A 69,651-nucleotide genomic window follows, 5' to 3' on the forward strand; every position below is an offset into this window, starting at 1 on the left:
TCCCCTGGGTGCCTTGGTGCCACATTCCCTAAGGAAAAAAGGTGTCTAAGTTATATTGTTTAAATAGTAACACATCCAGGAGATCAGCTGGAGCAGAAGGCTTCCAGGAGACCTTAGAACACAGGTTGTCCAGAGAAAGTGTGCCTGCCCCATCCCTGGAAGTTTCCAAGGCCAGGCTGGACAGGATTTGGACCAACCTGGTCTAGTGGAAGGAGGGTGAAACTGGATGGATTTGAAGGTCCCTTCCAACCCAAACCATCCTGTGATTCTGTGTTGGACATCTCGATGTGGCTGATTTGGGCAGTGCCTGGGCAGGAGTAAGGACCTTCATCAGCTCTCTGAGGGTGCAGGGCTGGTGGGTGTGATCTCTGCTAGCACCCCAAGGGGATGAACAGGGGATGCATGAGCATGAGCTTCATCAGCCCCATCAGCAATTATCATCAGAGCCATTGTTAGACGCAACCACCTGCACCCGGGGACGCTCAGGCACCCCGGGGACTGAGCAGGAGCCTGGGGACCTTCCAAGGAGCATAGGAGTGGCCTGTCCCCAACCACAGCGCTCTGCCAGCTCCCTGCAGCAGCCGTGCTCCCTTCCAACACTAAGTGGCAGCCTCTGCCCGGCTTTGGGGCAGCCCCTGGCAGCACCTGGGCAGCGGAGTCTGGGCAGCAGCAGCCTCAGAGTGGGCGTCAGCATCCTCAGGGGAGGCTTCAGCATCTTCAGAGGGGGCTTCAGAACCCTCAGAGGGGGCTTCAGCATCCTCCTGGAGGGCTACAGCATCCTCGGGGAGGGGCTACAGCATCCTCTGGCTCCCAGGACTCCCAACCTGGCTGAGACCTGCCTGGTGCCAACCACACTGAGGGTCCTGCCAGGGGACACCCTCACCCCCACAGCCCTGGGTGCCAGGCTGAGCCCTGCACAGGGTCAGATCGGGTCAGTGCCGCCTGCTAGGAGGGAGATAAGGCGAGGGGTTGGCAGCTGTTGGTACCATCTGCTGAATTAGAATCACAATCCACTAAACAAACACTGTCTTGGGATAAAAACGTGCTGCTTAAGGCAAGGAGGTATTTCTGCTGCAGGTATTGCTATGACCTGAGAGCCCAGGGTGGGGATTTGCAGTGCTATCAAGAAGCACAGGGATAGAAATGAGTCCTGGGAGCTGAATCCTGCTTGTCTGCATGTCGGTGTGCCGGTGATTAGGGAAGCACGTCAGGACTTGTGCTGGATAAAGTGCTGAAACTTCGGGGAAAGGCTGCTCTGGGTTTTCTGCAGCACAGGATGGGAGGAAAGTAAAATAAAAACAGGTCAAATGACCATCATGGGTGTTTTGGTGGAAGGCAGCAGTTCAAACCAATGTAGGAGATCAAAGAGACAGGCGGCATGACACAGGGCAGCCCCTGCTCCCCCCCGGGCATTGTCCTTGCCACGATGACAAATTTTGACCTTGGGAATTGCGCCCAGTTTGCCAAGATATCCCTGTGCAGAGCAGGAACCCTCGCTACCACACTGAGCTGGTCCCACAGCCTGTCCTGCACCATCAAGGCACAAACTGCTGTGTGTGAGGTTAGGATCTCCCCAGCCCCAACCCACCTCAGCACCTGCAGGCAGGACGGTCCTGCATGGACTTTATAAAATAGAATTTTATAAAATAGAATTCTAGACTGGTTTAGGTTGGGAAAAACCTTAAAAAAGGTCATGTAGTCCAGCCCCCTGCAATGAGCAGGGACATCTCTAAGTAGATAAGGTTGCTCAGAGCCCTGTCCAACCTCAGCGTGAACATTTCCAGAGGCATCCACGGATTCTCTGGGCAACCTATGCCAGTGCTCTACCACCCTCACTGTAAAAACACCTCCCTTATACCTAATCTAACTCAGCCTTTCTTCTGTGACACACAGCAGGCTGTAATTTACGTGCACCTCAACAGGGGCACAGTCAACCTGCAAGGCTGCAGGTGCTTTTTTTCCCGCGGGGCTGGGGACAGGTACAGCTGATGGTCAGCCAAGGACGCGGTGGTTCCTGGCAGCACTCAGGTTCCCTTCCAGCCCCGCTCCCCGGAGCTGGCGCGGCCGCTCCGCAGCTGCGAAAATCCCGGTTAAAGCCCGTCCCGGCTCGCCGGCCGCCAGCTCACGCGTGAGCCCCCCGGTGCCGCTGCTTTGTCACAGCCCAGCGCTCACGCCGGGTTTAGCACAGCTCAGTCGGCTGGCACGCTTTCCAGTCCGCATTTATCCCTTCCAGTTTCGGAGAGAGCAGCCGCTCGGAGCCACCCGCCCGATGCAAACAGCCCCGGGCTCAGCGCGGGGCTTCGCCTGCCCCGTCCCGCACCGCCCGCGCTCCGGAAGGCTCCTTCTCCTGTTAGATAAACAAGATATGTGCTAAAACACCCCAAAATCCTGGAGAAACCCAGCCTCCAGCAGGCCTGGGAGGTCTCCAAGGGGTGCTCTTCTCCCTAGGATCAAGCGATGGGATGTGTGGGAATGAATGCTAGAATCATTAAGGTTGGAAAAGGCCTTTGAGATCATCAAGTCCAGCTTCTGAATGGTACAAAGTTGTGATGCAGGGGGTGTTAGACTGGATATTTGAAATTCTTTCTTTCTGGAGAGAGTGGTGAAACCCTGGAACAGGCTTCCCTCCTTCAATGTCCCAAGCCTGTCCAAGAAGCATTTGGAAAATGCCTTTAATAATATGCTTTAGCTTTTGGTCAGCCCTGAAGTCGTCAGGCAGTGGGACCAGGGGATCATTGTAGGTTCTTTCCAGGTGAAATAGTCCTATCCTATCCTATCCTATCCTATCCTATCCTATTTTAAAACTCATTCCCACATCCACCTTGAAACCCCTCTGGGCTCACATGCCTCACCCCCATGCCCAGTCTCAGACTGCTGAGTTATTTCCATGGCCACCAGATGATTTGTGGCCTCCTGCCACTGCTCAGAGGACAGGGACACTCAGATGAACCCTCCAGCATCTCCCCCCACACCTCCCTGGTGTAAATCAGCCCAGCACTGGCAATTCCAGCCGGGCTGATTTATGCCAGCAGACAGATGCTCTGAAGCTCAGCCGTGATTTAGAAATCCCATTAGGACCTGGCCACTTCTGCACGAGAGGTGCAGGAGGTTGGTTTGTCTTGTCCTCCTGGAGAGAGGGATGCAGGGATGAGCAGTGATGAGCAGTGATGGCACTGGCAGCCAACTGTGCCGTCATTTTGTGGCTGACTCCGGCAGGATCAGTGCCCCAAGAGCTTCATCCTGGGAAGGTAAAACCTCCTCTATGATTTACAGCAGGCAGGAGAAGCCAGTCCCATCTGCTACCCCAGGCATCTACTCTCTCTCTCTCTTTTTTTTCTTTTTATTAAAGCCACTGTGAGAAACAACAGGGCAGCAGGAAAAGTGACTTCCATGGGCAGGGTGCTTGGGGAGGGATGAGCTGTGAGGCAACAGCAGCTGAATTTACCTCCATGGGAGCCCTGGAGAAGATGAGCATTATTTTGTAGAAGGGAGAGTGAGGCAGACAAGTCAAAAACATCCCCTAGAAAAAAAAAAAAGAATCTCTCAGTACTCTCTCATCCTCCCTTCCTGATCCTTCCTCTGGTCTCTGCACACACTCAGGGCATTTTGCCCTATGTGATGTTCTGCAGCTGGTGCTCTGCCACACAAATCACCCCTCAGCCAGGCTAACAAATTACTAAACAACTGCAAAGGCACTTTGCAGCATCCTTTTTTTCACCAGCTTTAGCAGCAGACTGCCTTTTACAGCACAGCTCTCCCTTCCGTCACTTTATCCAGCCTCCATAATGTACCACCCCCTCAAGAAAAAAAGAGGAAAAGCAGTTTTAAAACCAGACCATTGCAGAGAAACAGCTCCCACATGGAAAATGGCTCCTCGAGGGGTGCTGCAGCCTCCCCTGCTGCCACGGAAAGGCCAATTAGAGCTGGAAAAAGCTCTCAGGGGAGTGCTCAGGTAGGAGGTTTGCTGCTCTTTTGGGGTGAGGCTCAGAGCAGCCAATGCTCAGATAAGGTGTGAGGGTCTGCAGGTCCCACCAGTGGGAAGGGGTTGCTGAAGACAGAGCAAACCTTTCTGGAAGATGCCTCTCCCATATTTTCTGGGCACCCAAAGGTGGGTTTATGCACTCATGTCACCATTGCTGCCAGGAGCAGTGCATCTTCCACACCTTTCCTTGCTTCTTGGCAGCACCATCACCACGATGCCCCATCACCACAATGCTCCATCCTTATTCCTGGAGTGAGGTGACCCACAGACCTCCCAGTTCTCACCACTATTTACCTTGCAGAGCTCTCCCACTGCTCTCTTCCTGAGAGATTTTTTTTAACATTTCAAGTTTCTTTTTGCAGCTTGTTGTAACAAATACCCTGAGACTGGTTTTTAGTGCTTAGATTTGTTATGTGTGCTGGTGCTTTGTGTGTCAGCCCGTGGAGGGGGTTTTGTGGGTTATCCATCCTCCCTTTTCCCTCCTCTCTGCTGATGGCAGGATCAGATCAAGCCACCAGCTCCTCTTCTCAGTGTCCCCAAGCTCAGCACTGTAACTGTCTGCAGTTGGAGGGAGAAACTGTGAACTCTGGGGAGGACACAGAGCATCCTGGCGACATCCCCAGCCCCACAGCAGGGTTTGACCTTCACAGGTGAAATCCTCCCCCTTTTTCCACCTCTCTCATCATTCCCTTTCTCCTCCAGGAAAACAAAACTTCTCACACAGAGCTTGGCCCAAGGAAATGCCATGCCAGCAGCCACAGCCTTGGAGAGCCAGGGACACGCTGTCCCTCTGAGGGAACTCCCTGAAAAGTCAAGGCTGGGCTGGCACTGTGTCTGGCACACTCAGAGGAGGCTGGATTTACTTCTGACCATAATAATCATGTAATGCCACAGCCTTGCCGTGTGCCCTTGGTCACATCCCTGGTTCCCGATGTTCCCCAGCCCCTGATGATGCTGTTGGAGGCCCTGGGTGAAAATCTGAGCATGATGGAGGGATGGAGCAGGAGGCTGCTGGCCACACACTGTGCTCCTGGCAAGGCTGGGAGCTGCAGACGTGTCACACGGCTTCTCCCTCACAGTCTCCAGGATTAGCTTAATAGCACAGGGAAATAACAGGATGAAAAATTCGCTCCCCTCCAAGCACTAAAAGCCAAGTTTCAAGGTTAATTGTCTGCCCTGTAGGAATAGCTTTTACACACTGCAAGGGGCTTAATTAGTGTCATTTTAGCCAAGCAGAGAGAGCATGCCCTGGACCTATACTGCATGCCCCCAAGCCTATTTTCCTCTCCACAAGAGGTGATGGATTGCAGGCAGCTTCCCTGCACCAGAACTCAGCAGGGACAGGTTTGGGGCCGATCATGGAACCCCAAGACACTCCTTGACAGCTGCTGCAGCCCTAAGCCCCATTCCTGCACCCACTACACCCTTAGGTCCTGCACTGAAGTGCTGGGAAGTGGCTGGATCCTATCTCTGCCCCCACAGATGCCCCTGTCCCCACTGGCCAGGGGAGCACCCATCCCCAGTGAGCACCCACTTGGGAGAGCACACTGCCAGGCCTGGCTTTAAGGAGAGCACAAGGGGATGGAGGGAATTTCTCTCCCCAGTTAGGGTTGTCCTGCATTTTCCTACCAGCTTTGGGACATGGCTGCTCTACCTATGCAGTCAAGATTTGTTTTCACTGATTTCAGAGCGAAGCCAGACACGGTCCAGCACCAAGGTATGAGGAGGGGCAGCTGAATACCAAGACCAGTGCCAGCAGTGGGGTCTCTGCTGGTACAGGGGCAGCCCATCTGCAGAGTGACCCAGGACTTTCCCAGCCCAGGGCAGCTGCTTTCCCTTGGAGCATTCTTGGCAGCAGGGAGGGAGCTCCCATTGAGCGTCCCATGCCCTGGCTTGGAGCCACCAGCAGCCCCTGACTGTGGTTTCCCATCACCCAGCATCCATCCTCACTGAGCTCAAGCTCACAGATCCCACAGGGATAGCCATGACCTCCTGTGCAATCCAGGCCAGGAGGCTGCCCTGGATGCCTGCCCATCTGGGCTTGGAGAGGAGCAGCCTGCTGGGATTTTAAGTTTTGCCCATATTGAAGAATTCGTGGCAGCCCCCACTAAACCCATCTGCTGGTAAAGTCTCCCTTATTCCTGCTCCAGCCACACTTCCAGCTGGGCTTTCCTCCCCCCATGTCCCACACTCTGCTGTGTCCAGTGGGTGCTCGGGCCACCCCATGATCCCAGCTTCACTCCAGCCTCTCCCCCTTCCTTCCCGGACCTTTGGATTCAATCTCTCCCTGTTAGTCAATGTGCAAACAGGGTCCCTGGGGCTCTGCACCAGCAGAAACAAACCACAGCAGAAAACATCCATCCCAACAAACAGGGCTGGAAGAGAGTCCCTGCACCCCTGCCTGGGCAGTGACTCATATCCCAGCCACTTCTCTTTTTTATGGGAATCTGAAAAAAAACCCCAATTCTTGGCAAGTGGGTGACACAACAGGCAGGCATCCTGGCAAAGGGAATGTCTGGAGTTTGGTGCTTCCAGGTGCATGAAAGGGAAGGGGAGATGGCTGAAGCAGGGAAAGGGGGCAGCATCTTTTTTTAGCACTAAAGAGATTAAACATCTTATACCTGAAACAAGGTAAACAGTCTGCTTTGGCTTGGGTGGGGAAACCCCAGAACTTTTGCTTCATGCCATTTTATACAATCAAAGATCAGTTTGGGCTGAAAAGGTGAAGGGAGGAGAAGCAAAAAGTTCGCTCCAACAGTTTCTTTTTTGTTGAAATTAGTTGAATCATGACCCAATAATGGCACCCAGCTCCCAGTCTCCCTATGGGAGGATCATGGCAGGAATCCTGATTACTCAGTTTAGGGGTGGATCCAGGGGCCAAGGCACTCACAGCTCACACTCCCCTCCTGCTGCTGCAGCTCCGGGCTCACGGTGGTGAGGAGTGATGTATTTTTAATTCGCTTAAGGGAATTAAGCTCATCTGTGTCTGACTACTCACATGGCCTCCACTTTCATTAATTTCTGAGCTGCTTGCCTGGATTCCTCTGGCTCTGGCAGGGGTTTGGCATCACAGGGAGGCCAATTTCCTGCAAATTTGACAGATATGGGTCACTGGAGAGCAGCAGGAGACCCCATTTTCCCCTTCCCCACGGTAGGGAATAGTTTGAGTCACCCACCACATCAGTCCCACAGGGACATTCTGCATTGCCCATCATGTGCTGCTGGAGAGCAGCGTGCTGGCAGCTGGAGAGCCTCTGCCCTCCTGAGGACCCCAACCTTCTTTCAAGGTCCCCAACCTTCTCCCTGGGGTCCCTGACCTTCTTGGCAGGGTTCCTGACCTTCTTCCCAGGGTCCCTGACCATCTTTCCATCTTCCTTTTGAAACACTTCTGTGGTGCAGCTCGTAAACAGACGCAAAAGCAGGGGGGGAAGAAGAGATAAGATAAAAATAACAGTAGCAGGAGTGGGTTTGAAGTAAATAACAGGAAAACATCAAAGAGGAGGGGGAGTGATGCTCTGAGGAGGTATTTATAGCTGGCTCTGTGGTTCCTCAGGATAGACCTGTGTGTCCCCATGGAGCCTCTTCCCTGGCCCCCACAAGCATATGTTTGTGTCCCTGCCTTGCAGTCAGCCCTTCCCCAGAAGTCTTCCACGTGGATTCAGCCTGAAGGCAGAGCATATCCCCACAGCTTTTAGAGACCACTGAGGGAAAGGCTGATGCTCTGAAAAGGCTCTGAGCCCAAGCCCTCTATGGTATTGAGCACTGGGATCAGGCACTTGCTGTAGGGAATATCACACCTGGCACGAAGCAGCCTCCACTTTCAGGCTTTTTTTCCCTGCCAAGTCCTAAATGAGAGCTTTTTCTCCCCACAGCCCTCCTGGGGGTCACATTTGAGAGCAAGGCTGATTGCTTGGGAAAAGCCAGGCACCAGCAGAGCGAGGGATGAGAGATGGCCACAGAGGGAATGCTTGGTGCTGTGACTCAGCCTGCTCCACATGATGGATCCATCCCATCCCTCATCGATGCTGCAGCAAGCATTGGGCATCTGGATGGCTCAGCTAATGGGAACACCCTAATTAGATGTGTCTGGAGCAATGCACTTTATCCCTGGGCTGCTGATGTGCAGGGAATGTTTTTGGAGGCTGGTTCAGCCCTTTGCACCTTGTGGGCAAAGGCACTGGGGGTGCAGAGGGTGGTTTGGAGGTGCAGAGGGGACCTGGAGATGCAGGAAGCATTAGGGAAAGCTGTTCAGCCTCTTTGGATGGACCCAGGGGCAACGGGGGCTGTTCCCACCTCTGCCATGGGATGTGGCCAGGGAATATGGTAGCAATGACCTTTTCAGCTGCCTTCTGCTTTGGGAAGCCTCAGCTTCTCTTAAAGCATCTGTCCTCATGAAAAGTGCTTTAGAGGGTTTTAGGGCTTTGGGAGAGAGCAGAAAAACCTGTAAACCCTAGGGCCAGCTGTGCAGAGTCAGGAAAAGAGAAATCTGGGTGATTTCCACCCACCTGGAGCCTCAAAATGTCCTCCTTCTTTGCAGCCATCTCCCAGGTCGGGGAAGCAGCCACTGCTCCGTGGTAACTCTGCACACCCTCACTGCTGCTCTCTAATCAGACACGGGGTTTGCAATTAAGCGACACAGAGAAACCCTGGGGACAGAACCTGCTGTTTGAGCCCAGCTCAGATGAGTTTGGGGAGGGAGAGACCTGATTTCCCACTTAGCAGACAGGTCACGATCAGTGGATTCATTGATCCCAGAAAGCAAAGCCTCCGCTTCATTAGAGACATGCTGGTGATGAAGGCGGTCTCGGGGAGCAGGGAAGCTGTGTGAATCCTTCCCTAAATGTTATCTCCACAAGGCTCAGAGCACAGATGTCGGGAAGCTCCTCTGACAGGATGGCTTCCTCTGGAGGGAGCCTGCTCCGTCCTGTGTGTGGCTGTGAGGAGCACTGGAGCTCCCTGGAAATGCTGAGGCTGGAAAAATGCACCTTTATGCCTCTGTATCTGCCTCTTCCCTGTGTGCTTCTCCCCACCAAAGTGTTACAAGGGCTCAAAGCAGTGCAAGCTGAGGCTGTGCCAGGGCAGAGCACCCGGGAGGGACCCAGCTTCAACATAAGGTTCACCTGGAGTCAGTGTGGAATTCCCAGAGCCTGGGGGGTTTGTGAGGGATGTTCACCCAGAAGCATGGACACAACAAGGCCTTGGAGAGCTGGTTCAGGTGCAGGCAGCAGGGGCAGGGCAGGGAAGAGGCAGCCCCATCAACTGGGCACACTGAAGCTGGACAAGACCCTTGTGCAAAGTCCTGCTCGCTCTGCTCCTGAACCACGACCGTGTGTATGCAAAAAAGTTCTCACTATAACAGCCAGATCCTGCTCTGTCCTCTGCTGCATTCCTGATTTTCCCTCCCCAGGTCAGCTTTCCCAGAGGGAGGTTTCCACACTGGCTCCTGCCAACAGTTACTGGCAATATTTCTTGGTGCCCTTCAATGCAGCTGCTCGAGGCAGCAGATGGGGATGGGGGTTGAAGCTGAGCCAGACTGACTGCTTTGCAAGGATAGCTAGCTCAGGATAAGCTGGGCTTATGCAAGTAGCTCCATCTACTCCTGAGGTTCCCATTCTCTCCTGTAAATACCTATTGAGATACTGGTGCTACTGGTAGCAGTTTCACTGAGGTGAAAGTAGCCCACAAGCTGGAGCAGGGCCTGGCACCATCCCCTTCCCCAAAATCACGACTCTGCATGGTAACAACACCCACAGGCAAAAAAGCAAGGGAAGGACTGTGAGCCTTCCACGTGGAAATTTTGAAGGTTTTCCTGCTTCTCTGCATGAGGGGAACCACGCAGGGGATGTGGCTTTTAAGAAGGTTTCTGCTCCAGGGAATCACGCTGTGCTGCTGGTTCGGGGCAGGGATGTGTCATCCTGCTCCTGCAGGTGTTAGAAACTTCTTTTTGCCAATTCTTCCAAGAAAGCATTTCCCATGGGCAAACCTGGCTGGCAGGACTCCCTGACGCCAACACAGGCATCCTCAGCTTTCACCAGTGACAAGCCTCAAGCCTCCCACGCCGTGACACGTCCCCTTCGCAGGGGCAGATCTTGAGCTCCCGAGCATTTGGCTCCAATTTCTGGCTCATCCTGATGCATGGAAGAGCTGGAAGCAAAGCATCCTCTACCCAGCTTGGCTTCCAGTTTGGGAGCATCTCAGGCATTTGGAAAAATTTAGGTACGTGGAGGTGGTGTTGGTTGTTCTCCGTATCCCTGGGTATTTAAGGGAACTCCAGGAACAGTGGGGGCATGGAAAGGAGGAAAGGAGCAGCTGTCTCTCTGGATTTGCAGGGATCAGCAGCTGAGCAAGTCCTCAGCATAACCAGGGTGTAACTGGGAGCAGAGTCTGCCTCACATACCATATGCTCCCAATCCACTGCGCTCAATCAAGCCTAATAAAATTGATAGGGGAGCATTGAAAATCTCGTGATTAATTCTTTATGATCTGTAATAGGGGAGCTGTGTGCCAATTACTCAAGTAAATCATTCATCAGAAAATAAATAGAACTAACCTCCAGCACAAACACTAGAGGATTTCGACCAGGATTGCAGGTCTGGATTGCAGCATCACACTGCTGGTGACAGCACATTATCTGATGGAGGACACAGGAGTAGCTGCAGTTTTGCTGCTTCTCCCCAAGGTTTTAGCTCTGTGCTCCAGCATTATTTGTTGTTTTTCACCACGCGTTTCAATGCTCTGTCCTTGATCTCCACAACCCATCAGCACATGCCCTTGCAGGTTTGCAAGGGCCAAACCCACAGGGATCAGCTTTATTTCTGGGCAAGTTTGAACATGGGGACCATGAGACAAGGCACATGGACAAAAAGGAATGGGAACAAGACTTATCTTTTATTTTCCCAGCAAGGAAACCAATCATTTGGCCTGGAAACTTTTTCCTGCTTTTGTAAGGAGAGCTGTCCCTCCGTGCTGGTTACTGGACTGCAGTTTCCCAATTGATGTCCCATTTCTAAGGGAAAACCACCCAACAGCACTCCCTGCCCTAGATTTCCACACGTGGGGAATTTCCCGGGTTGTGTTTGAAATTTGGAATGCTCCTGAACAAACTGCATCTTGCCAAGCCACAGTGTCCTGCTAACCCACATCCAGCATCCTTCGCCATGATGCAACTCCATATTCATTGGGGGCCTCTTGGGACTGTGGTGGGATTTCAGAGGGCACTGAGGGAGTTCGTGCTGAGAAAGGATTTGGGAAAGCTGAGGGCAATGTCCTCTTCCTGAGCTCCATGCTCAGAAAGGGAGAGCTGGATTAAAGGCATGCCATGGGGAGAAGGGGAGGGATGGGCACATAAAATCCAGCCTTTGCAGAAAGCCCTCTTTGTCTCCTTCACAGCTGCAAGGATGTGTCCAAGGTGGGATGAAGGCCAGCACGGAGAGGCCCCACTGCCACAAATGTCTTCTTTTCCTCTTACGTGGAAAAACTTCCATGGACAGAGAATTTGGCAGTGAAAATGGCAAGGAGGCTCAAGTGTGATTCACTGCTCTAAACACAACTGAGCCGGTGGCAGGACACTGGATTCTGCAGCACGTCCCTTCACTGGGGTGACAGGACAGATGTTTCCATGACAGCCCAGCTCTGCTGACCTTGAATGAGGAGCTAGTGAGACAGTTCATCCCTCTGCACCTCCTCACCATCCATCTCTCAGGCAGACCCATTCCTCCTCCCTCTGTGCCACAACATCTTTGTCCTTTCCCAGCTGGCATCACCAGGACACCTTCCCCTTGCAGCCTGGAGGACAGTTTGTAGGTTTCTCCCTGCTAATTCCTCCTGGAGAGGGACATTAGCATCTCACACATCCCAGCTACCATCTCTTCCCCCACTGCATCTCCATGGCCCTTCCTGCTGCTCCCAGCACCCAGCTGGTGAGATTCAGAACAAACATCCTCCCACCTGCTCCCATGGCCCAGCCTGGGAGATGGCAGAGGGAATAATTACACACTTGGCACAGCAAAATTATCCAGCGTGGGGAAGAAGAGGCTGGAAGCAGCTGGAGATCATCCATGGGGAATGCTGCTCCCACCCACAGTGCCTCAGTGTGTTCCTTCACCCCAAACCAGCTTGGTTCACACTGTGAATGTGCTCCTTGGGCCCTGGGTGAGCACCCCCAGTGCTGGAGCTGATGCTGCAGGTGGAGAGCTGGGGATGTGCTGATGCACCAAGGGGTTTGGAGCAGCAGAACTAAGGAAGGCTGGCTTCCCATGGAGCCAAACTGAGATCCCTGGGGTCTGCTGAAGTGTATTCTCCAAAGATGCCATTTTCCTGGGGAGGGCTTCAAGTGAGCCATCACTCATGCACACTTTTGGTGCCTGCCAGGACTTGAGTGCTCGGATATCCTGTCCTTTCCCTGCTCCCATGAGACCTCTGGGAGGGACACTTGCAGCTCATTCACACCAAATTCCTTTTTGAAGAGAATTTATTTCCTTGCAAAGCAGGATCTGCAAAAGCAGAGACCCTCAGGGGTCTACAGGGATGATACTACCCTATTTTCCACACAGGTGCAGGACTGCCCATCCCAGCCCATGAGATGTTCCAACTAGAAACATCCTGGAGAGGACTGAAGAAGAAAAATAACATGAGCAGTAATAATAACAGCAATTAAAAAATATACTGAGCTGGCTGAAGGGAGAAGGCTGCAATGAATTGTCCTTAAAATACATTTAAACTTGGTGGCTTTACGTTTTGCCCTTGAATGAGTAAGATTGGTCAAGTGACATTTAATTTCCTGTGCCAGGCAGCCACTGCAGTTGTTTCCCCGCTCCTGGCCCTGGTGTGAGCACTGAACCAGGACAGGGCAGGGGATGGACAGGGATGACAGAATCATGGAATCATAGATCGGTTTCAGTTGGAAAGACCTTTAAGATCATCTAGTTCCAGCCCTAGCAATGGGCTAGGAAACCTTGCACTCGGCCAATTTGCTCCAAGCCCAGTCCAGCCTGGCCTGGAACACTTCCAGGGATGGGGCAGTCACAGTTTTTCTGGGCAAAAGGGAATGGGCAGGGACCAGGCAAGGGGCAGGCAGGGGAGTTGGCAGGGGACAGCCGGGGGCTGGCAGGGGACAGCTGGGGGCTGGCAGGGGACAGGCAGGGGACAGCTAGGGGCTGGCAGTGCCCCCGCAGCAGCGGTGCCCCCTCGGTTCTCGCTCCCTGTCCCGCCAGGGCAGTCCCACTGCCAGCCGCACTCCATTCCCGGTGGGGGTTCCGTCCCGCCCGCTCCCGCTGCTCCCGCGGGCAGGGTCGAAGCCCATCCCCGGCCTCGGGGCCGCTCTCCGTCCCGCCGCGGCCCGACACGATCGCGGCACCCGCGGCTGAGGCGGCCGGGCCGGCGGCGAGGTCAGTGCTGTCCCCGGCCCGCAGGCCCCGGGCCCGGCGCGGCTCCAGGCCCGGCTCCTCCCGCGGAGGCGGGACCGCGGCTCCCGGTGGCGCCACCGCGGGCCGTGCGCCGGGCCCGGGCCGGGGGCAGCTGGCCATGGCGGGGCGGCCCGGGCCGGGCGCGGGGCGGCGGGAGGCGGCGGCGGCGGGCGGGGCCCGGCGCTTCCCGCGGGAGTGCTGCGAGGGGCTGGGCGGCCTGGACTACGGCCAGGTACCGGCGGGCCGGGCCGGGCCGGGCGCGGGCGGGAGGGTGGCCCCGGGGAGGGCCCGGCCTGTGGCAGCGGGGGGAGCCCGGGGATGGATCCCCCGAGCCCCGCTCGGTGCCGCCGCGGGGCTCGGCAGATCCGCCGGGGATCGCCCCCGGGTTGTGCCCGCAGGTGCAGCCAGGCCTCGGGATGCTCGGTCGCCGCTTCCCCGTGTGCACCCAGCGCCCTCCGCAGCTCGGTTTCACCCAGCAGGGACGGCACGGGCTGGGTGGGCAGCAGGGGCTGCTCTGCACTGCGCGGGATGCCCGGGGGTGCTGCCCCGCCTCACCCGGGTGCCCCTGCAGCTCTCTCTTAAGCGCCCATGCCGCTCTCACTCAGGTGTCCATTTATCTCTCGCTCAGGTGCCGATACAGCTGTCACCCAAGTGCCCGTGCAGCTCTCACCCAGGGGCTTGTATTGCTCCCCCCAAGTGCCTGTAGGGCTGTCCCCCGTGTGCCCATTCCTGTCTCACCCAGGTGCCCGTGCAGCTGTTACCTGGGTGCCTGCACGGCTCTCACCCGGCTGCCCACGCTGTTCCCACCCTCCCCGACTCGGGCTGTGATCAAGCGGGCACCGCTCGCCACGGTCATTGATCCCCCACCGTGGAGGAGGGGGCAAAGTTGAATGTTCTGTGCCTGTTACGTGGCTGTCCCAGCGGCTCGCAGAGACAGCTCATCCCATTAGGGCTCCCCTTTTATCCCGAAAAGCACACGCGAGGCACAGGCCAATCTGCCTCCCGCTGGCAGCCGCGAATTTGGTTGTTGAGCAGGAGAAAAAGAAGGTGAGTGCGATGTTAACGATGGTGCCTGCCAGGAGTTAGTAGGTCAAGAAGCTTTTGTTCAGCCCGTGCTAGCACTGTGCTCAGCACCGTACAAAATGAGAGGAAAGAAGCTGTCCTGGTCCCACGGGATTGCAATTGAAGCGGGATTAGACAGTTCGGCCCCGGTGCCAGCAGCTGTTTGGGTTGTGGCTTGACAGTCTGGAGGGACGGGGTCTGGTGGGGAAGGGCTGCTCGAGGTGAAGGGAGGGGAGGAGAGGCTGTGGAGGGTGGGAATAGGGGGAGATGGGTCTGGATCAGGCCCTGGGGGCTGTTCCCATTGTTCTCTGCCAGCACCTCTGTCCCCAGGGCTGGGATGAGGGAGCCTGGAGGATCTGGGGCAGTGGTGGTTTGAGGGCAGCTGTGGACCCCCTGAGGATCCCCCGTGTTCCCATGGCTGTGTGGTCTTTGCTACTGCACTTTGCACCTTGGGCAGTGGTAGCTGGGCAGGAGGCACTTGGAGCGACTGGATGTGCCCTGGGCCAGTACGGGAGCTCTTCCAGCCTTTTCTCTGGCCTAAGAGAGGTGCTGGGTTTAGCAGCCCCTTTCTACGGATGATACTGTGGCTCTGGTTTTTTCCAAGAGCCTGTGAGGAGCCAGTGGGAATTTCTCTCCCAGACAGGCTGGGTGGAGCTGATACCTCCTTGAGCTGTGCCTGTCCCCTGGCATCCAAAGGACTCACAAACACAGCTGTGTTGGGGAAGCAAAAACCTTCCAGTCTCGATGTTGTCTTGGTTTTGATTCAAGTGAGGGCTGGACTTGGGATGGACTATTTTGTTTTTTGTTTTCAAACGTTTTGACCGAGGAAAAAAAAAAGACACTGGCTTTTTTTTTTCATCCAAATACCACCACAGGGTGAGGGAGCAAGGAGGGAGAAGCAGCATGGCTTACTGCACATAAAAATGCTGATAATGTCAGGGAGCTGTCTGGGGAAAAATCTCTCTTTCTTAAAAGGAGAACAGTGAGTTTTAAGGGGGTTTTGTTGTTGTCATTAAGGCAGGAAATACTTTTGCAGCTCCTTTTGCAGCGGTGCAAATGCATTCCCCCTTGCTGTGGAGGGGGTTTGCAACAGTCTGACTTAATGGGAGACAAGTTTGAAGCTGACACAGTTCATTGCTAGGGGGTTCCATGCAGACAGTCCTGTGTCCCGAGGGACACTGAGTTGCTGTGGAATGGTGCTCCCTCTCCTAAAACACTCATGAGTTGGCAGCGAAGGACTGGTACTTGTCATCAGAGCAGCAGTATCACCTCCATGCCTGTGCCCCTGAGATTTGGGGGGACAGCTTGGAGAAGCCCCCATCCTTCTTCTGGGCTTTGCACCCTGACATAGCACTTTGCAAGCTGTAACAGCACGTTGCTTAGGGCTAGTAAAAGGTTCATCTACCCTTGGGGCAGCTGATGGGTTTGCTTTGAGGTGAAGTGTCACTGTGGGATCCTACACACCAGTAACCATCCCTTCTTCCACAGGTGGATGTAGCAGCCATGGTGCAGCTCTTTGGCTACGTGGATGTGACCGACACTGGCTTCATTGTGGCTGTCCTCTCAATCGCCTTCAACCCTCTCTTCTGGAATGTGGTAAGAACTGCCTTTGTGCCAGCTGCTCCTTTACTCTCAGCCTTCCTTTCCCAGCTTCCTTTGGAAGGAAAAACCTCTTTTGAGAAGTCTGCTGGGCTGGGTAGGGGGAACTGTGCTCAATTAGACCTTAGAGGTGGGTGGGCAGGGAGCTGTGCTGCAGCTCCTGGGGCTGTCACAGAGGAAGTGAAGGTGGGAAGCAGCACAGGATAAAGAAGGAATTGGGAGCAAAGGCAAAGGGAGCAGAACAATCAAACCCATCCTTCAGCCACATGTCCCGCCCAGCAGCCAGGCACTGCTCACTACTGGGACTGAGCATGAATGGCATTAATCCCCACCAGGGTGGCTGCACTGGATATGTTGCCTGCTGCTTCCCCTTCAAACATGTTGGCAGCTGTTTGTGTGGATGGCAGGAAGCAAAAACAGTCAGCCAAAAGTTGGCCTGAAAAAGTTCCTCCTCCAGCATGCAGCAAAGCCTGGCAGAGAGCTGCAGGGTTGGCAGCAAACCAGCCCCAGGAGGAGCAGGATACCTGTGCATGGGTGATGTTTGCTGTGGCTGAGGGTGCCACAGTGCTTTGGGAGGCAAGCTGGAGAAACCTCCACTGCCTGTTACTGCTGTGGTTTCCTGCCTCCTTGCAAGACCAGCAAGAGTCATTGCTAGCCCCGTTGTGGAGCATTCCAGAGCCAATGTGCCAAGCAGGAAGCCCAGGCTGGCTGCAGGACGAGGTGACTCCCACCCTGCAGCAACCCTGAGCAGCACAGCTGAGGCGTGGGGTGAAACATCCCTGCAAGCACTCCTGGGAATGGGATGTCATCTCAGCCATGCTTCCCAAATCCGCCTTCCAAACCTCCCTGCAGGGATTCTCTTCCTGGAGAACTCTCCTTAAAAAGGCCTTATTTTTCCAGAAGGGGAGGACTCCTCTCTCTCTGAGTGCGGGGGCTCTTGAGATTGTCTCACGCTGGGCTTTGGAAAAGGGAGGCTCTGCTGGCTGTGAGTCACTTTGGAAACCTCTGTTGGAGCTCTTTGTTGCAGCCTCCCTAATTTTTCATACAACTCGTTATTAAAAAGTCTCACGGTGTCTGAAATGCGAGCTGGAATATGCCACATTATTTCGACTGCGGAGTCATCATTTAGCATAAAGAATCAATGAACATGAAGATTCAGGATGTGGTCTCTTCGGGGAGAGGCTGGCTCCAGCGAGAAACTGCATGAAAGGCAAAGAAAAAAGTACTTTATTAGCATCTGCTGCTATGCCTGCAACGCGTGGGACGCCTGCAGCTTGGGAAATAGCGTTGCTTTTTTGGATCGGGAGTTTGGCTGCTGTTAAAGGACAGGGAAAGCCGATGTAAGAGCAAGAAGTTTGTTGCTCTGTGCTGCTGTTGCCCCCTCGCAGGGACTGGAGAGCGGCGCCGTTGGCAGCAGGTGGCACTCCAAGCCAGACGTGCGGGGCTGTGCCGAGAAGCAGGAGGTTTGAGTGAGCAGCCTGAGCTGGAGGTTGGAGAAAGCTCTGAGCGTGGCATTCCGTGTTTCCCCGGGTGGATCTTGCAGTCCGTGTGTTTCCACCCTTGTTCTGCCCAAGCCCCCGAGCATCTCCCTGGTATTTTCAGTCCCAGTGTGTGGCTCACACCAGGCAAGGCTGGAAGGCTCTTGCAAGGAGTGTGTGGGTTCTGCAGCCTTAAACAAGCCCCCACTGTCAGGTACATTTCAGCAAGAGTGGCTCTGGCTATCCTTGGATTTTCCCTGACTTGCTCCCTTTACCTCCTCCCCATCCTTTTATCCATGTGATTGTTGTGCCCTCCCTGCACCCAGCCAGCAGCTCTTCTTTCTCTCCCTGCATCCCTGCACAGACTCTCTCTGTCCTTTGCTGTTTGAGTTCCTTCCCAGCAGCTGAGATTGCTTCTGCATCTGAATTACTCTGGGTTTCCAAAGAGCTTCAGTGCAAAGACTGGAATTCTACACAGTGCCAAGCACTCTTTGCTCTCTCTGCTCAATCACTAATGTGGGACGCTGGTCAAAATCCCTCCTGTGCGTGAAATTTCTGATTTGGATAGAAATTGGGTGGGGATGCACTGATTTAGTTCAGTGTCTTAATTCCCTGTTTCTGCTGAACTCCAGCCAGGTCTGCCTCTTCCAAAGTTTGGTGCTGGGTTTTCCTTGCTGTGCAATGCCTCTGAATAAATATGTGGTGGGGAAATCCTGGCTTCATGCAGTGCTTGGGTCATGGAGGGGCACATCCCAAGGCCTTGATCATAGAAGGTGACCTGGTGAGCACCAGGCATGTTTCTCTGGGACAAAACCTGCAGAGTTTGGGGGTGAAGCATGAACTCTGGAGGCTGTGGAGGAGTGTGGCCTCCAGAGAAAAATGTTGCTTGTCAGGTTGGTGGATGTACTTTAGGTAAGAGCAATTTTGAGGGCCAGAGCCTAAATGGGGCAATTTGCAGACTCCAGCTGGGCTGTGCTGGTGCTCCCTCCTGTTCTCTATGGGGGAGAAAAGCTCTTCCAGAAGGCCTCAGGACTCACAATTCCCACTTTCCTCCCTGCAGGCATGTGCAGGAGGGTACAGGCAGTGTCTCCTCAGGGCTACCTGCTGCATTTCCTCACCAAAACCCTGGGCTTGCACCCCCTCTTCTCCTTCTACCCCTTTCGTGCCAGTTAAAATCCTGCCTGTCCCTGGACAGGTTGTATTGTCCATAGCATAGGCTGAATGTGTTCCTGCACTATTCTCTAGTCTTTCCCATATTTTTTCCTCTCTCCTGCTCGTGCTGTCTCTGCTTTCCCACCTGCTGTGTCTGTTATGAGAGGAGCTGCTGGGAGCTGTGGTCCCACTGGAGGCAGGGTGCAGGTGGGGTCTCAAAAAGAAGCAGTGGAGCCATTTTGGGAATGAAATAATTTAAAACTCCCCAAGGATGTTCAGTACAGCCAGGAGACCTGAGCCACCATGGGGCTGTAGAGGGGCACCCCAGCAAGGAGCAGCCACTGGATCTCTGGAGCTGTGCCATAAAACATTAATGAGGCCAGAGCAGCAGAAACTTCAATAAATCCCATCTGTGTTTGGAAGGCTGCAGAACGATGGGAGAAACTTCTCATCCCTTGGTAACTAAGGAAGGCATTAAATAAAAACTCCTCAGGGACAAACATTTTCAAGCCAAGAGAGGCAGATAACCTGCATACATGAGGCTCTAAAGAGCTGGCTGAGCCTTGGCACAGGAGGACTTTCTAGAAAGCTGGAAGGTTTCTGTCACTCTCAATAGCAACCAGGCATAGCCATGAGGCCAGCAGTCTGACGTCCATCACCACGCAAGTGAGTTTTAAGTGGAGAGTGCATCCATCAGCAATCTTTTTTTGATTTGAGCCTCTTAAAAATTTAGGTCTGGCGTCATGGACCAATTTAGAAATGGCTCATCTTCAGCTGGTGGCCAGAGCTCACTCCTCCCATCACCTCTGATCACCCCCGAGAGACACCCCGTGTGTCTCACAGGGATCTGCAGGGTGAAACCTCAAATGTCACAGCTAGGAACAGGCTTGGCATAATTTAGGGTGATTTTAAAGGAAATAGACCCCATCAGATGGTGATTTTATTCTTCAAGGTTGCAGCTTTTCCTGTTCAGAGTAACATGATCTCTGTTCTACACTTCTGTCAAGCATTCAAGCTGCAGGAGGTTTTGATTAAAGAAGTAGTTGCACAGGGACCTGGGCTGACAACGCCTGGGTCCTGATGGATGTGTATCTCTTGGTTCATTTATTTTTAATTTCCCATCTTTTTTCCCTTCTTTGGAGACTGAAGGAATCTGCCTAGTGGGTTAGAAGTGCTTGGACTGGAAGGGAGGGGGGAGATTGCAGGCACTGGCAGTCTGATTTCACCTACCTCTGACCACTTCTTGCTAAACTCGGAGGAAGGTGCCTGGCCCAAAACATCCCCCAAAACACTGCTGGGAAGTAGATGGAAGCTCAGGAGTTGTCAGGATTCAGACCTCAGTGAGCCAAAATCTGAGAAACCTTTTGGGGACAGGAGAAAAAAGCCTGATGCTGGGAGATTTCAGCAGCTCTTGCTGCCTGTCTTAGGGAAGGAAAGGATTGAGCCGTGGCTTGATGGTGGTGTGTCAGCACTTCGCTGGGGAAAGGAAATTGCAGGGTATAAAATAACTGTGTGAGGGCTGGGATGACAGCAGAGCCTTGCAGGGATTGCACCTCAGTTACCTGAAGTTTACAGGATTGGGAGATGCATGAGTTGGGGTGATTCAATATTTTTTTTGCTGGCCTTCAAATTCTGTCAACCTTTGAGACTTTTGTAGGCTCCTCCACAAACCTGTGCCTTGCTACAGCCGCAGGGGAGAGCAGAAAACAGCCCTCAAACAGCTTCTGGAAAGTGCTTTTAGACCCCATCATAGAAGCCATGGCACAGCAGCGATGATTATCTGCTTATAACAGATGCTAGATCAATAGTGGGGCTTCAAGCTACGCTGCAAGGCAATTGACTGCAGAAAGTGTTTCTTTATTGGGGTAAAGCTGGGCTTGCAACGAGGCTCAGATCCGCTCTTACATCTCCGGTCTTAAAATGTCACCACCAGCTCTGATGCCTTTCATCCTTTGTGCAGGGAGAGAATGCACATTATTCATAATTGGACTCTCTACCAGGCAGCAATAGCCATTTTCATTTCCTACAATAGCTGAGAAAGAGTGAGGATTTGCCTTTTTTTTTTTTTTTTTTTCCATCTCCCAAATAGCATTTAGTGGCAATTTTATTCCAAGTGACTTGGTAACGCTTTCACTCCAGCAGCGAGGGCTTCGTAACGCGTGGAAGCGGATGGCATCGATTCTCCAGCTCTCGTAACAGAGCCAGTCCTGCCTGGGTGTGTAACACCAGGCCTGTTTGTCTCCTAAATTTAGCTTTTCCAGCGTGTTGGCACTGCTGTGAGCCACATAACAAGCTCCAAAACTGGGTCGCACCCTCCGGCGTGCTGGCTGGAGTGGCACAATTAAGAACACTGTCACCTCGAGGGAGAGCCGTGTCCTTCGTCCCAGCACTGCTCCCCACAGCCTCACAACTGGAGGTGGTGGTGTTTTCATCCAAATCCTCTTGAAGAAGCTGTGCAATATATTTTTATGATGTCCCTGCAGGCTGAGCTGTGTGTGGTGGGGGTGTTGTGGAGCCCAGTCTGGCCAGGCAGCTGTGGGCTGAGATGCTTTGTCTGTGTGTCGAGCTGGGCACAGTCTCAGAGCTCTGGGTGAGGTGGTGACAGTCATTCCAGCAGCTGCCCACCCACCGTGCACAGGTACCTGCCAAGACAGGCCGTGCTTGGGAAACTGAGCCATTTCTGTGCCTGTTCCTGGAGTGAATTTGGGATCCAGCTGGTGTGCGACATGCCTGCTCAGCATTTCTCAAAACCAAGGTCAGAATCTGCCTCTCACCTCACAGCTGACCCGACAAGCAACCTTCTTTTTTTAGCATCTGCAGAATGCTTCTCTGAAAACCCAGGGTCTTTGTTGTATATACTGGACTTCTCTTGTTTAGTTATTTAAAAATAAACTGCAGGCTGCTGGCAGCCCTGCTGGAGTAAGTCAGCACACACACAAAAGATGGGGAAAAAAAAATAAATTTAAGCCAACAGTCTTGTTTCCATATGGATCAGAGGATTATCTGTAGACCCTAGAAATCTGGAAAAGGCCCTTTCTTCTCCATCCAACTCCATCCCTCACCTGCCATCCTGCTGCTAAGCCTTCTCACGTGCTGATGAGGTGCTGCTCATGAAATGGCAAGTCTGTGACCACCTGCGTCTCATGTGACAAGGGAAAAGGTGCAGCTGGAAGCAAAAAAGAAAGTGGTTTTATCTATGTAGACTGGGAGGTGTGGAAGAGGCAGGAGCCTGCGTGGCCCTGGGCTTTGGCAGTGTTTGTGCATAGCCTGGGGACTGGGAGCTGCTGGAGCCCCGAGGGAAGACTGCCACCCCTGGAATGTCAGTGCTCCAGGGGCTGGGCAGGGACCTGCCACAGTCACAGACATGAGCCGGGTGTATTCCAGCTGTGCCATGGCACGGACTGTTTAGCAGAAGCCTGCCCAGTTCCCAGAAGGATGGGGTCTCTTAAAATAGGCTGTTTTTATGAATAAATGCTGACACACAGTGTGCTGGGTGCTTTTGGGAGGTTATTTCCTGGAAGTCTTGCTGCTGAGCTTCCATCATGATGCAGTTGCACCTTCTGCATGTCTGGAGACTCATGGTGGGGAGGGAGGCCTTGGGGTTTCATGGTGGGGGTGCTGACTCTGGCTTGTGGCAGGCTGGTGGCACCTCAAAGAAAATGCAACCTCATTTTCCCTATTTTTTCCTCCTGAATGAACTCCAAGGGGGCACATCTCAGTGCCAGTTGCTCACATGGCAGCAGCAAATGGGTGGGAAAGTAGATTAGCAAATCACTAAAGCAAAACCCTCCATGTGTTTTCCACCTCTATAATAACCTCACTGACATGTGCAACTAGAAATGGTTCTTGGCAGGAACATCCCTGCTCTCCTGACTGTGGCACCAGATCCTTCAGCAGCCTGATCCCGGCAGTGTTTGTTGGACATTGGTTCCTTGTAAATATTAGGAGCCTCATCTTAGTTAAAACAAACAGGTATGTGCAACCTCCCAGGCTCCCTGCCTGCTTCTGCCCCCTTACATTCCCCTTCCTGAAGGATCCTGACAAAAGTTTAAAAACCCTGTACCCAAACCCAGGGGAAAACAGTTGATTTTTGGAAGCTGGTGTTTATGTGTTTTGTTGATGGAGGACATGAGCTGTGGACACAAGAGTGTGCCTGGGTTGGTTGATATGTGGCAGAGGGATGGAAGCAGCAGTGCACTGACTGTACAGAACAAGGGGTTTTGATTTTGGAGGGTGATCCCAATACAGGGAAAGGGCTGTGGAGCCACTGCCTGAATTTTTTCCTTTTCCCTACCAAGCCATCTGAACTTCTGTACTTGCTCCTATGCAGGAATGAGGGGCAACTTTTTTTGGAAGTTAAAAATTTGGTTTCCAGAAAAGCTGGAAGCCCCAGGCTTTTACACCTGCACACAGCTTCATCAAACTGCCCTGCTCATCCAGTGGATTTTGAGGTCAAGGAGAGGAAGACTGGTGGGAACTGTTGATTTTCCCATGTGTCATTGAAACCATGAACCTCTGTGGAGAAGTACAAACTCACCTGGATTGGACAATATCTTACTTGGTTTTTTTCTTTGTGAAACCTTTTTTTGTTCCCTCTTTTTACTCCTCCAGATCAAGGATGATGCAGCCGTGGGCTCATTCTGCAGGTCTGCATGTGCAAGCTCTGCTTTGTCTGGCTGAAGGGCTTTCACTTGCTATCTGTGTAGGCACATTTTTGGTGTGATCCTTTTTTATACTTTGGGGAAGAAAAAGGCTATGAACAGCTCACAGCCCTGAAGAGGGTAAAATGGAGATGGCTTTAGCAATTTTCTGTGCTTTTGGCTGTTGCGGGGAAGCCTGACCATCAGGGCTCCCAGAACACCTTCGTCACCTCCTTTGTGTGGCGGGAGGTTTGCTCATTATCTGGTTTCTGCTTCACTTATAAAAGAAGCTGTAATTGTAGGAGCTCCTTGCCATAAAAGCACAAAGACATTTTCTGTGAAGGAAAGTGTACATGCAGCTTTTATGATCCTTTACAGTACTTCTTCTGCCCACTTTTCTTGCCTTCTGCCCTTTGTCCAACATCATCTCTATGCCTGCCTGCTGCTCAGCATGACCACCTCTGGCTTGAACATCTTTTTTGCACCTTTTAGATAGAAAAAGTTGGTCATCCTCTTAGTCAGTCTTGTTGAGGGAAGAGAAGACAGACCACAAATCCCACCATGTACTCAGGTGTTTCAAATCCTGCCTCTTCCGTCTCCAGAGCTGTCAGCCCAATAGCAGATGCTCAACCTGCGTCATCCCAGGTGGGGTTTTGGACTGGGAAGGAAAACCTTGTCCATCTGTCTGTGACTGAGGTGTCCATCTGTAACAGGAAGTAATACCAAATCTGATCATTTTGAGGCGTGCATGCCTGTTCCTATAAAAAACAGAATGACCTCAGATGAGATACTGTATTTTTAACTCTGAAGCATTCCTACTTAGTGCCCTTTCCTGTTTATTTTTACCAGGACATTGTTGTAATGACTGCAGACTTACTCATTTCATTCCCGAGGCTGGAGAGCAGCATTGAATTAGTTTCATTTCGAGATTTTGTCATACAATCATTTTCCAGGGAATGATGTGCTCAGAAGCCAAAGTGAGTGCATTGCCCAATGGAGGAGCATTACCTTTCTTCCTGTATCCATTAAGCTTTGGTCACTGGTGCGGATGTGAGTAGATCCATATCTGGAAGGACTTTCTCAGCCTCCCTCCTCCACCTCTCTGCAGGCCTATAGTAGAAATTTGTGGAGTGAAGGGCTGTAAGAATCTTTGAGCACTGGATGGAGGGCTAGTATCTGTATCCCAGCATTAGGCTTTAGGGCTGCAGGAGGGGGAAGGAGCTGCCCTGGGATGCAGATCACAGGATCTGAGGATGACTGAGTGTTCACTTGGCTTTCAGGTTACTTTTCTTGCATTGCACAGATGAACAAATACCATGGGGCACATGGTTACACCCATCCACACCCAGAGGAACCTCAGTGCTGACACCAACAAGGCTGAGGGGTCCCATGGTTGTGTTTAACCCTTCAGGCTGTTATTACTTGTTGTGCCCGTGTGTTGAACATCTCATCCCTAGGCAGAGGGGAACAGAGCCCTCCTTACATAAAGATCACATTGTCCCTCTCTATTGTTGCTGCCACGACAGCAGCATCACAAACACGCGTGTCCTCAGTGGGAAATGTTCCCAGGGGAGGATTAACACAGAGCCTGCAACATGATCTGTCCAGCTGGAAGAGGACAGGAGCCCCTTCCAGACGAAATCAGTGCTTTGCTGAGCATGGCCAGTGCAACCAGTACCTCTATTCCAGCAACCTCTCACTCTCCTGTGAAAGAGTATTGGATTTCTCTTGCATTTTGTGCTCTCTGAGGTGGATTTATTTCCCCCCCCGCCTTCTCTGTCCCCCTCCCATCACAGCTCCTGGGGGAACGGTGAGCAAGTACACGCTGTCCAGAGGAGGGGTGTGTTGGGACTCCTTATTAGCAGACTTATTCCAGAGAATTAAACCCTAATTCCACAAAAGGGCATCAAGAGAGGGGCTGCAGCTGTGGGAGAACCTGAATCGGCTCTGTGTGTTGTTTGCAAATAGCACAAGAAGTCCTGGTCTAAGCCTGCTCCTCCTGGTCACTGGGGTATTGTGACCAAAAGAGTAATTGTTGTGTTTCTTTTTCTATTTAAAACAAAAATTACAAAGTTGTGTACAAGGAAACCATCCATGGCTCCTCTACCATGCTGTCACTTGTGCCTCCACTTATTTTTGATTTCGGGCAGAGCTTTAAAATGTTCCTATTCCTTTTCCACTTCATCTTTTTACCACCCTGCTGCAAAGTGTTCCTCTGCGGTGCCTGTCATTGTTTCTCCCTGAATTAATTGTTGTGTGTAATTGTGACCTGCCGCAGGACGCTGCCTTGCTCTATTAGAGAGAGGTCTAATGAAGAACATTGGGTACCATATGACAGGAGAGCAAGGCTCAGCTCTCCAGGACGTGTACTTGCTGTACTGTTACTGCCAGCCCGAGCAGAAATGGTGTTTTTGTCTCTCATCACTCACTGGCTAATGATTGTAATTTTCACTTGCTGAGAAACTCTGGATATTATGGACTTCATTAACAGATACATGAGATGCTACCAGACCTGCTTTAGGGGGAGGGAGGAAGAAAACAACCCCTGCGTGGAGGCAATTTTGTTATTTATCTGTAGCAGTAGAAAGGATGCAGAATTAGTGTGGGATTCGGCAGCGTGGCTAATGAGCTGGGCTGAGCTGGAATCCAAGCAAACCTATTAACGAGAACAAACTGAAAAGATGATGCCCAGGTCGGGAAACCTTCACATCAAACACAGGATCCAGGCAGTGCTGGGATGGCTCAGCTGCTTTGTCTTCCTCCATGTGGGGCCGGGTGCTTTTGTGCTGCTGTGTTTGTGTCTCGAGAGGCTGCTGCTTGCTGTCACCCTCAGCCTTTCTGCATCCCTTTCTCTCCTGCCAGCTCCTTCTTACTCATACATTGGGTGAATTGGAGCCTCTGATTTAATCTTTAAGACAACAGAACCAGAGTATTTTCACTCCCATGGGCCAATCCTTGAGTAATTGCCTGAATTGAAATATTGCAGCACAGCATCCAGTCCCAGTTTTTGGTTGCAGGCAGTGTGACATCTGCAGGTTGGGCTGGCTGGGGACACTGGCTGCTCACAGTAGTACCTGAACCTGTATCTGCAATTAAATACAGGTCATACAGGAGAGAAAGAAACATCTGATTTAGCTGACATCTCCAGTATAGCTTTACACATTCTCTTTGCAATGAATCAGAGGCTGCAGGTAATGTCAGTTGTTAGGTGACCTCAATCTCCTTTTACCTGGAGCCCGCGAAGGCTTGTTTCAGTTCAGGAACAGGATTTTTCTTACATAGCATCTGCTGGCTGCAGATTGGCCATTTTCACTCCACCTAGAATAACTGTTTTTTAATCAGGCTGACCTTATTTGCAACAGCCATAACAAGTGGAACTAGAGGTTTGCAGCAGCCTTGGAAAGCTTTGAAGAGCAGAATAGATGCTTTGTGACACAGATAAAGCTTTATCCCCACATTTAAAACCAAACCCAAGGCGCTGAAGCAAATTCAGAGGGACTTGACCTCAGCACTGTTATCCATTGGGATCCAGGGCCTCACTTGGAAATAACTCCACTGAAGGGAGGTGCGAAAAAGTAAAAGGAGAGTCTTAACAAAAAAAAAAAAAAAAAAAAAAAAGAGAGAGATGTTTAGATGTTTATCTTGTAACGTGGAATTTGTACTGAGTGCTTGCTGACAGTGTGGTGCAGCAAAGAGCTTGTCTTCCTAAATCTGTGCCAGTTCAAACATCGTCAGTGCTATTGTTGGATCGCTTTGTTTGAAAATGGGTCTGTTGGGTAGACGGCCTGGTTCGGTGAAAGCAGCTGTTTAGAACACTTCAGGCACTTCCTCAGCTTTGCTTTATTTAGGGCTGCATGAGTACCAGCAACAGGAAAAAAAGCCATGCAAATACAGGATGTGAGATGGGCAAAATGTTCTCAGTCACTCAAGAGACTGGCGCACACACCTTTGCTTCTGGTTTGTTTATGAAAGTGCCTGCTATGGGCTGCCTGTTCCAAATCTGTTTGCCCCAAGGAAAACACTCTGAGCTTCAGAGAAACGTGTGAAAATACAAGGCTTGTGGTTTTCTGGATGGGAACTGTTTGCAGTGGGAAGCTGAGTGTGGGCCAAGTCATCTGGGCATGGAAGATGAAAAGAAATCCAGCAAAATGCTTCACTGTCCTGCTCACGAGATGCTGCTCATCTGGCAGCACTTACCTTCCCTCTGAGCTCCAGCAGAGCCCCACATATTTGTGTAGGGGCAGTTTCTGCCTTTCCCTAATCTCAGGAGATTATTTTATTTGGTTGCATTCATGGTTTAGAAGAGCTGTATGTGTCCCAGCTGCTCCCATTCCCCCATGCAGCCTTCCCACTGTTGGGCCATCTCTTCCACATCCCAGGCTGGGACTGGAAAGCTCCTTCCCCATCCCCTGCTGCACTCTGGAGAAATCATTATTTCACAAATTGTTTTTCCATGGGATTTGCTGGCTGGGAAAGTCGGGTTGGGCTGTGCAGCCTAATTCCCTGTGGCAGGAATGCATCGCCCTTCCCCTTCACTCTCGGGGAGCTGCTCATAAGGGCTCCCCATGCCCACTCTCAGAATTAATTAACACAGCTTGTCCTGGGTTATTGAAATCACCTGCCTTCAGCTTCCAGCTCTTTGGACATAAATCATGAGCTCTTTGATTTCAGGAGAAACTGTTCAGATCTTGTGTTGGAAATTGCTAGCAAATACAGCCCATATTCTGTGTCATTTTTGTTTTTATTGAAGAGGAGAGGATGTGGCTCATGGAACATTGATGGACCCAGGCTGCCTTGGCGTACACTAAGCAAGGGCTTGTTTTCATTGCAGCCAGCTAATGAGATCCTACTTTGACAAATCACATAAACACTATTAGAGAAATGAATTTTTTTATCTCACTCTTTATCATGAGTGGATTCAAGGTAAAGGCTCGTATGGAGGTAATCTGGAGGGATAACTCTGAGGTAAAGCGTACCTAGTCTTTATGAAACCCTTATCTGTTTACCTGCAGGCTTGTTTTACCTTCAAGGCTGTTAGCTGAGGTGACCTGTGCCATTTCAGTCCAATTACTTTCACTAGGCATGGGTGCAGGGAGGGTTGTTTCTTAGGCTAAATGTGGTGGAGGCAGGCTGGGTTGCTTTAATATCCTTCCACTTCTAAAGAAGTGGAATCGCTTTACTCTTCTCCCTGTGTCAGAGTGCTCAGACTGGACCCTGTTGACCTCCTCACTGGCAGCATTCATGAGGAAAGAGTCACTAGAAGCGGCACTCCAGCTTCTGTTTCATCCTCTTAACTTGCTGGTTTGGGTGATGGGCACTGTAGGCAGTGAGGGTTTGTCATGCTGTCTCATTTCACTGCAGCTTTTTGGTTTTGGAGAGCAGCCCACCCTGCTCTCTGCTTCCAGGTAGTTCTCTTCTTTGGCATTTGTATGTTCTCCATTGTTTGAAGCCCTTTGTGTGTTCGAAACCCCATGTTCCACTGTGAGAGCCTGCAAACGTGTTTTTTCCCCTCTGTGCAGCTCTTTGTCACCTGGGTGTGCAGCCCCAGTGTTCCAGCTGGCTGTTCCTCACCTCAGTGTCCTTGAACATCCAGGCCACACATCACCTTGTCTCTCCAAAATCCCACTCCTGTTTCTTTTGACTGGAGTAAACAACAACCCCTCCATCCAGAGACAGTGAAAGGCAATGGAAAAATCTTCCTTGCGTCAAATCGACGCTTTTCTTTCCAAACTGAAAGCCCTTGGCAGACATGGAGGAGCTGAGCTGTGCTGCTCAGCTGTGGCTCGCTGACAACATCACAACACTAGCACTCATTCCAGTGAGAGAATGGCAAAGGGGAAAAACTTCACTGGTACATCTTGCTGGGAGGACCTGGATGAGCCAGCCTGTCCCCATCTCTTGGGACACCTGTCAGCCCTCAAGCCAGGATGCTTGGAGTCCCTGCCATGCTCTGGCTCCAGACTGTCACCTGTTGTCCCCAGAGCCTGTTGCTTGCCATCAAACCATCTCTGAGTGCATCTTTTGTTGGGATATTACCATGAAAAACCCTTCACAAGCTCCATGGACACAGTCCATGGACACAGCCTGATTTGCCTCACAGCTCACATGAAACCATTAAGATGGTGCTTGTCTCTTCTCATATCAGTTCAATGTCTTAATTGCATGAACTGGAAGCTGCTGCTCCAGTACTTGGTGGGGGAACTTTGCAAGGCTTTAGTAATTTGCTAAAAAGCTTTCAGGCTGCATCACCATCTCATGGCTCTCTGTAATGGAGAGCCTGGGAGTTGAGAAACCTTCAGAGAAGTAACTCATTCTCTGCATCAGGTAGTCCAAAGCTGCCACACAGTTTTTCCTAGTGCAGGCAGGAAGCAGCTCAGCAAAGTGGAGCCCACTGGGATGCTGGCAGGAGCCTGGCAGCTGTGACCAGCTCCTGCAAGGCACTGTGCTGGCAGGAGGGTCTCAGAGCCTCATGGTGGTCTCCTGGTCGCCCCATGTTCTCCTCCAGTGGGGATGGCTCAGCCTCCAGCTCTGCAGTGTCAGTTTTCCATGGTTTAGTGCTGGCAGAGGTGAGGGGTGACGCTGCCACTGCACTGAAGGGACAGCAAGTAATGTCATGTGGGATAAAGGCTGCCGGATGATCTGCTGGCCCCAGTGGAGGAGCACAGCTGAGAATAGCACAGAAAAGGTGGTGGGTGAGGAATGCCCGAGGGACTGGCCTGCTAAAGGCTGGAGGAGGGAAGACGCCCCGTGTTGAGAATCACCTACCAGCGATGGGCTCTGCAGCGGGCACAGTGAGTCCCCACAGCCCAGCTCACCCTGCCTGCCTGCCTGCCTGCCAGCCCTGCCCACGGGGTGGCTTTGGAGCCCTCGGGGGTTTAGGATCCCTTCCCAGGCCCGGCCTGGTGCTCACACGGGCACACAGGGAAGGAGTTTTGTGCTTTGTGTCGGCGGCACCGGGAACGTGACTGCAGGGAGGTGACGGCTAATTGCTGCAGCGAGTCAAGGACTGTTTAAGCAGCTAATTAATTCCTCCTAATCAGCCCTTGATCTGTTGAAAACTGCATGGCATTATCTCCTCTGCTGCAACACCTTGATAATTCCTGTCTGAATGGCCTTCACGGAGAACATATTTAAATAAACTCAATAGAGATTTCAGACAGATAGCAACTATAATTACCAGCTTGTACAAATTAAAACCGTGGTTTGTTCTGTTCTTTTTCTCCTGCCTTCGCTGCCCAGAGCTCCTGCTAATCATGTTCCTGCTGCCAGTGGCACGCAGGTCCCCGGGGCATTTTCTGCACATGCCTTTGGAAAGCCTGTGCCTGGTGCTGGGGTGGGCTGATGTGGCTGCACATGGGCACATGCCAGCCTCGGCTGGTGTCACTCCTGTGCCAGGGGCTCAGTGCTGTCCTGGTGACCTGCAGGAACACCCCACACACATCCCATGGGACGGCCATGCATCATCCTCCCCAGGACCAGCCCTCTAATTTCCCCTCCTGTCTCTCCTAAGCTTTGCAACCTCCTGGAAACACAGAATTTTTCTCACCAAGGAGGGACACACTCAGAGTGATGCAGGCTTACAGCCTGGCCACAGTGCTGTTGGTGTTTCCCTTTGGCACTGGACTCTCTGCTCTGAGTGCTGCTGGCTGCAGTGGGGCTCGAGCACCAAGTTAGCAGGGATAAGGTCAGGCCATACTCATTTCCACCACAGCCACTTGGGACAGCCAGAAAGGCTGGCTCCTCTGGTATTTGGCAAAGGTCAGCCAGCCCCAGTGCTTGCATTTCCATTCCATCCAGCTCTGCTTCCCTGCCTGCTCCTGGGAGTGCCACAACCAAGATGTGGGGGCTTAGATCTGTCTTTTTCCTACCTGTCCTTAGATAAAGGTAATGGCTGTGAGCAGGGTCGTTTTCCAGCATCCAAGCAGTGACAGAGAGCAGAGAATGTCCTCATGCTTTAATGAGGGATTACAGGGAATCAGAAAGGGAAAAATGGATTTTTCATTAACAGGAAGAGGTTGATGCCTCTGGTCTCTGTGGGTGAAATAAGGGTAATATCAGGTTTCGTGCTCTTTCGGCAGGTCAAGAGCCAGCTGGGGCATGTCTTTCCCAGTGGGAGATGCTCACATGGAGGCACCTAAGCCCAGAGTCAGGGATTCTCCTGCCCTAGTACCCCATGGGAGAACTTAGCCCATGGCTGGCCTAGGAGAGGTCAGACTGAAGGAGAAATTTATTCTCTTGGAAGAAATTCCTTACTATGAGGATGGTGAGGCCCTGGCACAGGTTGCCCAGAGAAGCTGTGGCTGCCCCACCCTTTGGAGTGTCCAAACCCAGGTTGGAGCAACCTGGGATAGTGGAAGGTGTCCCTGCCTATGGCAGGGGGTGGAATGAGATGAGTTTAAGGTCCCTTCCAACCCAAGCCACTCCCTGATTCTATGAAAATAAATTTGCTCAGGTCAGTTTTGTCTGAAGGTTTTTATTGAGTTGGGGCTGGATAACCCATATCTCCAGGGTTTGCCCTATGAAGTTGCATCCTCTTGGGACTGGGGCTCAGATGTATCCTGGAGAGCTCATTGTTCTTCCTCTGGACTTTCCATGGAATTGCTGGCTTATGGACCCCTCAGCAGGCTTCATAGACCCCATGGGATGGGGCAAAAAATGCTTCATGCTGTTAAATACTGTGAGATGGGTATGTGAAGGGAGTTCCTGTTCACTCTCATCTTTTGTCCAACCCAGACTTGGACACTGAATGTTTTCATGCCAACAGTTTTTGCAGGGCAAGGACATTCCAAAAAAATGTACAGAGCATCTCCCTAGGTGGATGATGGGATTTTGCAGGATGTAGACACAGCCCCTCTACCCTGCTCTCTAGAGAGCTGGGAAGCAGACATTCACCTCAGTCCTCCTGTGCCTCAGTTTCCCTTGATTTGAAAGGAGCTGCTAATCCATCCCAGCCTCCTGAGAGTGTCACAAAGCTAAATTCACCAGTCCCTGCACATTTTTCTTTGGGTACCATGGTGATGGGGCAATGTGAGGACATAAAATGACTGATTTGCATCAAGATGCAAGGTGTCCCTTTGTCCTGAGCCTTTGGACTATCTGGTTTCATTGCCCATCTCTGGGGCGAGCCAGATACAGCAATGGAGTCCCATGAAACAGCACAAAGGCTCTAATTCAGAGCTGGGACTGAGCAATTAAAATGTAGCGTGTTCAGGAGGCAGCTTCCCTGGATGGCAGACAGAAAGAATCAATTTCCTTCAAACAAATACTAAATATTAATGAGAGGCCATGGTCTGCCATGCACATAGGGCTGGAAAGAGCATTTCCCATTGATCACTGCGGAGGCAGGTTCATGAGACAAAATTGCTTTTTGAATGGTTATTTGTGGCCTTTCTCGAGGTGGCTCGTGGTTTGCCAACCCAAAAAAGAAAAGGAAAGGCAGAGCATTTCCATTTTCCATCAGGGCAGGCACTGGGGATGTGTGCCGGTGCTTTCATTTTTGTTTACGCACTTGCCCGAGTGGTTGGGGAAACGTCTTGGACGGGTTGCGTAGAAATCAGCCTCAAATTTACGTCTAGAAGGAAGCAATTCCCTGGGAACATCAGGCAGCTGAGCCTGCCCCTGGAATGGCCTACCAAAGGCAGAACATGGGACCCAAGAGCATCCCAGGCTTTGCAGTCACATCCGCTTGGTGATTTATTTCAATAACGAGCATTGGGGGAAACATTAAAAAAATTACTTACAGGCCTCACCAAGTATCCTAAAGTGAAAGCAGAGTGCTGGGAGCTTTGGAAAAGGATTTTTTTCTATTGCTTTGACCTTTGGGTAAGACAGGAAACTTTGTATTAACTCCATTTCCAAACTTGGAAGAAAAATAAAAATGCTCCTCTCTCTCCCTTTCCGGGACACACAGCCCTGACATGGGGCTTGCCCGTGGTCATCACAGTGCCCACCTTAGCTGGGAAGGCAAACAGCAGACTAGGAATGGGTGCAGCCTCCTGGGAAGCTGCTGGTCTCAGCTCTGCTCTGTCCCACACATGGCCATGGAGGATGCTGGAAGCATTTTGTGTCTCTCACACCATAAATAATAACACGTCGGCTCATGATTTTATAAAGTCATTAAGGCAGCTGCGTAGCTGTGGGTCGATCGAGTGCTAATATTAGCTCAAAATGGCTAAAATTAGAAAATTAGAACCAAGCCAGAACTAATTAGTTGTTCAAGGAATAGAACCAGAACCGGAACTAATTAATTGTTACTGAAATATTGCCACAGGGCCCGGTGGGTGCCGCCGCTTCCAGCCCCACGCTGGATTCCAGCTTTGCTTGGGATGGCTCCTGTGTGGGCTTGAAAAGGAGCCTGGGGTCCCATCTGAAGGCTGTGACAGCTAAATAAGAGTTGGCCTCTCAGTCCCAGCTGTGTGATGCAGCACAGGCTGGGCTGTGCTGGGAGTGATCCCATCGCAGCCATGGCAGCTGCTGCCTGAGGGGCTCGGAAATGCAGCCCCTTATCCCGGCATTGCTGCCCATATGTGCCTTTCTAAAGGTGAGGGTAATTACGGTGACCGCCTCTGTGGCTCCCAGCAGCACACCAGCTCTTCCCTCTGATTCCAGAGGCTCTGCCTTCTCCTTCAGCTCTGCTGCTGCTGAGATGCTCTTCAAAGCTCCCTGAACAAGCCAGGAGCTGCCATCCATGCAAACGCTGCCAGAATAATTTCCAGGGAATTAGGAAGTTGGTACAGATAACTGGCACATGGCTGCATTTTTCCATCTGTGACTCAAGTCACCTGTATGGTCACTTTTTACTTTCCAAAGGTGGTAATGCACCTTATATTTCTTTTTCCACTCTCTCAGCGCTCAAACAGCAGCTCCGATTTTAGCAGCAGCGTGACGCACGGTGTTTTAAATTCAATTTAGAATACAAACTATTTATACCAGCCAGAAAAAGGCAGTGAAGCAGCTCTCTCTGTCATGAGTGGATTTGTAATTTCAGAGCAATCATTGCATAACTAATTGAATCAGCTCTCAGCATGTGAAATCAGTGCCCCTGCTTATCAGAGGTTTTCATCATTCCCCCCTCCTGAAGCCAGCAGTCCCCCTCCACCAGCAGCGCTTTGTGCTTCTACATCAGCCTGGGAAGAAAGCGAGACCTGCAAAGCTGCCTTTTTCTGCTCAAATTGAGCCAATAATTTACCAAATACATTCAGAGGAGATGAAGAGCTGGGTTGCAGGTGCCCCTGAAAGCTGCCCAGGCTCCATGCGAGGGAGTGAAGTGCATTTGAAGCTAATCAAGTGCCAGCCATGTCTGAGAAGCAAATTGGCGCCGAGATGTTCTGCTGACTCCCACTTCCTGCTTCATTGCCCAGGTGTGCTCTCTCTCCCTGGCTGGAATTTTGGGTCTGATGTCTGATCCAAACCTCCAGCTTGGTGCCTGAAAGTGGAGCCTAAGAGGGGCGATAAATATAGCGACAGCTTTCCAAGGGATGCAGGAAAGGTAGAGAATAAAGTAGCTGTAAGGATTTTTATCAGTTGGGAGTGCTGGGCCTGGATTTGGTGACTGAGGTGGATCTGGTCCTGCAGATTTTGGGAGCAGCTCCAACCACCTGCGTGCAGCAGCCTCCTAGGGTGAGAGGGCACCTTCTCATCTGTGGGGTGGTTTGGGAAGGGGCCCATCAGCATCTGCAGGACAGGGAGCTGAACATGGGAACCAGGGGAAAGTGTGCTGTGAGGGATGCTAACACCTTCCCAGGGATGCTGCCTGTTGATGTGTGAGTCCTGGGCTGTCACTGCTGGGCTAGGGTGGGTGAGGAGGGCAGGCTAAACCTGAATGGCTGCAGTTGCTGAGGGCTAGTAAAGGCTGAGCTGGTTCAAGGGGAAGCAGTTCTCTGGGCAAAGCTGGCAGATCTTGTCTTGGGGAAGCTTGAGGGAGGGCTTGCAAACTTTTCTGGCTATGCAGAAGGAGGGGTTGTTCCTGGCAGGTGTGGTCCCTGAGATTGGATGTGGGAAATGCCACAGCCCAGAAAACGAGAGCTGAGCGTCCCTGTGGTGCATTCAGGGATCTGTTTTACTTTCAGGATCTGGGATCCATGGCAGGGGCCTCTTGTTTTTGGTGGGGAGTGCTCTCAGCCTTGTTAGACACGTCCAAGCCTTGTGTTCTCTAAAAGTGATGTGTAGGGTATTTCCTGGTTTGTTTTTTTTTCTTCTTTTGTTTCTTGAGCCTGTGCCTTGATGCTGCTGGCTGCCCTTGGGTACAAGGGCATATTCAATGCAAGCAGTCTGGTGCCAGTGGGAGAAGGAGCTCTCATCTCCAGGCTTGGTTCAGCCGTGTCCCATCAGTGGCCTCCTCTGATTTCTTACACAAAACCACACAGACAAAGTGTCCTGAACATGTGAGGCCAAGGCTGTGGGATTTGTGCTCCTGGGGCAGCGTGTTCCAGGCACCCCAACCACCCACTTTGTTTTCCCTTCTCTCTCCAGGTGGCCAGATGGGAGCACAAAACACGAGCACTCAGCCAAGTCTTCGGCTCTCCCCATGCTGCCTGTTACTGCCTGGGCACTGCCATCCTGCTGCTGAACTGTGTGCGCAGCCACTGGTAAGGAGCTCATCCTGCTGCTCTCTGTCCATGGAAAGAAATGCCCCTCTAGAGTGGGGAGAAAAAAGGGACATTTGCTCAGCAGTGTTAAATCCCAAGCCCAGCGTATTGCTTTTCCATGGTTGGATAACTTGAGCCAGCAGCAGATTTATTCCAGGATTTGTAATAAAGATGAGGGATGCAGCAGCATGGCCAAACTCATCAGTTTCACAGGTTACCTTGCTCTGCTCCCTGGGGATGTGTCCTCTCTCCTGTGGGCAGCCCAGGTGGCAGGGCTGTTTACACAGGGTGGATCATATGTACTAGCAGAATTTTTTAATTTTCTTGTAAAAATCATGAACAAAATTAAAGCTGCTTTTAAGAAGCTGCAGTTTCCTGTGCAGATGAGCAGGATTACCTGTGCACTTAACAAACAGTCTCTTGAAACTGTTATCTGCTGTCTCTAAATACTATCTGTACTGGCTAAGAGCATTGTATGACTGATACACCATACTCCATGGGAATATGTCCTTTAATGTTCCCAATGCAGCAGAGAGGTTTTACTGCAGAAGATTTCCTCAATGCCAGCAATTTATCTGCGATCTGGTAGGCTTTATCTCCACTACTGTTAGGAGAGACAGACTCACTAAATTCCCAGATTCAATTATACCAGGGTCAGAGCTAATGGGCTGTTTAGTACTCTGGGTAATTTCCCAGGCGAAGAGTTCTCAGGTTGGAATTTGCACATGTATTTAAGAGCTCTGCTTTCCTGGAAATGACACCAGGACCTGCCCTTGCCCTTCTGTGTTTGTCCCAGCTACTGCTGATGGCAGAAACTGAAAGAAGGCTTGCAGTGAACAAGACTATAATCGAATGCAGAGGGCATGTGTATGTGCTGCTGATGTCTTAGTGACACAGCAGGCTTGGATTTTGCTGGGGAATGTCTCGACAGACTCTTGCACAAATTACATAGTCACTTGTTGTCTGGGAAGCAATGCAAGGCCTTGTCCTTGCCTTTAATTAAAAACTCGGTTGGTGGAGGCACAATCTTCATTTCCAGTGGTCCTGCTGGCGCCAGAGTCAGCGAGGCTCATGGGTCACAACGAGGCACTGAGAGGGAACTGCTGAGGGAGCCAGAGTGGCCTCGTGTGTCCTGGCACTGCATCAGACTTTGCCCCTGCAGAGCCCTTGGAGCCCTACCAGGGCTGGCTCTGCTCTCTGTCATGAGTCTGTGAGGACTGTGGGACTCACTGAGTTTGGCTCTGCCTGTGCAGCCCAGCAGTTGGGCCCTGAAGGAAACAGCAAGGTCAATCCAAGGGCTGGAAAAGCCCCATCAGGACCTTGGGTTTGGAGGAGAGGCTCTAGAAGATGGGGCAGCGCAGCCCCAGTAGAACACAGATGAGGCACCAGCCCAACCCGATAGGCCAAAGCCTTTCAAATTATTACAATGGAAAGTTTATTTTGCCCAGATGTTTCCGCATGATCGGGTTATTCCCTCCCCTTTCCTTGGTGCTGAAGCTGGCCTGAGTGATGGCTAGCAGGTTTTGGAGGCTCTTCTGGCAAGGCAAGCCTGTAACTGTGGGAGGGATTGGGTGGTTCCAGGGTGATCGTCAGAGCAGCAACTACTGGAGTTATCCCAAAACACACCTAGGAGTCTCTCTGCCTCCATTCCCAGCTCAGTGAGACCTCCAGGGCTGCCCAAGGCTTATTGTTCCAGCCTGGAGAGCTTTTGCTGTTTGGCAAGGATTCATCCTACCCCTTACCCCTTGCATGATGATACCAGCCAGGTCCAGCCCGGGGTTCCGCTGACCAGAGGAGCTTCATATAGCACAGTCACTACCATCTCAGTGACCAGAGACATGTCTAACCTGCTCTTGCTATTTTGCTTTTCCCTTTATTTTATTCTCTGAGTCACTTTTACTGGAGCAGGTTTTCTGCTCCTCAGAGACAATCCCTTGGAGAGGGCTGAGCCTTGCACGGTGGCCAGGGTTGCTTGTGCAGAGTGTGAGGGCTGCTGATAGTGAGCAAAAAGGCAGCCTCAGGGGTCCCTCCACCTCCAGTGCTGTAATCCAGCCTTTAAAACTCCTCTTTTCCTGCTCTGGGGACTTGTTAGTGGGTGGAGGCTGCCAGGGAGCGATGAGGAGCCCAGGGGATGTTTCTTTTGGTTTTAAAAGCCTTCTTCCTTTCTGCAGCTGAATTTTTGAAAGGTTCCAAGCTGGGGGCGGAGGAGGGGAGAGCAGAGCAGACAGAACTTTGGGAGTGGGTTGGCATTTTGGCTGACAGCACCTGGGAGCCAGGATGTGTGGCTGCTTCACCACCCGCCCCACGTGGGGTCTGTGCTTGGGGTCCTTCCTCAGCCCAGCACCCTGATGCTCTCGTGCCAGCTTGGCTCCAAAAGGATACCTTGTGTGTAAGAAGAGGGATGTTTTTGTGCTCAATTAAGCAATTAGTTGCTTCCCAGCTCTCAGCTTCATTATCAGCCTTGGCTTGCAATCCAGGCTGACCTGTGACTAGGGGGGACCTGCTTAGTCAAGTGCACAAGACAAGCATCCTTAATTGCTTTGGTGCAATGATTATTTTCATTACGACAGTTTCTTCCTGCAAGAAGCAAGGAACTTCCATCACTGAGGTTTTTATCTGTGAAAACAATTCCTGAACTTTTGAACTATCTGCACTGCGTGCAGTTTGTGACTGTTATCTGTGTGACATGGGACGTGACAACCTTCACTGTCCTCCAGACTTGCATCCGGTATCACTCTCTCCTCCCTCACCACATTGTTGGTATCTTTCCCTGCATCAATTTATTTACAGTTATCCACTGGCACTGCCTCCAAACCCTCCTGCACTGCCTTTGGCACACCCTGGCACACTCCCCACCCTTAGGCAGGTACTCAGAGAGGTTCTGAGCCTCCCTCCTGGCAGGTCTCACTCAGGATGTTTGCCTGAGCTTAAAGACACACCTTGACTGGAGGTGCTGCAGGTGTTGGGGTGTCTCAGTGTGAGTGAGACCCACAGAGGCTGTGCCAGCCAGTGCCACTGTCAGTGGCTCAGTGGCATCATGCTGCAGGCTGGCATCAAGTCTCCTGCATTGATGCCACACTCTGGATATTGCCCCCTGTGTGGATTTCTCACTTGGAGCTGATGCTTCCAAGAAAATAAATCCACCCTGGGACGGGATTTTGCACAGAAAAGGGGTTGTTTGCCATTGCCAGGTAGTGCCTCTCACCTTGCGCTCAATCCTGTTTAATTTTGTGAGCTGGCACCATGAATGAGTGTGCTGTAAATGGCATCGATCCTAGAACCACATGGTCCTGTGTGCAGAAGTGACCAAGTTTGATGATGGGAATCGAGCCTGGCCTGACAGAGCTGATGCCTCCTCTGAGCCACAGTGCCAGAAATATCTGATACCTGTTCAGGAAAAGCCCCAGGGAGCCAACAGCACCTCCTGCCCACGGCATCCAGATGAGGAAACCTCACAGCTCTGATGTGAGGCAGGGGAAGAAGCTGCCACAGCCCCCAGCTGACCTAAATAACACACACACCCCTGTGCTGTCAGAAAAGCAAAGTCATTATTGGCAAAAGAAGCTGTGAGGATGATGACCAGGCTGACAATTGCCAGTGGTATCAGCAGGACGATTTCGATGTTGTCGAGGTTGCTGTTTTCTAATGAACAAGATCTTTTGTTGCAGCTTGTGCTGCTGGGCACCTCCGGATGGTTTTTATCCCCTTTGCCTCCTTTAGGCAAGAGGAACAAAACCTCAGGCATGGGGGATGGACCGATGTCCCACACAGTGACTGTGGCACCTTGCAGTGGTGGCTGTTGTCACTGAAACCCTGGTTGCTTGTACCACTGCTGCTTCCTTGCTGCCTGCTGGCCCCTGGCCCAATTCTGCCTCAATTGTGCTTATCAGCCCCAGTTTCCAGGCTGGTTTTTGGGATCAGTCAAAGGGAGCACTGCTGGGCTGCTCCCTGCAGCGACCCAGTTTGCTGGGCGAGGTCTTTGTCCTCCTTTGGAGGAGAGGGATGACAAAATACACTTGGTGGGGGCCACTGAGGGATGCTCCCAATGAGACCTAGAAACCTTAGCTTCTCTTTTGGTACAATATTTCTGGATTTTCTTCCTGCTCCATGTGGCCTTTGGGGATGTGTTTTGGACTGTCACTTGTTAAGCTTTCTGGTTGAATAAATCAGCACTGATGTGCAAGCCTGGCTGCATGTCCTGTCCATGTCCCAGCCAGAGGATCTGCTGCCCATTTCCCTCCCTCCCATTTTCTTCCTGTGAATCTACTGGCGTGACATGTCCATCCCCATAGTGCAGAGCCACTTTGAGTGGTTTTCCAGTTCATGTGGTTTATTATGTGGTAGACAGAAAGAGGAGAGACAGACTAATATAAGGAAGAATTTTTTTATGAGGAAATGTTTTATGTGGAAACACAGGTTGCCCAGAGAAGCTGTGGCTTCCCCATCCCTGGAAGTGTCCAAGGCTAGGTTGGAGGGGACTTTGAGCAACCTGGGATAGTGGAAGATGTCCCTGCTCATGGCACGGGTTTGGAACTGGATGAGCTTTAAGGTCCCTTCCAACCCAAACCATTCTGGGATTCCCATGGAGCACTAATATGACTTCTGATTGTCTGAGCAAGTACCTCTCTGTTTTTGGGAAGGGTGGACAGAACAATGCCTACTGCCTTTACTGCTCCTATTCCACCAGGAATTAGCCAAATCTGCCAGTTTGGCCAGAGCAGAGTTGAAGGATTTGGGCTATTCCCAGCTAGTGGAGAATGTGTGCCTCTGGTGTCATGCTGGCGAGTGTGGGGAGATGTCAAGGGAAGCCCTGTTACCCCATTGTCCCTTTGCAAAAGCTGGGGGCATTTTCCAAGCCCCCCTATGGGGACAGCCATGCTCATGACAGCAGCCAGGGATGTGATCAAAGTAGGTCTCAGCCTCCCCACCCTCCCCTGTGCTGGAGGAGGGATGGATGCTCCTCACCATGGCAATGGCTCCGCTCGGCACAGAAGGCAATTCCAGGTACTGGGACAAAGCCTGGCTTTAATTGATGTCCTCTTGGATGCTGAGCTGTGCCACTGCCTTGTCGTGAGCCTGAAATAAATGCTGTCACCAACGTGACTCAGAAGCACATGGAGGAAGGGACTGGTTTCATGACACACTGAAATGTGTTGTACTTCAGGAGACCAGCTCCCTAGCAAGGGAAATGCCCAAAACCTTGCCCTTCCCTGCCAGGGAGGGCAAAACATGGCCAGGGAGGCTCCCTCACCGTCGTGGATGCTGGAATAATTGATGGCTCCGTGCTGCTTGTCACGGCCCACTGTCATAAATGCTTAAAAGGTTTATTTACCAATTCTGAGAACTCCTGAGCGCATCATGTTTAATGCAAATAGAGAGTGTGTTTAGGAAGATATAAACCATTCCTAGAGGGAAAGGCAGTCCATTATCTCCATGCAAACACCTCCCTCCCTAGCTGTAAGCCAAACAGCAGGGAACTGAGCAGGACATGCTGATGAGAATAACTAATGCAGGCCTATCCGACCATGGAAAGGAAGGATGGGATCATCTGGAGCAGGAGAGACAGCTTTGCCAAAACAAACCATGCCATGTGCTGGTTGTAAAACTTCCAGTGCTGATTCTCAGCCAACTAGTTCATGCTCTTGAAGCCGCCTTTGTTTCATGTTCCAAGATCGAGTCAGGTCATCAGCATTGGATAGAGCAGCCCCAAGGACGTGAGAGAGTGTGAATCCAGCTCATCCAGAGCAAGAAGCAGGCTCTGAGGGCTTTGCTCTTGCTGTACCTCTTTCTGCTTTGCCATCTCTTTGCTAATGCCTGGGATCCAACTGGGTTCCAGCACAGCATTGCTGTCCCAGATTGCCTCCCTGGGGATCAGCAAATTGCTGTAAAATCCTTCCTGGTGCTGGTGCCCTCTGGATAGGTCCTGGCTAGATGTGGAGCCAAACCCTCATGCTGTGAAAGGCTGATCCTTCTCTGTGTAAGTAAAGAGCTGCAGAGCATCCCCAGGGATGTCAGGGTGTGTTCTGAGTGCACAGCCAGGCCAGGATTCCTCGGGCAGAAAGGCGCATCCCTGCAGTGGGATTGCTTTCCTCCCAAACTCAGGCAGTTCTGGTAGCAAGGACACGGATTTTTTGGCTTCCTTTAGAGGAGACTTATATAATTTAAAAATAAACACCACGGAGATGATGCTAAGGATTGTGCAGCTGCTGCTGCTTCACAGTGCAGCCAGATTTGCGTCTTCCCATTGGAAATGATTTTAAGCTAAGCCAGTGTGAGCCTGATGAGCACAGGGAACTGTGCTGGGCACTAGAGGAGGGCCAGCCCTGGGGACTGTGCTTACATTGCCTGGGACCATGCTGTTGTTCCTCTGTCTGTGCTTGACTCCTGGGAAAAGGAATTTCTCTGTAATTTCCAGAGTGTATATCACTCAGATGCTGTGGTTTTGCTCACTTCTGAGCATATTACATTTATTCCATGTTTTGTTTCCTTACTCTAATCCAAACTGATGATTAAATGTCTTGTTCTGGGGTCCTAAAAACTCCTCAACAATAGAAAGCCTAGTGGGAGCAAGCTCCAAAGTGAACAAAGGTAATCATCCAAGTTCCTAAACCAGAGTTTAAGTATTATCCTGGACTTGCTTGGTGCATGAACTTGCCATCAGGCCTTTGAAAGATGTGTTTCCAGCTGCCTGGCCTTCAGCCATGCAGGCAGGACTGTCTGTCTCGGCTTTTATTTGGGCAACAGGGAAAATCCAGAGGTTTGAAGGGCTTAGGGAACATGGACACCAGGGAAAAAAAGCTATGCCAACGCCCTGCAGGTAGCATTATGGAAGCTCTTTCCAGCTGAGGAGCCCAGGACTGTGGGCAGGAATAACTCTCCTGGCCCTGAAAGACAGTGGTGGCCGGAGGTGTAGGAGAGCTGTTATTCCACTTGAATTTTAGCCTCCAGGGTGCTCATTAAAAAAAGGCTCAAAGTTTCCTTCCTCGTGTGTCAACAACATGTGGAGAAACACGGTGTGGAGCTCTGCAGGTCTGTTATCTCCTCTCCTGTGTTTTTTTTAATCACAATGTTGTCTCTTTTGTCATGGCGCATTTGTGTCGGAGCCGTGTGCGGTGCTGAACCTGCCATGCCCTGCTCTGGGCAGAGCTCAGGGGGCTGAAGGGAGGGGTCACCATTATTCTGATCACAAATAAGTATTTGGAAGGTCAGACCCAAAATGCCTGACCCAGCTTGGAATGGAAGGAGCTGTGCTCACACTCGAAAACGCCTCGTCTCTCGTATTTTCCTTTCGCCGTTCCAATCCTCCCCCTGCCTGTCAGGCTCCAGCCGTGAATCACTCCTGGGCACGTGGCTAACACATGAACACTGCAAAATATTTTGATGGAGGGGAACGGGGGTGGGAGCACGAGATAATCCAGCCAATTGTTCCCAACCCTTCAGGTCCTGTGCCAAGGCATCACAGCCTCCAGCATTTGCAAGGGCGTCTGTCCCAGAGCTCTCAGTCATGATGAAAACTGGGATTTGGTGAATAAGGCAAAGCATTTGATATCATAAGTCAGTGGGACTGGTATTTCCAGGAGTGAGCAAGGGCTGTGAGTAGAAATAGCTGCCCTAGAAGCCCTGGCTCCTCACAGTCTTTAACTGATTGCTTCTTCCATTGGGAGGTTGAGTAGGCTCAGGTGGAAAAAGGGATCTGGAGAGGGGACCTTCTCGGCAGCTTCCACTCCCAAAGCTCCACATCTCCCAGAGAGACATGGGTGATGTTAATTATGAGTTGCTGCTTTTAAAAGCCCTTGTTGTCTCCCCAACAGCTTCACAGAAGCCATGAAGAGCCAGCCAAAGCTGGAGGGCTGGGACTGCCACTGGACCTACTACTCAGGCTTGGCCATCTCAGCTGTAGGGACCTTGTTTGTCATCTCCAGCTTCTTAGCACTGGGATTCACTGGGACCTTCCTAGGTAAGCACTGAAAATCCAACAGCTTTGCCAGAAAGTGCATTTAATTCTTGCAGGTATCTCTTGCTAGGGCAGAGCCCTGTAGGAATTTCCTTGTCCTTGCCATCAGGGCTGTCAGATTTGTTATTATGATACCAAAGCATGACCCAATCCTGCTGTTACCTCAGTTACCTCGCTCAGTGGTTTTATACAGCAAATCCCATCACCTCCAGCATCAAGCCTGCAGGTTTAGAGGACAGCTGCTCATCTGCCAGCCCAAACACCCTCCAGAAAAGGGACCCCAAGCTCAAGACCTCATAAGTGGCACTGGCACAGCGGGTGTGAGCTGTCCAGCAGCCCTGCTCTGAGCACCCACCTGCTCATCACACGTGCTGAGGCAGGATGTTGTTTGCTCTCCCCTCTGCAATAAACCTGATGTTCGTTGACAGATCCTTTTATCTGCCGCTTTATGGCAGAAGGCATTTTCCACTGTGCCTGCTTTCACATTTAGAGCGTAATTCTGTTAGCATTGTTGACTTTGAAAACATGCCAGTATGTGTGGAATTCATAAAAATAAAGTAGAGACAGGAACAATAAATATCCAAGGAAAGGGGCAGCTCCTGCTGGCTGAAATAATCACAGTCCCAGCTTTGACACCTCATTTAGGCTGTGCTTTTGCAAGTGCTTTACAAACCAAATTCAATTAGCTCCTGTGGTGTCGCTAGGAAGAAGAGAGGGACGTAATAAGCCTTCCTGGTTTCAAGTGGAGTTGCAAAGAAATGTGTTGAGTTGGCCGAAATCCTGCTGCCAGAAATAGAGCTCAGCACTCCCTCCATGTGCAGCCTCACTCCAAGCCCCCTGTCACACCCCTGTCCCTCAGCTACCAGGCACCAGCATCCTTCAAAATCACCTGTAGTGATGTTGTGCCTGTGGAGACATGTCCAGGAAGGCCAGGCACAGGAGTACCCATCAGCAAGAGCTGCTTGAACACTCCTGAAGTTCAGCCAGATCTGGAGTTGTTTACGTAAAGCCTGATTCATCAGACCAGGAGGATCCATTGGACTTGAACCGCTGGGAAAAAGCAAACAAGTGAGTCAGGCTCAGTGTAAGAGGTGAGAGGGCCCTGTCCCTCGGATCTGTATCCCCTGAGGCAGGGAAGAGATGGGCGTTAGTGGTCCATATAAGGCATTTTTGCTCCATCCTCTCTGCTGGGGAGGTTCTTCCTGCCACCACTGCCCTGGGCTGACACAGCAAGGACCAGCTCTCTCTGCTAGCGGGGCATGACGGGCACCAGGGCAGAGCTGAGTCAGGATGAGGACATGCCAGGACCACGTGCCAGTGCAGCCAGGCTGGCTCAGGAGCTCTGCAGCACTGAGGCATGGTCCCACAGGGGATCCATCCTTAGACTGGTCACAGCTTCTCTACTCCACACAAGCCCCATGAGACTCTTAATGGAGAATGTCCCTCAGCGTGGTTTGTTACCCAGCCATGGGAAGACAACGGGTCTGCAGATCTCTAAGAATCTCATGTGGGATATTCTCTTGCTCAGGACTCTCTCAGGACTGTTACTTCCAACATCCATGCAGAATTTTAGTGCTGCCCTGGTGCTGCAGGAGGAGCAAGGACTCTAGATAGCAAAGGACTGCATTGCTTGGCAAGGAGGGGATCCAGCTTCTTCTCACTGTTGACATCTGAACTCAAGAGAAGTTTTGAGAGAGCTGCTGACACACAGACACTTCAAAAATTACTGGAGCTGGATTTGACCCTTTGTGGGTTTTCCTACAGCAGTGAGCACTGAAACAGGCAGGGCTGCCTGTTGAATTCCTTCTTTAGAGCACATTTAGGCTTTGGAGCCACTGCAGAACATTTTGTCTCTCTAGTGTGGGCTAAATGGTGCAGTGGGAGCTGTGTGGGTCACCCTTCTCCAGCAGCCAGGCTGTGCCACCCCATCTCCAACACGGCAGCACCAGCTCCACCAGCTGTTTGCAGCAGCTGGATGTGGCCTCTCTCCCAGAGCCATCCCTGACACAGAGCCATCCCTGGTGCCCTGTCTCCATGCTGTGCCCTCACTGGGATTCAGGCATCACTTCAGCACCCTCCCTGTTTGCCCTGTTTGCCAAAAAACACAGTGATGAGGGCTTGGCTTTTCTTGAGGCTGAGGACATGGAGAGGCTGCTTTGTCTGTCTGAGCCCATCTGCCTCATACCCCAGTGACATTTCTTCCAGCACTGACCAAGATTTTAAGACAATCTGACTTGACTAAACTCTGTTGCCAGTCCTGGAGAAGCTGACAGCTCTCCAGGGTGAAGCAGAGGTGGTGCTTCAGCCCAGGTCAGGCTCCAGGGATTCTGAGGGACCTTGCAGAGTGCACTGAATGGCTTTTTGCTGCTGTCATCCCACCCTGTGCAGAGAGATGGCTGCACAGACCTCCAGCAAAAAGTAGCTCAAATTAGATTCCAAAGTGCCTCAGCTTGGCAAGGAGCTGATTCCTGATTTGAGGGCTCAGCAGAGGCACAGGAGATGCCTGGGGTGATGCTGTGCAACACAACACAGTCCTGTCCTTAAGCACCTCTCTGAACATAAACACATATAAACCACCTCTCTGGTGGTCATGTTCACTGACCTGTGCAGGTTTAGAGGCAGAGATTACATTGGAAAAGCTCCTGGGGAGCTGCCTGTGTGCTCCTGCTCGTGGAGAGCCTGCCTGGAGGGTTGCACAGCCCCACCAGGGCTGGGCACAGATAAGCCCCTGCCAGCCCCACGGACCCAGAGCTTTGTGTGAACCTCCTCAGTGCCAGTGCCATGTAGGGAGTGAGGTGTTCAGCTCAAAGGCAAGGGCGGGCAGGGGATAATGAAGCATTTTGACACATAAGAAAGCACAGAAATGGGCTGTGGCAGGGGGTGATGTGTTCTTTCTACCAGAACAATCTCAGATGTATTGCCAAGTAACTGTGAGAACATATAGTATGCATACAAGGCAATTATCTCACTTAGTGGCCTGTAGTTAAAGCCCAAAAGCATTGTGTAATTGGGCAAGGGCTGTTTATCCTTAGAAATAAATGTTTTAGCACCATGTGAGGTCAAAGAAATTACACTACGATCCAGGTAATAATAATAACCTTGAATAGTTTGCACTCCTGTAATGCCTTTCATCTGGATTTGTGAGCACTTTCTCACCATACATTAATCCTCACCACCCTCCGTGCTCTAAGAAAGACTGATGTTATGATCGGTGCACAATAGCACCGGGAGGGATGGAGGAGACTTGCCCAAGGTCAGGGAGGGGGCTGTCAGCAAAGCTGGGAACACAACCTGGGGTGGTGGCAGTGCCCTGGGCTGAAGGACTGGCTGCTCCTCACGGATCAAAGCTTGTGCAGTGGACATAGAGCATGGATGGTGCTGTGGACAGAAAGGAATAGAGCTGGGGAAGGGTCTGGAGCACCAAGAGTAGCTGAAAGAGCTGGGAGGGGGCTCAGCCTGGAGAAAAGCAGGTTTAGGGGGAACCTTTTGGCTCTCCACAACTCCCTGACAGGAGGGTGCAGCCAGAGAGAGGGGTCAGGCTTTGCTCCCAGGCAGCAAGGGACAGGGAAAGAGGAAATGACCTCAGGTTGTACCAGGGGATGTTTACATTTGATGTCAGGAAAAAATTCTTCACCAAAGGAGTTGTCAAGCCCTGGCACAGGCTGCCCAGGGCAGCAGAGGGATTTAAAAGTCGTGTAGATGTGATGCATTGTGGTCTCACTTGTAAGACCAACAGAACCAGAGGTCTGCATCCTGACCCTTTATCCCCCTAAAATGTTGCTCACGAGCTACACATCTCCTTGTCATTTCTTTTCCAAGCTCCTTTTGGGAGGGTGGAAGGATTACTCCAAGGTAGATGGGAAGCTGGTTGGATGCTGACAGTTCTGAAAGCTTTCCTCATTACAGATGACAATCATCCATTAACATCATCATCACTGTGCTGATAACTGAGTGTTTTGTAGGCAGAGGTGCTATTTTCTGAAATTCTGAGAAATCTCTGAACTATGAGATAAGAGTGGCATTATGGATAAGGGCATTTGGTTGTGGTGGTCATGATTATAACAGCTCCAAACTTCCATTACACAGTGCTGGGTTTATTTTCCCATTAAATGGATTTGATCCCATGGACTTGCTTCCTCGTGGAGTGGCATTTGACAGGCAGTTTCACAAATGAGAAAACCAGAATTAACCAGCTGGGACCTCGAGAGCTGTGTCCTGATGAGGGACGTGGCTGCCATAACCTCATTGCAATGCAGGAGCCTTTCTCGTGGGCGAAGAGCCATTCCTGGAAAAGCTGATAGACACAGGGTAAACAAACAACTTATTTGTTGCTGTTTCCTCAGCCTGGAAGTCAGTGCTGAAGTCCTTTGCTGTGTATCCCTGGCAGAGATGCTCTGTGGCACAGGGTATCAGTGTCTCAAAGCCCCCCATGACTCCCAAGTTCATGGAGCCTAACCAGAAGCTCTCTGCTTGCTCTTAGGTGATTACTTTGGCATCCTGATGGAGGAAAAAGTGACCAGCTTCCCCTTCAGCGTCCTGGACAACCCCATGTACTGGGGCAGCACAGCCATTTACCTGGGCTGGTCCCTCATGTGAGTACCTGCCCCTACAAACACCTCTGCTTGTAGGGTGAGTTGGGGGTCTCTTGGCAGGGCAGGAGGTGCCAGGGTGCATTGGGGGCCAAAAAAGACACTCTGTGATGGCAGAGAAAGTGCAGCATGCCCTGACTTCTTGCTGTCCTGGCTATTTTTGTGTGTGGAAAATCTTGTGCTGTCTCAAAACACTCACAGCATTTGTTGTAGAAAAATAAAGAGCGGCCAAGTGCTGAGGGAGAGGAGGCATCAGCAAATGCTCTGCATCTGAACGAGGTCCTTGGCAGGCTCTGCACGTGGAAAAATCAACAGTCAGGGCCAAATTCATGCAGGGTGTCACTCTGCAGGGGCAGGGCACTGGTACTGGGGAGCAGTGTGACCCTGCAATTACTCTGAAAAAAGCAAAACAAGCCAAGCCACCCTTTCCCCCAGCCCACGGTGATAACACTTCCGAAACACTCCTTGTGTGATACAACACAGCTTAATAGCCTGCTTAGGAGGAAATGAATAGGCTGTAATTTAGCAGCAAATGAGCAATATACTCTATTCAGTGTAACAAGTTTGATGTGGTTTTCATTTAATATCGCATTTTATTTATTTGCCCAGGAGAGAAAAAAAAAAAAAAAACATCCTGGCTGGGTTACTTCAGAAGCCCATGGAGTGTTGCAGGCTGTTATCACAGGGTATTTTGCACTGGTTCTCCTGACTGTGACCACCTCTCCTCTGCTTGGGTGGAAAAAATGAAGTGCTTTGCTACTTTCTGGTCATTTTTTCAGCCATGTGTGCAGCCCCGGGTAATAAGTAAAGCTGATGGTTTCTCTCCTGTCTCCACTGAGCCTTGTTGCTGTTAGTTCTGCACTCGAAATCCCCCCCGATGCTGTCAGGGTTGGCTGAATGAGGCTGTTTCCCTTCCTGGCAGAGCCACGACATTGGATGGGGTTTAAATCCTGGGAAATGGTGCAGGAGAGCCAAAGGGAGGCAGTGCTGGGCACGAGGGTTGGCCACAGGGTCTGCAGCAGCACCGTGGAAACATGAATATTGCTGTGGGAAGTGGGGCAGAGCTGGGGCAGGATGAGTACTCCCCACAACACACCACGACCCCCACAGCAGCACAGAAGTAGGGATTTGACGAGGAGGAATTAAAAGGAGATCTTTATTTGTTTTAAAATCAGCATCAAAACTAACATCTTAAAACCTTTGCAGGATCCACTGAACCCTCCTGAGCTGTTTATGTCACAGAATCCCTTCTTCACCCCGCTCATTGTGGTCTTCCACCACAATTCTGGGCAGGAGCAGCTCGAAGCAGTTCAGGGATAGCAGTGATTGCCTCCTTTTTCTCATTAAAAGGCTGCCACCATTAAGGCCAGCGAGGCATGACAAATAATGGCTGAGGACAAATTGCTGGAGCTGTGCAAAGCAGCACCGAGACACCACCCACCTGCCTGGGGGAAGCTCAGCACAACTCTTCTCACGGTGCTTTTGGCTGTTTCTCTTCCCTGGGACCTCAGTTCATACCATCACAGAATCATTTAGGTTGGAAATGAATTGTAAGATCATCGAGTCCAAGCATTAACCCAGCCCTGCTGTGATCAGCACTAAAACCTGTCCCCAAATGCCACATTTACATGGCTTTTAGATCCCTCCAGGGATGGTGACTCCACCACTGTCTTGGGCCGCTGTGCCAGGGCTTGACAAACCTTCCAGGGAAGAAATTTTCCCAATATCCAACCTAAACCCTCCTGTGGGGCAACCTGAGGCTATTTCCTCTTATCACTGGCTCCATCCTTCTGTCAGGGAGTTGGAGAGAGAGAGAAGGCTCCCCCTGAGCTTCCTTTTCTTCAGGCTGAGCTCCCTCATCTCCCTCAGCTGCTCCTGATGCTCCAGACCCATCCCCAGCTCTGTTCCCTTCCCTGGACACCCTCCACTGGCTGATTTTTTGGGGGGTCCACACTTTCTCCTGAGGTCCCAGGGCTTTCAGAAGATGTCAGGTGTCTGCCCTCAGAGGCCAGAGCTGATGTCCGATCTCTGTGGCAGCAGGAGGGATGCTGGAGGAATTCTCCAACTGTCTGATCCTAAAACACATTTGTCTTCCTCTTCCCTTGCCTCACACTCCTTGTCATGGCATCAGAACCCAAAGGATTGATCCATTCTCATCCATAAGGGATGAAAACACATCACATCAACCAGCCTGTCCTCTGACTCCAGTCCAGCCTTAAAAGCATCAAGTGGAGTGACAACCCACAGCCATGGGGAGCTGCAGCAAGGCTGGGGACAGACAGACTTCCTATCCCCCCAAAAAACCCCTCCTATCAGGACAACAAAACCTTCCTGACTGATTCATCATTGCTGCTACAATCAGATGTGGCCCAAAATGTAGGTCAAACTCGTAAGAAGACAGGAGCAGTTCACCCAAATGCTGCTCATCACCTGTGTCGAGCAGCCTCATTTCTCCTGTGAGACAAATGGAGCATTCACTGTGTGGGGACAGCTTTGTGTGCCTCTGGTAGGGAAGTGTTCTAACTCACAGCAACAGGCTGTGTAAATCAGAGCTGGAGCTGCAGCCAAATGATGCAATTAGAGGTCTTGCTGTCAACAAACAATCATGTAAATTTGTTCTCTCTGATAGGAATCAAGAAGGAGACATGACTAAGCATGTAATAGCAGGGCCTTGGGAGAGAAGGAAGTTGCCCGAAGCTTCCTAATGAGGGAAAAAAGTTATTACAGATTGAAAATGGTGAAAAGGTGAAGATTTGTGGGTCCCTCTCCAAGGGCTGATGAGGCTGGGTGGTACCTGAAAGTGGCTCTAGGATGAGGTTTAGGTGGTTCAGTCTCTCTCTGCAGGTGTGTTTTCCCAGCAGCACAAGTCACTTTGCACCAGGCTTGTGGGATGTTTATCCTCATAAAATGGTTTGGGTTGGAAGAAACTTTTAAGCTTATTTTAATTGTCCCCCTTAATTAGGACACTGGTGATTGCCTTTAACTGCTGTTGGCAGTTCTGAGAGGGATGAGAGCTGGCTGTCAGCAAATAAAAAGTATTTAGCTGATCCTTGGTAGGGAAAAGTGCAAGGCCAGGCTGGACAGGGTTTGGAGCAGGCTGGGATTGTGGAAGGTGTTCCTGCCCATGGCAGGGGGTGGGATGAGATAAGCTTCAAGATCCTTTCCAGTCTAAACTGGAAATCTGTGATTTCTATGATTCCATGACATCTCTCTTCTGAGCAGGAGGTGATGAGGATTTTTGGTCCCAAAGCTATGGCCTCTGCTAAGAGGAATAGCCCTCTCCATTGTATCTTCAGTTCTCGATCATCTCTCCCCATAAGCAGACAGTGAGGAGCAGTGGGTGACATTGGTCCCCCATGCTGTGCCTGGTGACATCTCACTGGAGGACACATTCCTGAAACACCTTGAAATGGGTTTAAAAGTGAACCAAGCCCCCGGCCCCGATGCAGCACCCACCCCAGCACCTTCCCAGGGCAGGAATGGCCCTTCCTATCCCTTTCCCTCCTAATCCCTGCACTGGCTCAGCCACCACTTGGATGTGTGAATGCCACATGCTGCTCTGGCTGCCTGGTGTCCCCTGTACCCTGGGTGGCCCGTCTTTTTGGGACATCAGACATTTCCCTCAGAGCAGGGACTGGGAACTGCAGCCATATGTCAGCAGCTGCTCAGCCCTTAAACATCCCTATAATCTCAGGATTTAGCATCAAAGCAGGAGCTCTCATAGCAGAGACGTGCAGGGATCAGACTTAAAAGAAGTCGCTGAAGTAGGCTGGGGAAGAGTCTTTGCCAAGTAACATCTGTCTAAGACAGTTAACATTAAGCACAAGAAAAAGAAAAAAAAAAAAAAAGAACCCAACCCTTTTGTTTGCTTCTGTTTAATGAGCAGTGAGAGCTCTCTGTAGCCCAGTGTCTCATTTCACTTTCTCAACCAGGTCTTGCATAAGCCCATGTACTTACCTGATCTTTTCCTTCTCTTTCAAAACAGGCACGCCAGCCCAGCTGGCCTTTTGCTGACAGCTGTAGTGGCAATTTCCTACACAATTGCTGTGCTCTACGAGGGGTGAGTAGCTGTGCAGAACTGGAGAGCTTCTAATTATTTCTACCAGCTTTAACTCTCGAGGTTTCACAGAACTGCACAAGTAGAGTTTTTTTCCAATTAATTCAGCAGGGAAGAAAGAAAACAGAGGATTATTTTTCAATTGTTTCGATATTGGGCAGATTCCACTCTGAAACTATTTGCTGGGTTCTAGGAACATTAGTGCATTTTTTTTCTTTTTATCAAAATGAGGCCTTTTTTCATTTTGGGTTCCATATTCTGTCTATAGAAGAACAATAAGGAAGGCAGTGAGAGGACTCATTGTGTCTTCAGAAGAGCCCCCTACAAGAAGCACTTGCATTTTGTAGTTCCTTGGATGGGCTTCTCTGCTGTTTTGCACCACAATAGCCCAGCCAGCAGCACAGGATGGAGCAGCACAGAATAACTCCCAGAAGCAGCAGTTGTACTTCAGCAGTGAAAGGTCTTTTGTATTTGCAAGGGAGGAGGAGATGCAGAGAGCCATGGTCTGCATGAGGAGGAGTCTGGGTGTGTGCTGAGCCTTGTCCTGCTCAGCACAGGGATGGTCCTTTAGCTGCTCCACAATCCAGAGAGGCTGAAACCAGGATTGCCACGGCACAGAAATTGTCAGGCTGTGCCAACCTGTGAAGGACAAATTTGGTAGAACATAAAGGTGAGCACTCAGTAACCTTGATTTTAATTCTTCCTCCCTTCTTTTGCCCCTCTCTTTTGTCTCTGCCCCCCTTCTCTCCCCAAATTCCCATCCTCCCAACTACAGGCCTTTCACAGAGGAGATCTATCGCAGGAAGCAGAAGGGAGTGAAGAGCAAGTAGCCCCAGGTACGTTTGCTGATGGGAACATTCCAGGGGCTGCTTTGCTGGGCTCCCCCACCAACAAACACCCCTACCCAGTCCTGCCTTCCTTGGCTCCTCCAGAGCCCTTCCCACACTTCTCAAAGCATTTGAGCTCCAAGCCTCTGCAAAATCCCAGGCAGAGAGGCTTTTCACAGCAGCAGTTGTGTCCGCCTCCTGGCACCTGACCAGCAGCCCCCAAATTGTTTTGATTATACACTTGAGAATCAGTGTGAGGGAAAATTGCTGGGAAGCTTCGAGGCTGCAGGCTTCATCTGAATCAGGCAGGAAAAAACAACTATTGGCCATGGCAGGTGCTCCAGAGAGTGGCAGGGATGGTGTGAGAGGACACATGTGCCTGCTTATCCCTCAGGGAAGTTGAGCATCCCTGCTGCAGCTGCTCCTTGCGAGCCAGCAACATTTCTGCCAGTGGGCTCACCCTAAAACCTCAGCCCAGGTCTGTTTGGGAGGCTTTTCCAACAGCACAAGCTGCTGGCCAGGCTCCTTTCCTGGGGGTTCATTGCCATCCTGGAGCCCCCAGTGCATTTGCCTGCTGGTTGTTGGAGAGCTGGGACAATCCCACAGCAGTGCTGAGGTTTTGGCAGCAGCAGCATAACTGCTTCTCTGACAGAGCTGCTGTGGCACCAGTGAGGTCCCCAATGGACTCTTGTCCCTTTGCCTTTTGCAGAGCACTCTCTCTTGGGGACCTTGTGCCTCTCCAGTCCCCACACTGTCTGGTTTGCCCATTTTCCTACTGAGATGTATCCTAGTAATTAACCCAGCAACCCTTAATGAGCCGACTGAGCTCCCTGCAGCACTGGAAGTGACCAGAAGAACAGCCTGAGCGTGGTGGCAGCTCCTTGAGGTCCCTGTCCCCAGGTCTGTGTCCTGGCCACTGCAGCTCCCGATGCTCTCCTGGGAGTGACACAGTTCAGGACCTTCCCACCTCTTCTCCCACACCGATTATTGGAGATCTGCAGGCAAAAAGGAATTCCCTTTGGACTGGAGGGAAAGCACAGTAATGATGGAAACACCGAGGGCCTTTAATAAGTGAGCTCTGAGCATATGGAAGCACCAGCTCCAACTGATCCTGAAGATCATCTGAAGGTGCTGCCTAAGAGCCACAAGGAGACAAAGTTCAGATGCAGCAATGGAGAGAGCTTAGGAGCCCGTGAGGATTCCAACGCAGATGGGGAAGGAACAGAGGAAACTTCTGTGAGCTCAACAACAGCAAAACCTGCTGCAACCCCCTCCCCCCCCTTCTTTTTTGGGAAAGGAACCTCCCCATCTAGAGCTGCAGTTTCCCACCAGTGCAGAGCCCTGCAGTGTCTCCACACTATTGCAAAGGCTTTAAGAAAAGTGACTAAAGAGCACAGGAATGTGAATGTATGACCTAAACCACAGCCCAGGGGCATGGAGGGGTGGCAGCTATCCTACAACATGAAGAAGACCCAGGGGAAGAGTCAATCCCTGTCTGCACCTCACAGATATCCCACCCCCGGCCATGTTGATGCCCCAGCCCCTCCTTTTCCCTGGGTCTACATGAGGGTCCTGCTGCCTTTCCCACCACCCAGTGCCTTCCAGTTGTTTTTCACTGTCTTGCAGGGGCAGTGGGAGGGAGGGAGGGAGGAGAGGGAAAGGTTTGTTTCTACCTTCCACACCATGCAGCAGCCAGGAACAAGATGTGCCCCTCTGCCCCTTCCACCAGCCTCAGCATGTCCCAGAATTGTCCAGTGCTGAATCCTGGCTTGAACAGAAAGACTCCAGAGGTGATGCTCCAGCCCCAGGCTCTGTTTTCACAGATTCCCAGAACAGTTTGAGAAATAAACTGTAAATGACCAAGCGAGCAGGTGCTGGAGAAGGGAGCTGTGCTGCTGCTGGCTCTTGTGCAGGCACTGGAATGTGGGGCCACATCTCAGCATCACATCGTCCCCTCCACAGAGGGTCCTCCCTCTTCTCAGTGTCACCTCCATGAAACGGTTCCATTTCCTTTTGCTTTTACACGTTGTAATTAACTCACCCTCCAGGCATTGCTCAGCAGAATTAAAAGTGTTGGTCTGTTTTCAGTCCAGCCTCCATTTCCTCCGGAAGGGCTCACAAATGCTGTATTTGCGTTTCATCACTTCAGAACCATTACACATAGATTTATTTTTTTATTGCCGTGTCAACCACCTTCCTCTCAAAGATCTGGGCATAGTATTTTATTTTTAGATAAGTTTCCACATTCCCTTCACAGCTAATGTTTATAGACAGAGGCTAAACCAGCCCAGTACCCATAGCAACCATCGAGGAGAGGATACATTGCATTATTCCGACAATTTATGTCAGAGTTGCCAGTCCTGGCTCAAAGTCTCTGATGTCAATAAACTTGGATTTGTTGATAAGTGAAATCAGTATTTACTGAAGAAGCACATGCTCATACGGGAAGAATTATTCCTAACGAGAACACAGCGAGGGCTGTATTTGTGCTGTCTCATTCCCAGTCTGGGGACCATGTGTGCCTTTCCCAGAACCTGCTGTAAGGCCAGAAGGGACCCCAGTTGTACCATTCCCCTCTCCAGCCACTATCAGCCTCCTAAAACGTGTGTCTGTCACCACCCATGGTGGGGCTGCTTCCCATCCCATGCCCACAGCATCCCATGAGCAAAGGGATTTGATGCTGTGCTGGGACTGGCTTCACAGACTCCTTCCCCCGTGATCTGCCATTTCCAGCCTTTCCCACTTCCCAGCCATTCTGTGGCAGCTTTGCATTGCACAAGGTTTTTTTTTTCTGGGGCTATGCCAGACACATCCCTGGTTTTAGGAGCTCTTCCTGCAGCAGCCAGCATGGATTAAACATCTCTGCCTTCACAGAACTGGTTCTGGCTGCCATAAAGTTGGAGTTTGATATTTTAGAGGCATCTGCTCTCTTTCCTGAAGAGGGAAGGTGAGGAGCTGGGAGTTGATATTCCAGCCCATCTCATGGGGTCTGAGCCCACCTTTTTCCCTGGGGCAGGGGGTGGCCTTGGCCAGGACCAGTCCCAGGTGTTGCTGTGCTGCTCCCTGGGGCTGCAGGGAGGGAAACACAGAGACACCATTATGTTGTTTTATGGTATTTAACAAGAAGAGATTAGGGGACGCTCCTTGGTTATAATGAAAAAAAAAAAAAAAAAAAAAAGAGAGAAAAAAAAAGTGATTCCTCTCCAATTGCCTAATATTTCCAAGAATTTGAGATTACACAGGGAAGGGGTGAAACCTTCATGCTGAGCACGAAACTCTGGTGGTGCTGCAGCTATTTCCCCTCTTCCTGGCTGCAGCTGGGACACATCCTGCATGGATGCAGGGATGGATCTCATGGCCAAGGTCAGAACATGAGTCCTGCTGCTTCCAAAGGAGGGACCTGCCCTGTGGGATCCCCAGGACCAGCTGGTTGCAGCCTCAGCTCTGCAGTGGCACAGGCAGGAGCATCCAGCTCTTGCAGAGACATCAAGGACCAAATGGGTTCCCTGGAAATGGGGTCATGAGGCCATTTTCATACCTTCATGCCTTCAAAATCCAGAATGGAGCTTTCTGGGCCCACTGGAGCTTGGCAGAGGGGTTGTTTGCAGCCTTGGGAATCACTTCACGTGATGCTCTGTGCTGACGCCACAGATAACAGTTTCTTTGAAGTTTGGGATAATTCTGCAGAGCAAACACCAGGAAAGGAGAAACTAGTTAAATCTCAACTCCCACTTGGCAGGGACAGCTGGGTCACCAAGTTCATCACTCTGCTGCCTCAGGTCCCACCAGGCAACCTCTGTGCCCACCCTCATGGAGGGTTCCTCTGCATGGTTGCTTGCCTGGCTCCCCCACACACATCTTCCTTCCACGGAACTGCACGTGGCAGTTCCTTGGGATGAGAGGGTCATCTGCACAATAAACACCCCCAGCAACAGGGATGAGCTCCACGTTCACAGGATGCTTCATCCAAGAACACTTCAGGAGGTGGAGGCTGCATCCTGTGGTCCTTCCCCTGATGGTGGTGGCATCGAGGAGCAGGGACACATTCCCAAAGGCCCTTCCCTCCGTTGTGACCTCCTGTAACCCCGTGCCCGTGTTTGCTTTCGCCCAGGGAAGCTGAGCTGCCTTGCCCCAGGGACAGCCACCGGCCCTTATGTGGCAAATAAACAGAGAATAAACAGGGAATAAACACGTGGCGCAATTGGGGCAGCACGTGTGGCACTGGCAGCACTGGGAATTCACCATTTCTGCCCTGCTCCTGCTTGCTGAGTCTGCACTTTGGCTTTTGGGGAAGATGGCAGCAAATGAAGGGCTCAGGGCTCTGGTGAGGGCTCCCAAACCCATCCCAACACTGAGGCAGAACTGGTTTTTTTTTGCCAGTGGTTGGGATTTGATGTAAAAGCAAATATGAGCTTTGAGGTTTGGGGGCAGTTTGGGCACTGCTTTATTGGGGATCCCTTAATCCAGAGAAGGTGGACAGAGGACATGACAGAATTTATCTTTGCAGGGGAATAAACCAGTCAGTTCTATCCCTGTTGTGTAGGGAAAACAATATGGACTTTAAATGCTCACAAAGCAATCGGGAAAACACCCTGATGGGAAACTATTCCCATGTGGGAAACCCCCAGTGCTGGAGCCCAAACAAATGCCTGGGGCAGAATGAGGATCCCAGGGCTGAGCAGCATGGGGTTTGCTGGCATGTCCATGCTCAGGGATCTGGGATATAGGCAGTTCCCAACTCGTTGGTGTCCAGGGAGACCTTTGAAATTTCCCCAGTGCTGAGAGAGCAGCAGCAGCAGCACCCCATTCCAATTGTCCCCCTGCCCCTGGCATCAGTCCTGTCAGGGACGGGGTGGAGGAGACTCCATCCAACCCAACCCAGCCCATTTCCACCCTCACTCCGGGGGTCCTTACGCACAGAGCTCCTGCCATGAGGCAGAGGACAAGTTACCAGGCTGTTTTCTTTAATTTTCACACTCAAAAGCCGCCCCGAGACAGCCCGGTGAGCTGTATCCTCCTTGGATCCCGTTTCAAAGGAAAAAAATGGCAGGAATGTGCTGCTTTTTCCATGTTGCGTTTTCTTCAGGAGGAGCTGTTTATGGAGCACAGCTCCCTTCCCAGTCAGGGTTGCAGGAGGGCTCAGAGCTGCCAGAGTCCTGGGAAGATGTCGGGGCCAGGCTCTGCCTGCTGGGAAGGGAGCCTTGAGGGTCCTGGATTTGGCCACAGGCTCAGCCTTTGCCCAACTCAATTCCCCCAAATCCCAAGTTCACCCCTGCTCTGGCCTCAGCCCCTCCGGGCCCACAGGAGCAGATGTGGGACCTGACAGGAAACATCTCCAGGCTCCTCAGCACTGCTACCCCTCCCTCTGCCAGCTCCTTCCTGGCACTGCCCACCTGGCTCCCTGCCTCCTCCTGGGCTTTAATTTCTGTCCTGCCAACCCTGCCAACCATTGCTATTTCCATGGGAACCTTCCTGAAATCCACAGCAATGCCTCCACTGGGGTCACCAAGCCTCCCTCCCCTGTGCCTCATATTCTGAGCCCAGTCACTGCCTATCTCCAGTTACAGGTGACATTTCTCTCTATTCCCAGAGAAGATGAAGGAAACTGTTCTTTGGAAGGGAGCAGAAGGTGCTGGAGTTTGGGGACACATCCAGGGCACAGAGACACCTTTGTTCATGCTGGCAGGATGTTGCATGAGCTGTGGGCAAGAGGATGGGAAGAAAGGAGATGGAAACTGGGAGCAGGAGATTTCCAGGGTGCTCCTGGCTCGGAGCTGCATCACGCTGAGCACAGGGATGGTGTCTCGAGGGACCTCTTGCCACTCCTTGCCTGGATAACTCCAGGAACTGGGGATTTGAGACATCTCAGGCTTCCAGATTCTCTGGTAATCAAATCCCAAATGCTAAAAGGAATCAAGAGACATGAAAAAAGTGTTGCTAAAGAAGCAGGGGGTGGGGGAGGGAAACAAATAAAGCCACCTCCCAGTCCCCAGAGAAGGAGCAGCTTCTGCATCATATCTCATCTGGGAAAAATTATATTTTGGGAATTACGTGCTTCTTCTGAAAAGCCTTAAAGAGATTTAATAAAATGAGACAAGCTAATAATATAGGGAATGAATAGCAAGCCTGGATGCTGCATCTTGATTTAATCAGATGCTTTTCCTCAGGGGGACAAGCAAGAACTATAGCTAAAGCCTCCCTTCCCTTTCCTTCCTCTGGCCATTCACTCCTTCCTCTTTCTCCCCTCTTCCTCTGGCCATTCACTCCTTCTCCCAGCCCAGGGGAGCAGCCAGGGCAGGATTTGGGGGTCCCACTCGTCCCTGCTGTTCACCAGCAGCTGCTGGGAAATGCACAGCCCACACTGGTTCTTTGGGAGCAGGGTAAGGAGCTGGACACCAGCTTGCTGTACAGCCCCCAGGGAGAGGGGCCCTTTCCTGGGGGAACAAGTCCTGGGGGAGACAAGCAGGAGCTGGGGAGCCAGGAGAACTGGGCTTGGCTCCATGTGCGTGGTTGCTCCAGAGCCCAGGAATGCTGCATGCTGCTGCCCAGGGGATGAGCCCTCGGTAGGATGTGAAGCATCTTGACGGTGATGATAAAGAGCTCCTGTGGGATGTGCCTCTCTCCGTGGCCTGGGACAGCTGCAGGGTGTGCATGTGCCAGGTGGGAAGGGCACAAATGGCTCTCCCAGTCCTGTTTCACTGCTCGGACCCTCAGGACCCGGCCGCGAACCGAGGCCAGCCCGGCCCCGGGGGGATGATCCTTCCCAGCTCCACAGCACACTCAGAAACCAAACTCATGTTCTGATGTAATTGTCCTTTTCCGAGTATCCCCCACTCGCCTGTCCCTGTGCTGGGCACCCCGGTGCCGCTCCTGCTTCCTGGAACATTTTGCTGCCTACATTTCTGCCGTGGTGCTGCTGCTGTGAGCTTTGTTTTTGCTGCTGCACAGTTCGTCCAAGCCTGGCCCTGGGGAGCTGCATGTTCTGTCGCCGGGATGTTTGTGTGACTTTCGTGGAATTTCCTTTCCTCAGCCACTTGCTCACGGACACAGGGTGGGTTTTGCTGGCTGGCAGGTGGCTGGTAAACCGAGGAGGGTGAAAATAGGGAGGGAAACAGCAAGGAAACAAGGATTGATGTGTGCTGAAGGTGATTCCATTAAAGGTGTCGCTGGGGTTCGTGCAGAGCATCCTGCCTGCGGCTCTGGCTGTGCTGAGCTGCTGCATGAAAGGGATTTTATCCTCCAAAACCAGACGAGGAGCAAAACATCCCACAAATAGCAGGGGCAGACTCTGGCAGCCATGGGGGAAATGCCCTTTTACCTGCCTCTGCTTAAGCCTTGGGCTATTTGCAGTCAGGTCAGAAATAGGTGGTGATTTGTAAAAGAGTCATAACCGTGGGAAGGCTTTGCCTTGCAGCAAGGTGGATCCTTTATCATCAATCACTGGCGGTGGCTCTCAGCAAATGTGCTTTGCTCCTACAGGAGATGAGTTTCTAGATGAGCCTGGGAGGACTCAGCTAATGCTGTGTAATGCTCCCTGCTTGGGCTCTGCGTGACTCTATGAGGAGCTGGGCTCTGGGATGGCACAGTCAGTTCCCACGTTCTCTTCTCTGGGAGCTCCCACAACCATGAGCTCTCCTCCACCCACCCCAGGCCCCTAACATCCTGTCCTTGCTGTCAGGGGGGCCCTGGCTCTGGTCCCATTCCACCAAGCCCACAGGATCCCAGTGCACATCTGTCTCCTGGCATGCTCTGCCCAAAGAACTGTTTAGAAGGAGCAAATGGATTTTTTTTTTTCCTGTCAGCCAGGAGCAGTTTTCAAGCAGGCTATTTTTACCTGTTCCTGACTCTATTAATAGTTGTACGGCCAACAATAAATGCTGATTGAGATATTTGATTTGCCTGTCCTCCAGAGGTTGCCACTTCCTATTCCCCCTGTTGTTTTCCATCAACCACTTCAATTAAATGATCTTTTTGTTATTTGGGGTGATGCATTTGGGCTTTGTGTTCAGCTATTAAACTTCTTCGCTGTCTCGCACACAGATGAATAAACACAGGAAACTGTCCCACTTTCTCTCCTCCAAGTGTCCTTGTGTGTCCGGGCAGGATGTTTCCCTGCAGGCAGGGATGGGGCTCTACAGGGCTGTTTAAGCTGCTGCTCCCTTCCAGACAATCACAGACAACCACAATGCCCCCATAAGCCTTCTGAGAGTGTTTAAATTAATATCCAAGGGTGACACCACACTCAGGGGAGATGAGAAGCTCAACACCACCCATTTTCCAAGAGCTGCTGATGAAAGGCACCACTCTACCCCAGTCTGTGTGTTCTGGCTGTCCCTGAGGTCCCTCTCTATGTTGTAGGTGAGCCTTCTGCTGCCCCAAACCTTATTAAAGCATCATCTTTAGCTAATTTTTTTTTTTTTGGTTGATGCAGGTTTTTTTTAATGTATTGTATTGTACTGTATTTTTATCATAGAACAGGCTGGGTTGGAAGGGACCTTAAAGCTTATCTTGTACCACCCCTTGCCATGGGCAGGGACACCTTTCACTGGACCAGTTTGTTCCAAGTCCCGTGCTACCTGGCCTTGAACACTTCCAGCATGGGGTACAGCCACTCTGGGCAACTCATTCCAGTGCCTCACCACCCTCAGAGGGAAGACTTTCTTCTGAATATTCCATCTAATTATGCCATCTGTTAGTGTGAAGGCATTCCTCCTTGTCCTGTCACTCCAGCCCTTGTCCAAAGTCCCTCTCCATCTCTTTTGGAGCACCTTTAGGCCCTGGAAGGGGGTCTCCGGAGCCTTCTATTCCCCAGGCTGACTGTTCCCAGTTCTCCCATTCCCATTCGCGGCCCTGCTCGCGCTGCCGCCGGCCGGACTCTCGCCTGTCCCCTAGCGGGGAGAACCGGCGCTGCAGCAGCACTGGGATCAGGACCGGGACCGGGACCGGGACCAGAGTCAGGGTCGGGGTCAAGGAAAGCCGCCGTCCCAAGAGCCTCCGTCAAGGTGTCACCTCGCGGCCCCCAGCCCCCGGTGGGACCGAGATTTCTCTCTGCTCCCGGCTCCGCGCAACCGGAGCTCGCACCGAACGGGGTCTTTCCTCCGGTCCTTCGGGCATTTGCACCGGGCAAGTGTAAACGGAATGAAAACCACGGCAGGGAATAGCCTGGGACCGTCTGCACCCCCCCGCCCCAGGTTCCTGCCGCTCGGGGTCACCCCACTTCCCGACCACCGGGAGCCCCGATTCGGCTGCGGGCGCCGGGAGCCCGCCCCGGGCTGAGAACGGGACGGGTACAAAGCACAGGGACCCCGTGCTGAGGCGCAAAGAGATCTGTTCGCAAGCGGGACTGTGAAAGGCACCGGGAGTGCGAGCGAGTCTGCGAGCGGGAGTTCGAAACACCCCGGTTCCAAGCGGGCTGCGAACGGGACCGGGCTGTGAATCTCCGAGAGCGCAAACCGGGATGGGAACGGGATCTGTCTGCGCAACCCCGGGAGCGCGAAACGGGGGCGGGAAAGGGACCGGGCTGCGCAGCAGCGGGAGTGCGAACGGGGCTGCGAACGGGACAAGGCTGCCAAGCACACGGAGACCCAGCCGGGCTGCGAGCGGGACCAGGCAGCCGAGCCCCAGGCGTGCGGACGGGGCTGCGGACGGGAGCGCTGCGCGCAGCCCGGAGCCCGGCGGGGGGCGCGGGCCGGGCCGGGCGCGGAGCCGGGCGCTGACTCAGCCGCCGCCGCCCCGGGCCGTGACGCGCCGAGGGGCGGTCGCTGCTGGCTCCATATAAGGCGGCGGCCGCCGTGCAGAGCTCACACCGACCCTTCTTGAGAGGGAAGAGGGGTTGAGCAGTCGGGCAGGCAGCGCCTTCCTCCTTCTCTTCCTCTCCTTCTCGGCGCAAGCTGCACTTTTGCCGGCGTCAATGAAACTGGCAGCGATGATCAAGAAGATGTGTCCAAGCGAGGCCGAGCTGAGCATCCCCGCCAAGAACTGCTACCGCATGGTCATCCTGGGCTCCTCCAAGGTGGGCAAGACGGCCATCGTCTCTCGCTTCCTCACCGGCCGCTTCGAGGAGCAGTACACGCCCACCATCGAGGACTTCCACCGCAAGTTCTACAGCATCCGTGGCGAGGTGTACCAGCTCGACATCCTGGACACCTCGGGCAACCACCCCTTCCCAGCCATGCGCCGCCTCTCCATCCTCACAGGTACTTGTCAAGAGGTCCCTCTGCCAGATTCCTGCTCGGTTTGGGGATGTTTTTGCAGTCCAGGGAGGAGGGAGATACGGTTTTGTGTGTTCAAGTGGTTGGGCAGCTCTTCTTGGTGGACTGGAGGATGCAGGACCTAGGTGCTGCCTGGTCCTTCTTTCTCCAAGCCTCTACTTGGCTTAGGAGTGGGTGTCTCTGTGTCCCCATCCCTGCAACCGTCCCAACGTTCCCTCTTTGTCCCCAGGAGACGTGTTCATCCTCGTGTTCAGCCTGGACAACCGAGACTCCTTCGAGGAGGTGCAGCGCCTGAAGCAGCAAATCCTGGAGACCAAGTCGTGCCTGAAGAACAAAACCAAGGAGAACATAGAGGTGCCCCTGGTCATCTGCGGCAACAAGGGCGACCGGGACTTTTACCGGGAGGTGCAGCCCCGGGAGATTGAGCAGCTGGTGGGAGGGGACCCCAAAAAATGTGCTTACTTCGAGATCTCAGCCAAGAGGAACAGCAGCCTGGACCAGATGTTCCAGGCGCTCTTCGCCATGGCCAAGCTGCCCAGCGAGATGAGCCCCGACCTGCACCGCAAGGTCTCGGTCCAGTACTGCGACATCCTGCACAAGAAGGCGCTGAAAGGCAAAAAGCTGCTGAAGGAGGGGGGCCGGGGCGGCACGGAGGAGGCGTACGGCATCGTGGCCCCCTTCGCCCAGCGGCCCAGCGTGCACAGTGACCTCATGTACATCCGGGAGAAAGCCATCGGCGGCGGGCACGGCAAGGAGAAGGATCGCTGCGTGATCAGCTAGGAGCCCCCGCTCGCCACAGGGAGGAAGGAAGGAGAGAAGGAAAGGAAGAGGGAAAGATGCTCGTTTCCGAATTGACTTTGGGCAGGTGCCCACCCGGGCAGAGAGAGAGTGTCGCCTCTCCCCCAGCCTCCCTCCTCCCGCTTTCATCATCTCCCTCCCTGGGGGAGCATTTTGGGAGCGAGGGATGTGAAGGGGGAGGCTTTGGAGGGCAGGAGGGGATGTCACTGGGAACAGCCTCCTCCTCTGGGCAAAGAGATGGGGAAAGGGTGAGCTGCTGGGCAGCCAGGTGGGAGGATGAGTGTGGAGGGCACAGACCTTGGTGTTTCTTTCCCTCCCAAACCACCCAGCCTCAGGCACTGCCCTCAGGAGGGAGGGCAGGGGCCTGCCAGCACCTGCCTGGGGCTTTGGGGTTGGTTCTTGGTTTGGGTTGGGTTTTTTTTTCGAACTTGAGAAGCTGTGCACGGACTTTGGCTCTGTGTTGTGTGCTCATCTGTGTCTGCAAAACACATGCAGAAGACACTTCTAAGCTGTTGCAAAGACATTGCAGAGTTACAGCCCCAATGGACCAAAAACCTGACTCTTGTTTACATTTGTCTTGTTTGATTTGCAAGATTTGGGGGTTGGGGGGAGGGGGGGAGCAGGAAGGGTTTTACAAAATAAAATAATAGGCACTTTATGTAGGTATTGTTTGTCATTGACATGAACAAAAAATCTTCAAGTGTTTCTACTGTGAGTGAAACTTGATGTTTTATTTTTTCTACAAATTAATAAAATCTTTTTAAAAATTACACCTGTGGGTTCGCTTTGCTTCCTTGCCCTGTCCCATAGCAGAGCCTGCTAAACAGAAGGCCTGAACTCCGAGATGACAAAACCAACCTCCCACTGGAGCCCTGTATTGCCCCATTTTTCTCCGACTCCCAGTGCAAAGGTTCCCGCCTCTGCAAGCCGCCGGGATTTTGCCACACAGGGTAACGAGGGGCCAGGCGGGGAGTTACTCACTCCGACAGGTCACTGAGCCAGCACTCTTTCCTCACTCCACTACGCCGAGTGACGGTGCTGCCAGCCCCACACACGGCGGGCAGTGGCATGTCACTGCCTGCAATCACCCAGCAAACTGACATCACTTCGTTGTAAAGAGCTGATTGTGTTTCATGCTCTTTGCCGATTAACTAAGCACACTTTAATGATGTCAACACAGACTGATTCATTGGCACCCCAGCTGGGATATTGTTTTTACTCTGCAATATGAGTAGAGGAAGTACTTTGCTCGAAAGGTCACCTTTACATCTGATGGTTTTTAATCTCTCCCCAATAACAAGTTGCAGTAATCATTGCTGGAAGTGAAAGGGAAACAGGCTGGCTCTCCAAAGAAAGCTTTTCCCAGCTCCAGCTTCTCCCCCAGCTCATTTTCAACCTCCGCTTCCCCCTCATGCACCAGAACAGATCTGTGTTTAGTACATATTAATGGCAAAAAAATCCTCACATTGAAGCCACAAAACAACGGTGGAGGGCGAGACTGCAAAGCAAACCCTCTCAGTTTCGCTTGAAACTTGGATTCAAGTTGACAGAGTTAACTTGTTCCTGAACTAAGTGCCAGACATTTCTTTGGCAACAAGTTATTTCTTCCAGCTCTGCCTATGCCTGGTTTCACAGGAACAGCAACTGGCAAAAGAATGGAAAACATCGTCCAGGCATGAGACACAGGAATTTATTGAGCTGGGACAGGCAATTGCTGGTAGAAAGGTAATTTCAGTAATAAAAAATGTGTACATTGTGCTTTGTTTATCTCAGTGTTCTGCTTTACTCAGAGTTTACACACTGGCACCTTCTCAAAGAAAGTACTAGTACAGTATCACAGTGGGGACAGAGAAAATCTCTGAGCTACAGGTGAGTTACAACCATCCCACTGAGCAGAATTACCTGTTCCAGCTGCTCGAATGTTTGTGGTTGTGGGAAGCCCCTGGATGTGGAACTCACCTGTCCTGTTGAGCCTGACTTTAGTATGGAGTAACTAAAAGCTTTTATAATTTATGCTCTTTGTTTTGATTGTTGCCCTTCCTCTGTTTTAAGAGGGAAAGACATTGGAGCTGGGCCCAGAATCCCATGTGCTGCCAACATCCTGCCCCTGCTCTGCCCACATCCACTAAGTGAACACACAACAGGGGCAGTTTGGAAGTTATAAATCTTTATTTGACTCATCTCAGACACAACCACCAATTGTTTAAAAAGAGAAATACAGAAGTAATTGAAAGCAATCACTCCTCTTCCAACACACAGGGAATGGAAAGTGTACCAGAGACTCTTTCCAGGAGCAGGGCCAAACAGTTCATGCTTCCCTCTTATGTTCCTTTCTGATGTTTGGCCACTTTTAAATAATAAAAAATAAATGCAGAAATGCCTGCTTTTTCACTAGCAGGTACTTTGACCCTTAGTAAGGAGAAAGCAAAACATCTCCTGCTTGTTTGAATGTAAAAAGGAAGAACCCCACCCAGAGAGACAACAGAAGATGGGATATATAAGTGCACAGTCCTGCAGCTGATCAAGGGAACGTGCTGCTGCCGTTGTCCCAGGAGAGCACACAGTGTCCTGGCTCAGTGTCACACACCCATGGTGCACACAGGCACAACACCACAGCCCTGTAACCACAAAACCTAAAGAAAGAAACGCCAACTTCTGCCACCCTGTTCAGCCTGGATAGGAGGTATCTCAGACCCAGAGAGTGGAGCTGTGTCTTTCCTACTCCTTGGGGATTTCAAACATGCAAAGGCTCTTGTACTTCTGCAGCAGCTCGTTTTTGGTCCGGACCTGCTCCCGCAGGTTCTGCAGCTGCTGCTGCTGCTGCTCTGGGCTCACCCCGATGCCAGGCATGGAGCTGATCAGCTTCCTCATCTCCTGGAACTTGTTCTTGAGCTCATTCAGTACCTGGTGAACATCCTGGCTGTCCTTGTCCATGCTGCAGAGGAGAGAAAACCAAGACACTGTGAATTATCCTATTGAAAACACTGTAATTTCCAATACAACCAGGGTTTAAATTGGAATTCACTGGTAAAATTTCTCTTGGTATCTAGTTATACACACCTGATTCACCTATCCCAATAAAATGACACAGATGTATATAGACTGGGTAGCTTAGGGGCAAACTGGTTTCCTGCAAATCTCCAGCACACAATCCAATCACCTCAGGATGCATTAATCAGGTTAGGAGCTGCTCTGCAGCTTTCAAACATCACCCTGGAGCAGGCTAAATTCTCCCTCTGAACTCCTGCACCTCTCCTTGGGGAAGGTACGATTGCATATGTGTTGTGTGTAGTCACCTGGAAAAAAAGATCTCAGTCTCACCCGTGACCTGTTGCTGCTGTAATACAAAAAAATCAATGCAGTCAAACAGCTTGACAGCAGAAAACAGAAACTATTTCCCAAAGTATCACAGAGTGTCCAAAGGCAGAGAAAATGGTACTTGGGAGCTTTAAAAGGAGTCTCTGGGGATTTAAACTTAATAAAAGAGAAGCAGTGGGGTTCTTTTGGGTTGATTTGGGATGTTTTTTTAAGAGCAGCAGAATTGGCTCTGCAGCCAGCTCTGTGCTTTTCAAGGCTCAGTGCTGTCTGAGGCAGCGTCTGCCCTTGAACCCTCATTAGTATCTGACTCAGCTTTGTTAGCACCAGCAAGAAGTTTTACTGATTCCAGGCAAAAGCAAGTCCCTGCTTCCAGGCTGCCTGTTAATAGGGAGAGCAGGATTCTAATGGTCTTTGAAAAACTGGGAGCCTGTTCAATAGCCAGACCTAAAAATAAATCTGCTTGGCATGACCAGGGCAGAGAAGTGCTCGATTATAACTTTGGGGAATCGTGACATGGCTGAGAGCAAAACTTTTAAGCAGATGGCTGCCGCTTGCTTCAAAAGCCTGTTGGAACAAAATATTCATTATTCCCTTCTAAATAAAACTGCAGCTGGTACTATAATGTCTCCCCATTATGCAGGCACTCAGGGCCAGGTCGGCAGTGGAAAAATACAGAAACACACGCAACCAACCCCATGGCACATCTGGGGAGGGATGGGGTGACACTGCCTTTCATTCACCACAGCTGCAGGCTGGCTTTGACAGAGGTGTCCTCCCCACATCTCATCCCCATCCCCACTCAAACAGCTGCCTGTTGCCTGGTTGATCCAAAGGGATAAATATTTCAGGGTTGGTGTTTGCTTTTTTTTCCTGATGGTAGTTTTCCTGCTGGATCAAGCCACTGAAGCAATTCCCTGTTTAGGGGTATGGAGAGGTGGGAAGGTGTGGGAAGAGCCTGCAGCTGCCTGTACGAACACAGGGTTCAACACAGCATCCAAACACAGCCTGTACTGATGGACTGGGCACAAAACTTGCCTTAAGGCACAGTGCTCCTCACCACAGCAGCACAACCCATCATCAGTGGAGCCACAGTGGGACCTCAGCAGTGATGCCATTGACTGTACAAGGCCGAAAATATCAGCAGACCATGTTCAGGAAAACTTTCTCCAAACAACAGGAAACAGCACCTGTCCTTGGATGTCAGCAAATTTACGCCACACATCCTTGCTCCGGAGCACAGAGTCACCTTGGAGATGTGTCTTCACGGCTGAGTCAGTGTCAGAACAGCAGGGCTGGGCTCTGCCACTCATGGCAGTGTTAGAGGACAGCCCGTTTGCCATCTGTCAGGGACAGGAGGCACAACATCCCACCGCTGGCCGCCATGGTGCCACCTTTCTGCCACACTGTTCAGCACCTATGTCAGCTCGAGCCACCCAGGCAACGCCCCAGGCGAAGCCAAGGGAGGTGGCTGGGCAGCAGGAGTGGGTGGCTCGGTGGGACAGGCACAAGATATCCCCTGGATTGTCATCTCTGAGTCACTACAACCTGATCACTGACACATCCTAATCAGGGAGGTCTCAGCCTGTGGCTACTGCCCACTTTGGTGATGTACACGCACACACCTGGCAGGGGATTTAGCCTCACTCTGTGGTCTGCACAGATCAGACAGAATCAAGGTCAGAGGGCAACTAGATGGCCTACACCAAGCACAATGGGGAAACTGAGTGAAATTACAGTTGTTTGTGTTCTCATGTCCATTCTGGGCTGGTGTGTCAAAGGTACTCATTCCCATGGACTGGGCTGCTTGGGCTGCAGAACCACTAAGGATAAACCTCCCTCACCTTTCAGACATGCTTGCTCCAAGTGAAACATCAGCTCCTCAACGAGTGCACAGGGAGAGGGCAGGAAGAAAGCAATTCATGCTTCCCATGCCCACTGCGTCACCCTGCAGTGTGTCCAGGTGAGAGCACAGAGCCTGCCTGGATAGATTTCC

General features: G+C 51.6%; 3 protein-coding genes across 6 annotated transcripts in view; 2 read left to right on the forward strand and 1 right to left on the reverse strand.

Annotated features, from left to right (window-relative positions):
- Positions 1-13,289: 13,289 nt before the first annotated feature.
- Positions 13,290-55,418, forward strand: PEMT (phosphatidylethanolamine N-methyltransferase; the record flags this gene model as incomplete). 3 transcript variants are annotated; one of them, XM_083872326.1, is made up of 8 exons in its annotated part: positions 13,290-13,368; positions 15,937-16,044; positions 35,789-35,904; positions 43,716-43,861; positions 48,339-48,450; positions 52,433-52,507; positions 53,280-53,340; positions 54,041-55,418. In XM_083872326.1, the coding sequence occupies 6 exons, from the start codon at positions 15,952-15,954 to the stop codon at positions 53,332-53,334; spliced, it is 597 nt and encodes a 198-aa protein (XP_083728452.1). In that variant the 3' UTR covers positions 53,335-53,340; positions 54,041-55,418. The 3 variants fall into 3 exon arrangements, with proteins under 3 accessions (XP_083728452.1, XP_083728450.1, XP_083728451.1); XM_083872324.1 differs by lacking the exon at positions 13,290-13,368 and adding an exon at positions 13,505-13,618; XM_083872325.1 differs by lacking the exon at positions 13,290-13,368 and adding an exon at positions 14,302-14,433.
- A 7,721-nt stretch (positions 55,419-63,139) lies between these two features.
- On the forward strand, positions 63,140-65,099 carry RASD1 (ras related dexamethasone induced 1). 2 transcript variants are annotated; one of them, XM_083872925.1, is made up of 2 exons: positions 63,140-63,527; positions 63,772-65,099. In XM_083872925.1, exons 1-2 carry the CDS (start codon positions 63,242-63,244, stop codon positions 64,320-64,322), a joined length of 837 nt encoding a protein of 278 aa, XP_083729051.1. In that variant the 5' UTR covers positions 63,140-63,241; the 3' UTR covers positions 64,323-65,099. The 2 variants fall into 2 exon arrangements, with proteins under 2 accessions (XP_083729051.1, XP_083729052.1); XM_083872926.1 differs by having other exon boundaries at positions 63,843-64,079.
- A 1,391-nt stretch (positions 65,100-66,490) lies between these two features.
- Positions 66,491-69,651, reverse strand: part of MED9 (mediator complex subunit 9) — a gene marked incomplete at its 5' end in the record, with an annotated part of 4,294 nt that continues 1,133 nt past the window's right edge. The window contains one exon of the mRNA XM_083872933.1: positions 66,491-67,275. Coding sequence (XP_083729059.1) covers positions 67,059-67,275 — 217 coding nt within the window. The 3' untranslated portion in view covers positions 66,491-67,058. The remainder of the gene's footprint in view (positions 67,276-69,651) is intronic.

The sequence above is a fragment of the Zosterops lateralis genome (genome assembly GCF_965231275.1).
Source record: "Zosterops lateralis genome assembly, chromosome: 15".
NCBI lineage: Eukaryota > Metazoa > Chordata > Aves > Passeriformes > Zosteropidae > Zosterops > Zosterops lateralis.

Excerpts from the sequence above, each read along its gene's own strand:
- RASD1 (XM_083872925.1), top strand. The coding sequence starts at position 63,242 with ATGAAACTGGCAGCGATGATCAAGAAGATGTGTCCAAGCGAGGCCGAG. Across the intron at positions 63,528-63,771 it reads CCGCCTCTCCATCCTCACAG|GAGACGTGTTCATCCTCGTG; the intron begins GTACTTGTCAAG and ends CTTTGTCCCCAG.